Here is a 61,849-nt window from a genome sequence, read left to right on the forward strand (position 1 = left end):
ATCAATGTCGAATTCGATAAACAATTAATTGAAGACGAATTCCAAGCTCAAAATATATTCCTCAAAACATTTAATCCTTATCTATCAGACAAAATCATAAACGAATTCCTCAAATCATGAAATCAAAATCAATTTATCAACACATTCGATTCATCATTTCAAAGCATTCTTCTCAAATTACAATCATATACCATAAAAATGACAAAAAATTACAAATAATTAGTTCAATTATGCCAAAGAAATAAATCACAAATTTTCAACCTAGGAGAAAGAGAAATAAATTACCAGCACAAGTCATATAAGCAATGGAAGCATAAGCTCCATGTTTAATCAAGCACGGTGGAACCTCGAAAGAAGATGTGCCATCAAGCTAAGGAGTTAGACATTAGAGGAAAAGCAAATGAAAAATCGTGATTGAAACTTCAATAACTATATACTAAAAGACACACCAGCAATGACACGTGTCATGTTCTGGTGTGTCCTTAGTTTTTTTTTATTTTTTTAAAAAATAAAAATTATTATGGAAACAAATCTTATACATTACATAAAAAAAGATACAGCGTAGAAAATTTATATTTATATAAAATTATAAAAGATTTGATGTATATTTCTATAATATATTCTCAACTATATAAACATAAGTATGATACAATAAGATTTTTTTATATATATAGAATTTGTGTCATATATTACAAGAATTCTATTTTTTTATTATTTTTATTTAATTATATATTAGAAGCTTAGTAGTTTGAATATCAAATATTAAAAATTATTTAAAATGAAAGATTTGAGGTATTCTTCCACAAAAAAATTAAAAAAAAATAACTACTATAAATTTAAGCAACAAAAAAAATTAAAAAAAAGTCACATTCTTCTCATAATTTAAAACATACATGGTGTAAACCTACTGAAAAAATTAAACCCCAGCCTCCTTTCCCTCTTCTCTCTCCTAAACTCTAGCCTCCATTGTCAATTTTGAAGGGGCTTCCATCGGATTTCACCGGTGGAAAGCCCCAATCTTTATTTTCTTTAAGTTTTTTTTTCTTAGGTTACAATAATATCTCCCTCGAAAGAAAGGGTTTATCTCCTTCGAAAGACAAGGATTTTTCGATCTCCTTCGAAAGACAAGGTTTTTCGGACTCCTTCGAAAGACAAGGTTTTATTTTTGTTTGATTTGGTTTCTGGTTGTGCGGGGCTACTATTGATTATGGCTCGGATTCGGGTTACAGAATCAGCACAAGGATTAACTTTCTCAAAAAATTGCGAAGCGACGACGGATCCATTCAAAAAGTTGTATGAGACAACGAATCGAGAATGTGCCGAATTGTTATATTTATGTATTTGGATTCTCAGCTCTTCCCCGATTAATTCTTGTTTGATTTTGTTAAATTCGTTTTCATTATCGTTAACTGTCAATTGTAGATGTCGTATGGCTTTTATTAATGAAATTTAGTCTCCTTTAGGACTTCTTTCAAAAAAAAAAAAAAATACATGGTATAATGTCCAACGCTACAAAAATGATACTAATGCAATTCTTTAGTGAAATAAAATATATATGAAAAAATATGCATTTTAACAAATGCGTAGTTTCAAATTCCACCATCATCGATCACCTTTTAAATATACCCGGGTGATAGAGGTAGGTGTATAGGTGTAGCCAAGGTAATTTTTTTGCTTATTTAATAGATTTTTTCTTCTTATTTTAAGGGTTAAAAATGAGCAAAAAAGAAATTAAAAAATATATTGGCTAACATGTATACTCTTTCATAAACTCATCATAATATTTTAGACAAATTTATATTGTATAATTAAACGTAATGTTAATATAAAACCAATTACTAAAAGTTACCGTGCATGGCACGGGACCTAACCTAGTTAGAGAAGATTTACTAGTCAGGGCCTCAAAGCAATATAAAGGAGAGATAAGGAAAAGGTATCAAAAGTTTAAAACTACCCGTATCCAGACCTAGATTCGTTGGACCCGTCGGATCTGGATCCGGGTCTCCATTTTCCAAACCCGACGAATTCGGGTCGGATCTGGATCCTTGATACAAAAGTAGATCTAGATCCGGTCCATTAGAACCCGGTCCAGATCCGACCCATTGTCATCCCTATACATGAGTCAACATCAATAATCAATCAATAACCAATCAATCAATCAATAACTAAATACTAAAAGACACACCAACAATGACACGTGTCATCTCATGGTGTGTCTTGTTAAAAAATTAAATCAATTATAGTATGATATCTTATACAATAATAATTTCTTACGTATATATATGTTAATAACAAAATAACATATGTTAATAAAAAAATAACATACTTATTGATTAGAATTCACATCAAAGTGGTGTGTATATTTATTTTTACTAGCTTAAGACCCGTGCCTTGCGCGGTAAGTCTAATTTTTGTTTGAATATCCAACAAATAAAATTTGATAAAACATACACATCAAGTATAGAAATTATAATGTCATTATATATATATATATACACACACACACACACACACACACACACACACACACACACTAGGTTAGATCCCGTGCCATGCACGGTGATCTATAGTTTTAGATTATTGATTGAAAATTAATATAATTATAAATAATTCGTCGAGGGATAATAAAAGTATGTGATAGGTTAATTTTTATATTTGTATTTTTTAATTGTCGCTTCCAATGCACAAATAAATAAAGGTAGAAAAAAAAATCGAGCAATCTTTTTTGTTGTTGTAAAACAAGTAAAAAAAATATTTAATGTACTACCTCTGGTTCATATTACTCGCAACAAATGAATATTTTATGTCTCACAAATAATACCCCTTTGTTGCGAGTAATATGAACCGGAGGTAGTATATAATTTTTGGTTTATAGTTGACTAACCTTTTTTAGAAAGATTTGTGAAATATTTTCATTTTAATATACTAATAATTACCACATTAATATGGAATATGTAAAAATATATATATATTTTGAATGATTTGCTTACTTAATTAATAAGTAGATTTTTTTAATAAAAAAAAAAAAACAAAGGATACACCAGGAGATAACACGTGTCATTGCTGGTATGTCTTTTAGTATATAATATTGATATAGTTGACTAACCTTTTCATAGAAAGATTTGTGAAATATTTTTATTTTAATATACTAATAATTACCACATTAATATGGAATATGTATAAAAAAATATATATTTTGAATGATTTGCTTACTTAATTAATAAATAGATTTTTTTAATAAAAAAAAATAACTAAGGACACACCAGGAGATGACACGTGTCATTACTGGTGTGTCTATATATATAGGCAAGCCTAAAAAAAAAATGGATTTTTTGGGCTGCCTAAACCCTAGAATTTTTTGGGCGAGGCTTGGTTTGATCAGGTCTAGTGGTCATATTAGTAAATACTTATTTATCAATGAATTTTTGATAAACATAAAAATTAATCAAACAATAGACTAAAATTAATTGATATTTTACCTTTTCCTAGAATTATATGATATAATTGTCGAACACAATATTAATATTACAGCTAGTTATACTATACTCTATAAGTCCTTAATTTATAATAATATATACTTAGTAGTTTAATTTCAGAAACAAAACTATAATTAATTTGAATATATACTCATATTGAAATTGAAAAAAAGGTGTTTTTTAAAGTAATTCCTTTAACATCTACTATATGAATCAATTTATTACCCCTCAAAAAAAAAAAAGAATCAATTTATTATTACTTTTTTTTTGACAAAATATAATAATACTCCATTTGAAAGACAATTAAAAAGGATTTGGAATAATCATTTAGGTAAATGTGTATAGACTAATTATGAACACAAAAAAATAAAGAATATATTGTCATAAAGACAATGCAAAATATTTGGAATGGTATTATTAAAGAATCAAAATCAAATATTAACAAAAAAAAAGTTGTCATAAAGATAACATAAAATATTTGGAATTATATTATTATAAAATAAAAAATAAAATAAAATAAAGTTTAAAAAGAGAAGGGAGTTTTGGAGAAAAAAAATAGCATCAGGATGTGACACGTGTCACTTTCGGTGTCTGTTTTAGTATTAAGTTATTGATTGATTGATTATTTTTTATTTTTGTAAAATAACCAATTATATTCAAAAGTTGATATAAACTAGTATACTAAAAAGAACTAGTGAATAGCCCCGGGCGTTGACTCGAGTTGCTACTATTGCAGACATGTAATTGAAATTTTTTTTTTACAGATTTTTTAAAATTTAAACTGTCATTGTCAAATTAAAATGAGAAAAATCATGTATCTCAACTAGAGTTACACTGAACCATCTCAAAAGGGCACGTGATCTTTTTGCGCGGTAATGGTAAGTTTAATGTTGTAATTTTAGGTTTACCTTTAGCGCATAACTCCTATTGGTTTAACAAACATATAGGATGAAAAATGTACTATTACAAGTATAATAGGTGACAAGTGGTAAGTATTTTGAGGAAAAATATTCAAACTATAGGATGGTAAAAAGTACCACTACATAAATAATAGTACACAAAAAGTATTATTTAAATAACTTATATTTTAATAGTACATTATACATGCATAATGGTACATTAATGATACATTATAATGTATCACGATAGAGTCAGCTATTTCCAAAAGCTTGCCATATTTACATTTTTGCCCTCTATGCACTGAGGTGCTCTTGTAGTTTTGTCTTAGATTCCTTTATATCAAAATCATCCTCATCTTGGACATTTAATTGTTGGACCAAGATGGAATACAAAACCAAGCTAGAACACTAAAGAGAATAACTAGGAAAAAATAACAAGGCTTCCACTTCAAAGACACAAAACAAAGCAAGACCAAAAGGAACAACGGAACAAGAACCAACCTAACCTTGGCACCTTGCCGATCAATCGAGTAGCTAAGTGCAGAGCACCTTAGCTTAAACGCTTTATTAAGGGGGGTAAGCTGATACCCACCAATCTACGTGTCGGGATCGTAATTGGCCTTTAGGCTATGCTCCCCGGCGACCAGCGAAAGACGCAAGGTGGCCGCTGGCCAGCTGCTTTGCTAGCGGGTGGTGGAACTTTCAAGAGAAGTAGGACATTCACTCTCTAGACTCTCTCTCTCTTAGACTTTTTTGTTTTCTCAGAAACCTTTTCAACACTAAATTATTTAGTAGAGCCATTTATAATTAAAGTATTTAAACATCACACCAACAGAAGTGGCAACAATGAAATCTACAGAAACAAAGGTAATATAATACTCCCTCCGTTCCACAATGATGTTCTTGTTTTGAATTTTTGACTTTTTTAAGAAAGAGATAATCTTCTATATTTCTCTTAATCTATAAAAATAAATATAGTCATGTGGGATCTAGTTTGATTCGTCTTAGTGAGTAGATTACTAATATCTAACTTTTATAATTTTTGCTAGAGTGAGATTAAAGATATTTGCGGTCAAAGTTAGGTCAAAATTTGCATCGATTTACGAAACAGGAACATCATTCTGCGGAGGGAGTAGATTAAATTCAAAGTCCTAAACATTGATTCAAACCTAGTGAGGATACTTGTCAAAAGTATGGCAGAGATATTATTTCGTGGTAAAAGTAAAAAAAAAAAAGGCAGTGGTTGCAATCTTGATGTCCTCAACTATTATGGTAAAGGAACAGTGATAGACCACTAAATGAGATGATATTGAATGCTCTAGATTAAGTATGCTTCAGATTTGCTGAAAACCATGAGTGGAACGTCATATACATCATCTGCCAATACAATTCAGAGGCTTGAGACAATGTTTCCTACGTTTGAAAGTAGGCACCCAAGTAGGAGGGAGTAGCAGTGATGCAGGGCTGCTCTGCTCTATTCCCAGCTAACTGACTTGAGCACCCAAGTAGGCACCTTGTTCCTTGATACGAAGATTCATGGATTAGAAAGTGGTTTGCACGCAGGTCCCTTGCAATTGTCCCAAAACGAGTGCCCCAGGCAAAACCACTGTCACTTTCTCAAAGATCTCCGCAGCCAAAAGTCTGAATAGTTTCTTGCATTCTTCAGTGAAAGCTGTAAAGTTCATTGATCCAGATCTATCCGACGCATCAAACTTGAATGTTATGCTGCATATAAGAACAGTAAGTACATATAAGTATAGACAGATTCACTTGCATTAACAATACCTACGGCACCCCTCATGCAAGCAATTCTTTCAAGTATGGCAGTTTACCACATTTGTTGCAACCAGGAAACACAACAAAGTCAACATCATGGACTGATCAGGTTCAGGTATAATGACTTACAACCAATGCTTCCCTACTAGGAGTGTGTGTGTGTGTGTGTGTGTGTGTGTGTGTGTGTGTGTGTGTGTGTGCACGCGTGCGTATGTTGTGTGTGTATAAAGTTGGTATCAGAAGACAGATGCATGTTAAGTATATATATATAATGACAAATTTGTTTCCACACCACAAGGGTTAATGTAAATGAATATGAAACAGAGCATAGAGAACCTTTCTCTGTTTGATGCTTCCAATTTGTCTAATGACTTTCTGAGGATGAATTCTAAATTTCCCAAATTCATGCCATTTGGTCGCTTAACATGAGCATATTTGCTGCAACCCTGCAGGCACACCAATGGTTTTTTTAAACTTAAGGAGACAATTCGGGGATTGCAAGCATATAACAAATTAGACAGAGTTGAGAGGTGAACCATGCACACAAGTTCGACGGTTCATCCTTAAAAGTTGTTGAAACTGCTAGTTGGCAGAGAAAATCCTGTTTGGAAAACATAGAGAAGCACAAAGGCTCAGAATTTTTGCTTGTTTAACAAACTTAGGTTGGTGTAACATAACACCTTTGTAAGCCGATGGTTTCAAGGTGAGGAAATTTTAGGTTATTAGTTTCAGCGAAATCATCCCAAGCAGATATTGTCATCGACTGCTCTGTACTTCACAGTAAGAGAGCCTAAAGTAGGAAAAATGACTATCAGTGGAAGAATTAAACTGAGCAGCAGACAACTGGCTAACCTGTGGGTTGTGATCACAATTAATTTTGCGCACTGGATGATCAACTCCGTGCACTGTTGTCAAATTCTAAGCTCACTAACAAAAAAGATAACTCCCAATACATCTGCAAATAGGTTAAAGACAGGTGTAAATGGCTGTCAAAGATAACTATTTGCAAAAGATTTATAAGGAAATACCATAGCAATCAGTTTGGTTGTATGTGTGTGGGACAGCTGCAATTGAAACATACTTGGGTAGGACAGGTGCCTTATCAGTACTTAGCATCTGTATTATGGCTTGGCCTCCAAAACTCATCTAGGAGTCATCAGGCCTGGCTGCATACCGACCAACAAGTCAACCACTGGTCTAAGTGATGCATTGGCAATTTCATAGTCCTTGACCTTTTGCCGGAAATCTTTGTACTCCTCAATCTGGTTCTCAAACATTGTTATGGCAGAGTGTTTTTCTGTGCATTTATGGCATGTAGACAGAAGCATTAGTTGCAATGCCTTTTGCTATCAATAATACAAGAATCATGTCCACCTGGCTCATGTGATTGTTTTGACTACAAACTAATGTACCTAAGCTAGTTAGGGTTCATTCTTTGTGTATTCGGAATGAATCCAGTAAGGTAGTTCTTTCGTTAGCATGCATTTCATGTCTGTAAAGCTAATGGGTAAAAAAAAACAAGGAGCAAAGTGGGGGTGGATAAAAGCCAGGAATTTGTATTCAACCGGAACAAACAAAAAGTTAACGATGTACAAATAAGCAGCTTATAGAAAATCGTATACTTATATAGACCAATAAATGAATCCATTATTTTCAACTTATTTTTCCATACCATATAACAATATATATCGATGACTCTACAGAGTACAATACTACATAATAGCCTTAATCAAAGCTAAATAACTAGAAGACATCAACTTCCTATAGACAATCAAATATCAAAGTGATCAACGTCTTCTTGGAAATTTATTTTGGTAAAATACAGATTGTTTTTTAAGCTCTTCATTGAATGTTTGCCTCGTTTCTCCTTAGAGGGATTTGAACTATTGGTGGTGCTAGATGTTCTAAAGGATACAGGGATTGCAAAATGGTATTTACAGTAAAAAAATATAGTCTGTCACTGTCAGTTACAGCTCAACAGAGGAGACAATTTTGAAGGGCCAAAAAATTGTTGGACAATGTTCCTTACTTGGCAATAAATCGCGTTTTTGATGTCTTGGAATAATTGCCAAAAGTTGCTGCTGCCTAAGTCCTTCCATCTCCATATACGTGTGGCACATGAGAAGTTTCTGAAGACAAAATGATAAGCTCCAAAATATAAGATATAAAGAAAAGAAAAAAGAAAGAGATAAGTCAATGTCCTGCCTAGGGAAAACAAATAAATGGGAAATGGCAGCACAAAGCAGAATAATCCACATGGTGATGAGAAAGAAACTATACCTGATTTAGACATATTACTTTCAGCTCTGTGTTTGACACATCTGAAGTTTGTTGCTCAAGGTCAGTCAATTTGTACGCAACAGTGCCTAGGTGATCTACAGCATTTACTAGGCTTGTACAGCATAATCTTTTAGGTTGTCCAATACCCTGTGGCATAATTCACACAAAAATCATAAAGGAAGACTAAAGAAAAAACATCACAAATAACTCAGAGAGTTGTGTGTGTGCTGTGCGTGTGTGTAAGTGTGAGTTCAGTTCGTTTCTTTTCCACAAATAAAATGGATTTAAAATTTTACTGTATAAATTTACAAAATAATGTTATCAATATTACTGTTTAAATCTCTATATGAAAATATAGGAGTGATTAGGATCAATAAGTTTCCTACTCTCTTGGGATAGGGGTAGGCACCAGATGAAAGACTACACGACTGATTAATAACACAGGTAAACTTGCAATAATTATACAGTAACATTACTTTTGTTTCTGCTCACTATGAAGATAAGACTTCTCGCAGTATTCAGCGGCAGAGTAAAGCTGGGGTCTCAGATTCTTGAGTTCCTGTAAAGCAATAGAACAAAATGATCATAACTAAATAGACAAGACAACAAAGAGTAAAAATACAATGACGAACAGACACAATAATTGACTTCTTAGAAATAATGAAGATTTAGGGATTACTATATGCAGAACTTCTAGTCAATACCATTCTTTTTTCTCCACAGAAACCAATGAGTTAGCTGCATTAGCAGCTTTTTTAGGGGAAGTTACATATTAGGAGTTTTCCAGAAGAAAAAAAATACTACGTAATACATAAGTAGGAATAATTACTGAACCATAGCATGTCAAGCACCATTTATCCAACTCCTTTCTTCTGAGAGGAAAGGATGCTCTCCCAAGGAATGAATTCCACAGAATGATTTCTAGATAGATTCCCTCTACAATTATTCCCTTAAATAACCAAAGATAACTAACAAGCTGCCATAACAAACTCACACACAAAACAAGGACTAACAAACTTATTTCTTAATTACTGATATACCCCTCCCCGTAACTAACTTCCACCTCACCCAAAACCAGCTCACTCTCTTCTAACAGCTCCTTGCTTGGGCTTCCTTCTTGCATATGTAAACCGGACCTTGGGACTAGGCTGATCTCTTGCAATAGACCTTAGTAATAATATAATGAAATCACTCTTTCAGTGAGATGCCTGTGAGGCATGAAGAGCTCCATACAACATGTTAACTCAAGATTCTCAATCGAGCAACCATCCACCACCCCATCAAGATTTCTAATCTGGAGGAAGATGGAGACGACAGATGTGGCTACAATATAAATATACTAAGTTTTAATTAAATAATCACCATTATATCTTTATTAGAGTAGAAGTGCATAAATATTCATAATCCCATAGCTTATTAGGCATCAAACTTCATCCTACAATGAGCTCTGGACATCCTATGAGGTAAGGAAGCACTATTAACCATCAACTCACTTTATTACAAGTATAACACCATGTTTGGATAGCTATTTTACTCGAGCAAAGAATTGTCAAATCCTTATCACTTTTAAACAAGAAAAGGACTTATTAAGCTCTAGGCATTAAGCCCCTCTCAAAACACACCAAAACTGTTGTTTTCTCTTTAACACTCCCCCCTTACATCTTTGTATCCCAACATTAAGCTGATAATTTTCCTCAACAACCAAAAGAACTCCTCTATCATATACATATAATCACTATAGCACTCGTAACAGAACTGAACACGCTCAATGTAGTTTCCTGAATGCAACATTCGTCAATTCATCAAAATTTTCCCTGAATACAAAAGTTTATTTCATCGTGCCCTTCCCCAAATACAGCAGCTAATCAGCTATATACATTTCGCAGTTCTAGTAAAGCACTTGCTTATCTTGCAAACATAACTCGAGAAAGTGAGCGCCTAAAACAGAAATGTGCCTTCCATTCACATCATCTCGATTCAAACCACAACATCAGTATAATTCTACTAATTCCCCATTCATTGTTTAATTGTTAAATACTTGGAAGCATTTGTCCATATCCGTCCAAACTACCAATACAATCTTTAAGATAAATAATGTTTACAGTACATTAATTTTTGAAAATGTAATATGTATGAAATAAACAATAAATATAAAAATAGAACCACGGATTAGAGGCATTAGTCTATATTTAGCAAGAACATAATGAAAAGAAATTATTATAAAAAATATAAGATTAAAAAAAAATCCAATTATAGCCATTCAATAATTCATCATGCGAAAATCACTTTATAATAATTGAATCATCAAGAAAAACACATAATAAGTCTTAACACAAAAAAAAAAAAAAAAAAAAAGATCAAGCTCAAAAACATGGAAATCCAGATCTAGCAATATGAAAGTGAGGTGAGAGAGAGAAATTACCTCGTCATCCTCAAAGAATAGCCGTTGGTACCATGTCCTCAAACATTAGCTGTTGACTTAATATTGCCTATATCATGGGGTGAGCTCACAAAGCAGAGCCTTGTCACTCTTTTCTGGATTCATCGTTCTGAAATAGACAGTATTCCTAGTATAGATGCCAAAGAGAAGTAAATGTAGTCAAATTGCAACTCATGGCCTTAAATAATTATACGACACATTTGTAAACTGTATGAAACACAAGTACAGAAGAAACGTGCTTTTCAAAAATATTAGAAACATTCATTGTAGCAAATATGGCGAGGGGATGGATGTGGGTGTGAAAGAATCATACAAAGGAATACCTAGTTTTAACTAATATTCTTCCAGGAATCAAAACAGAAAATGGGATACATGCAAATTTAACCCTATATATCTTATTCAAAGCCTTCTTAAAGTGGCTGGCATTCTTCACTAAATTTAAATGATTGCAGGCTGACAATTAACAAATGAATATGCTGATGAGATGCTTGACAGAATCCCATAGGCCAAAGAACAACAGAAGAGACCAAAATGAAATAAGTTACCTGGTGCAGATGGAGGAGACCCAAAATGCAAGGCAGCTCTAGAAATACAAGTACAGAAGGAATAAGAAGTCTATGTGGCCTTTCAATAAGTCTGAGAGCATTGAACCCAAGGCTTTTGTATGAAGCCCCCATTTGCCCAACAAACAACACGAGGCACTCCTTGTAGTCAATACGGATGTGCTGGATAGCAGGTCGAAGGCCCAGCAGTGCCCCTTTCCACACAGCAGGCACTGGTTTCACTCTAGAAAGGCGCTCAAGCTGTTGGCGTTTAAGGTTAAAGAAGCGCCCCCAATGCCCATACATTCGGACCCTATCATCTTGAAGTCATCTACATGGACACAATAACGATTAATTAGAGAGCCAACTGATGTCATGGCAGCTCTTTCAGAAGACTCCTCCATGCTGGCAGCTTCTCCACCAAAAAAAAAAGACAAATATCTGAACAATTCTCTGCCCACACATGGACACTACATTATTTGTCCGAAAATCTACAAGTTCATAGACTGGCTTAGGAAAATGAAGGCATTCAGACATCTGGGCCAGTAGAGGCGGGAATGGAATGCAAATTTTGCCCGGAGCTGGAGCCATGACCTGTAATAGGCAAAGCTAAGCTTAAGACGATATAGCAGCATAGACATAACGCTGTAGTAAAGCGTCCCACCCTGCTAGGCTATCAAAGAGAGGAAAAAATGGCAAGTTGGCAAAGTCAGGCATAAGCAGGCCAAAGAACTATGCGAGGAAGGAAAAACTAAAAAGACATATTTCATGCAGTGGCCCTAGTTGTCTAACCCAGCAGGATGGCCTGTTCTTGCACATAGTAGGAATAACAAAGAATGTGTAGATAAATAGCATATGCAAGAATACAACAGCTAAAGGTAGCATACAAAGAGCTTGCTAATGTGTTTATTTTTATAAAGAGCTAGATTACCAATAAACTTGAGAAGCAAAGTTGATAGGCAACTCATTTTGGGACTAATTAGGCTAGGGTTTAGGAGAGAGGAGAGAGATTAGACATTCTTCTTTGTTAGAGTAGGTTTTTATTATCAATAAAAACTAGAAATGCCTAAGCAGAACATTTTGGGACTAATTAGGTTTTGTTGTTATTGTTGTTGTTGTGTAAGCCCATAGACACCAAAGCAAATCAATTCTCCAAACAAAGTAGTCAAACTCATGTAAAAATCAACGGCTAAGCTACAACACCAAACATAAATGAGTGCTTACAATTGTATATCAAAGAAACTTCAAAAACTCTTCCAATAAAATTGGTGTAAATGTGGGAAATTTAATTTGTGTACTATTGGTTATCTTAGGTTTGTCTAGTTCTATAGTCTCCTTTATTAAGAACACAACAGCTCTCTAGTTTAGCACATTAATATGAAAATAATGCATACCTAAAATCAAATTAACACAAAAGATAGAATAAACCTAAAGACTAAGCTTGCTCAAATTAAGAACCACCCAATTCAAGTCATGATGAGTAGAAAAAATTATACCATCATGATTGGTTGTAGGCGCCAAGAGGACTTTCCAAAGAAGGAGCCCTGCAAACATCACAATTTGATGGTAAGGACATAGCATTATAAAAAAATCTTTGGTAAAAAACAGAAAAGATAAAATATAATACTATGATAAGAAACATACGATAATAAATCATTGACGCCGCTCACAACATCGAAAGATAAATTACTCTGCAACTTTCCAAATTCGATCATAAGCTTGGGAAACACATGTTGAAACATGTGTTGTATTTCTTCTAGCGAATGGCTTTTCTGAAATTAAAATAAAAAACATACAATTTGAAACATTAACTTCTCATAATCAAATTAAAATATTAACCATAAAACAATAGGCAAACCAAATCACATGACAAAATGCAATGAACCCACACCCACCACCAGTTAGGACACAAACAGAAACAACAGGTGCAACAGGTGCAACAGAACAACAGCAGCATACAGAGCACAAGCAACATAGGCAACAACGGTTTTTTAAAATGGCAGGTAGCTTTGGATTATTAGCTATTATACTGTAGGTAATATAGCAAGAAGACAAAGTATAGTAAAGGTAGCAATTAAGGCACTATGCCACTTATGCATTACAAGTGAGCAGCATAAATAGAACTAGCTATAGGGAAAGAAAACAAGCAAAATATTATCGTAGTGAGTTCTTGGAGAGTGATGGCTTAAAGCCATTTACGTTGTACGCAAGCCTTGTGCTTTATCTATCGATCTAACCTTCCGACCATTTATTTTCAGTCTGAACCACCACGTTCGTTGCACAAAATGAATATAAAAAGGTAAAAATAAACCACTTTAGGTCGATATAAGAACAAATGTAGTTTTAACAAGTAAAAAATGTAAAATAGCATCTCGCTAGAATTAGGACATTAGGTTATGCCGTTATGGGGGCTAACAACTTTAACTAAAACTTGTATTCAATTTTGTAAAATGGATTTGAAGTTAATTCACAAAGCTTATCTATACAGCAACTCTAACATAATAGATAATTAGCAGCAAACATTAATTTCTTTGTTTGTAGTTATTCAAGCTTATATTTATAGTCTTGACTAATAATCCTTCATCCAAGCCAAAATTTAGATGTCTTCTTTATACATAAATAATAAAAATCATACATATTAAAGCGATTAATACAAGAATATAGTCAAAACTTTTAATAAAAAAATTACTTACCCTCATGTTTTTGAAGGCATGTCGATATGCGTCCCGAATACGTGTCAATCCTTGTTCTAATACATCACTCGGATTGCTCGCTAATACATCTGAACGCAAAGGACTAGGGGAAGCATTCCGCAAGTTCTGCCGCCAAGCTAATAATTTCTGTCTATAATCAGAATCCCCTTCTACTAACAATTTCCTGAGAACGGGATTGTTTGATCTCTTCATCATTTCACGGAAATCAATAGCTGTTTTATCATTAGGATCTACAAAAGCATTTGCACATGTTGGGTGGAGACTAATGATACGATGCTCCATGAGATCATGCAGTTCGATTACAAACATGATTCGCATCTGAACACTCCAGAATATAGCATTTTGAAAAATCAAGTTCGGATTTCTGCATATCAACAAAAAGTCAAATTAGACTATCTAAACATCTCATGACAAACTAATTAGCCTATCATTAAATTGAACGAATCAAAAACACCAGCCTATGTATCTCATTTATACTTTGATCAAATCACCACCAAACTAGTTATTGGCCCGGGCTATGCCCCGGATCATTATAAAATTTATTACTTTAATCAAAATATATATTTTTTGGCTTGTTTGTCACTAAGAGTTTAAGTGGTTTATAATTATTTTTTTTAAAATTAAAAAAGGTGATAGTTTAAGTAATTTTTTTGATTTTATGAGCTGATTTGACTATAAAAACAATTTTTTGCATTAATAAATATAGGGTAAATGATAAATCAATTAATTTGTTGTTAAAAAAATTGATAAATCAAATCTATAAATTTGATGTCAATATATACACTACGTACTTAGTAATGCACAAAAAAATATTACTCAATAATCACAATTGTAATATTTTTTTTTTAAAAAAAATAATCACAATTGTAATATATGTATATATAAATCAACTCGTTTATTCTATAACTACAATTTTATTAATTAATGCACAAAAATGGAATAATTTTTAATTTCTTACAATTTTTATTATTGTGCAATTATTTAGGGTGTTATGCACATGAAGAGTTTTTCAATTAATTAAACTAAACATTAATTAATACTATTAATGCATGGAGTTTTACAATCATTTATGGGCTGATATGATGTGGCGCCAAATGGCAAAATCGGTGACACATGGCAAAATAGCATGTTTTGCCATGGGTTTTAATATATATATTGATTTTTTTTAAGATAAGAAATGTTGGTTAATCTGTTACAAAAATATCATTAATTTTAGGAAATTTTGCATATAACCACCTTTTAAATCTTTTTTTTTTTTCAAAAAAACCACCTTTAAAAAAAAAAGTTGTTAAAGAGTCATGGAAAAAAAACTCGGCCGTTCCGTTGTATAACGGCCGCTTTGTAACGGGTTTTAGAGTTGCCGATCCAAAAAAGGCCGTTATATAACGCCGAATTGAAATTTACACCCAAATCGCGGAGTTAGCCGTTACGTAACGGTAGAACGTCGTTGTGTAACCGTTACATTCGCGAGTAATCATTTAGGGCATACTGAGATGCTCGGAATAGCCTTCATCTCTGTGAACCAGTGCGCCATGGCTATGGAGAAGTCAGAATTTTTTTTTGACGGGAGGTTGAAGAAGAAAGGAAGTACAAAAAGAAAATGAAAGTAAAAAAAGTCACATGATGCTTTACAGCTGTCTCCCTTTTCCCCCTTTTACTGGTACTTTTGTTAAATCCTTTTTATTGTAACATTTGTGTCCCATCACTTTTTTACCCCTTTACTTATCCTGTGTGGTAAGTTACTGACTTACTTATTAAGTAGTTATCTTTACCCTTTTTCTTTGTTAAAAAAAAACCCAAATCAGTAAGAAATCAAAACCAAATTAATAAGTGCTTCAAAAAAAAAATTAATAAGTGTAATTGTCATAGCTTTAGCATAATATGGTATAAATAATTAGGCAACAAGTAAACAAGCTAAAATTCTACTTATGTGTTTTTTTAAAAAAAATTCACGCCGCGAAATCCGCGATCCGTTCTATTTAACCGTTTACAAGCCGTTTCCGCGACAACGCGACCGTTACCGCAAACGCGACCGAGTTTTTTTTCCATGTTTTTTTTTTTTTTTTTTTTTGGTAAATTTTTCCATGTTAAAGACTACCAATTTTTATAAAAATGGTGCAACTTACCACCAACTGCCGAAAAGTGGATGTTAACAACTTTCTCCGGCGTTTACCTAGTCACATGCGTGACACGTGACATTTTACTCTTTCGATTTCCCCCTAATGACATTTTTTCTTTCGATTTCCCCTTAAATGACCCCCAAATGACAATTTATCTTTAAATTTCCCTCTTCTCCTCCTATGTTTCCCTCCCTTGTGAAGTCACAACCCTTTTCTCCCTCATCGAATTGCCACTTAGATCTTGGGTTTATGAAGGGAAGTGGGTTGGTTTTATGATGGGAGGGTTGTTCTTGAATGGTTTTTTGAGGTGATGGTAGCGAATAGGTGTATGTAGCTACTTCACTATCGATAAAGGGTGGCTTTGCGGTTGGGTTGGCTGGGTGGGCGGGTGGGTTTTGCTATGGAGGCAAGGTAACTGGGTGGTGGGTAACTCGTGGGTGGTGAGCGACTTGTGAGAGGGGATTGTTGGTGGTGGATAACTCGTGGTTGGTGGAAGAATTAAAGTAGCAGCAATCAACAATAATTAGGGTTCCTAACAAAAATTCCTAAGAAAACTTACCACTTGATTTGTGAAGAAGTAGCAACAACATCAACAATGGAGGAACAAAAAGTAAAAGAAAGAGTAATAGAGGAGAAAAGGGAAATCAAAAGAAGAGAAAGAAAGAAAGAAAAAAAGGGGGGAATTAGGGTTCATTAATAGTCACATCACTAGGTCAATGCCGGAAAAAGTGGTCAACATCCACTTTCGGTGGTATGTTGCAATTTATTTAAAAAATTGGTCTTTAACAACATTTTTTTAAAAAAGGTAGGTTTTCGCACAAAAAAAAAAAGGGATTTAAAAAGTGGTTGCATGCAAAATTTCCTTAATTTTAGTGATTATGTTGTTTCTTGAAGTCTTTTTCTCATAGGAATCATACATATAACCTATATGACATTTGTATTATTGTGGAAACCTCAAATTTTCGTATCTTAATTATGTAAATTTAATAGTTATAGAACTCAAAAAAAAAAATACAAGAACAAATTAAAAATAAAAAATCAAGTATTACTCAAACTGCCCAACCAAATAGAAGTTTAAATTATCATCATAGCAACAAACATCTTAAATCTTTCGAATTTCAAAACACCAACTATACAAACAACACAAACAATGATAATAATAATTATTATACCCAATTTATTAACTAACTAACCATACTCACCCTAGAAGTTGTTGATGAGTATAATTTATCAATGATTTACCAAACGATTTGATCTCTTCACGTATGGTAGTTGAATGTCTGGCTTTGTTTTTTCCAAGATTGTCGAATAACACATAAAGTTCCTTTGCCTCATATGACCAATTATGATTTTGACCTACAAAATTAAATAAATCAATCAAAACAAAAATAGATTATTTAAAGATAAATGTATACAAGTTAAAAAGAATAATTATTACATCTTGATTCATAGTAGGTGAAGACAACATTGTTGTCTTCACCTACATACATGTATCTAACATCAAGGATAGGCCGAAACGGCAAGACAACAAATGCAACAACCGTGCTCACAATGCTGAACACAAATTTCTTTAGTTCCACGGTCATGTACATTAACTCTTCAGCCGATTTATCCTTCAATGAATCATAAGATACTAAAACTTTCTGAAAACACCAATCGATCTTTACTTTTGAAAATGGATCAGATTTTGCACACTTGACCATTAAAACAGGATGTACACGCTCATCAATGGTAAAAAGAGGGAGATGGTTAGGAACTATGTGGTTGTTCATAACGTGTCTTATATTTTGATAAAGGCTCTCTACTTGATTTTGAGGGTTACAATGCACTTCTCTATAAAAAAGAATATCATTTTTCCAATAAACTGTGACTTCTCCGTTCTGAATTTGTGAATGACAATCAGGAAATTCGAGCACCATGATAAAATGTTCGCGTCTTTCTTCGAAGCAAGTTTCAAAACCTAGCAAAAAACGGATCAAAACCTTGAAACCCTTAATCCACCATAGAAGTGTAAAAGATAATTAAGATTCATAACATGACACAAATACTAATATAGTAAAAATTCATTACTAGGAAATCATAAACACTCATATCAACCTCTAACTAATTAAGTCATGGGAAAAATAAAGCCAGACATTCAATTCAGAATTGTTTAGAACATTGTTGGCTGAGGAACATTGTCAACCCCATAACCTAAAAGGTATAAAATTTCCCTTCAGCACCGAAAATAAAATTACTGTAAACAACCTTGATTCACCTAATACGGAGATTAAAGGGAATCATAGAGCTACTCAGCACAACTAAATCATACAAATATAGAGAATGCATCTAATGGAACACATAGCAGGCACTCAGGTAGTGTATGTACTTCAGCAGGAACATTTAACAAATGAACTGCAAGAAAACACATATTTTGCATTTTTTTAATCTAACAAAAACCAAATAAGCAAACAAAAATCAAGAATTAAATAATCAAATTACACCCATTATCAGAAAAACCAAAACAGTCTCCAAATGACAGTGAAAAAATCAATTAAAAGGGTTTCGTGAAAGAAAATGAGCAATTTCAGAAAATAAATCAATACGAAGTATAAATTCAGGAGGAGAAAGAAAGAGAAGAGAGTGTTACCGAAGAGTGATGGAGAAAAAGAACAGACTACGACGGAAACCAATTCGTATTAGGTACTACGAGGCATGAGATCCAACTGTTCCTCTGCAAGAGCATTAAACCTTATGTCACGCACTATTAATTTGCAGACATGGCATAAATCATAAATAAAGTAGCATTCATCAAGCGGCCATTCTCATTTAGATTACAAACCTGTAGCACCAAGATTTGCAAATAGATCAAACACCAGGCTTTCCACTTCACTACATCTCTCTTCAGATACTGCATAAGCATCATTTAAGCACAAAGATTAACAAATGATTACTGAATGCTTCACATATACAAATGAATTTAAAAACACACTTATATGAAAAGTCTAGTACTATATAGAACCCCTCAATTAAAATACAAACAAAACTAATAAGTTAAACAAGCTACACATATAGCAAATAGCTAGCTACAACTATATAAAGTATAGACAATAAGAAGTCATCTGCCCCCTGAGTCAAGATTAATAGCCTAACCTTGTCCAATCAATATAAATATGAGGCCCATGTCCTGAACTTTTTGGTATATATCAAGTAGTTTTGATGCTAGGACTTACCATTTGACCCAACCATTCCCGTGTTGATACAACCTGACCAAAATATGGGTCAACCCTGAAAGGGAGTATATGGACTCTACGTTACACTACTTATTTCATGCATATTTATCAGCGGGAGCTGCAGACAGAAGCCTATCAACTTGTGGCTGATAAACAGATTGCCCTTTATAATGTTTAGTCCTTTTTTCTTTCACCTTTGTTCTCTCTTTCATGTATTCATTACAATAAGATGTATCGAGCACTTAATAGAACTTGTTTCGGGAATCACAACCACAACATTTATTAATAAAGGGATTCAAATTTCTGAATTTCAGTTCTAAGCTTCAGTTCTTAATTTCAGGACATAAAAATAAGTTCAAGATCGCACATAAAAATAAGCTCTGAATTATGTACTGAAAGTGAGCTCTGAATTCAGTTCTGCTTTTCAATTCTGAATTCAATTCTGTTTTTCAGCTCTGAATTCAGTTATGAATTCAGTTCTGATTTTCAGTTCCGAATTCAGTTATGATTTTCAGTTCCGAATTCAGTTCTGATTTTTAGGTCCACTTCACATAAGCCAATATAAGTAAAGACCATATATTACATTGAGAAAGATTAAACGTTCATGTAAATTTTTTTTTTTCAATAGTGGAAATTCTAATGGATAGAATATTACTATTAAATGACGACTCGTTACATCATAAACTAGCAGAAACCCATGACTGCTCCATGACAATAAGATGGAATACATTTAGAAGACAAATATAAATTAATCATAATAAATTCTACACAATATTATACAACACATACAAAGACAAGTCGGGTAGCTGACCATCACATCTCATTTTAACATTGATAGTCTGATGGCAGAATTACAGCTGTGCAAAACTCTGTTCATCAGGCTACAAAAATGATACTTTAGCAATTTAGTATTAGACAAAGCTCTTTGACAGTCATGAGTCAATTCAGGTTTTCCTTTACAATAAACATAGAAATAATGACCTTCGAATATCCACTTCCTCCCCTTTCCTTCCCCAACCCAAGGCCGAACATCCAATTCCTCCCATCCTGCTCCCCAATGGTGACCGGACATCCAATTCCTTCCCCTCCCGCTCCCCGATACAGCCAATAGAAAGGGCGGACATTCGTAATTTCGCCACCCTCTCAACAATAGAACGACATAAATGAAATATTATAAGCAATCAAACCCAAAAAAACCAATGATTGACTACCAGAATCGAAATATTAAAAGAATTTTGCAAACTTAGGGTTCATAATTCGAATCAAGGCACACCTATAATAATCATAATACATTACATTCACAGAATCATATATTCACAAATGAATGAAATCACAATTTCAATAAACAATTAAAAAAAATAGATTAATTAAAAACTAAACCTGAAGACTGGAGTTTTGCTTTGTCGAAGAGAGATAACTCAGAGAAGGCTAAAGGCAAGCAGGCTAACACCGGTCGGCCAACGTCGGAGTGCGGCCAACGTCGATCTGAGAGCAGCGCCGTCCTTGAATGAAAGTGAGGGGAGAGGAAGTCAGTAAGAAGTTACGGGGCGTGGGAATGGGAATTAGGGCTTGTTCGGTGCTAGCGTTTGAGTAGCTTTTAACAAAAAAAAAAGTAGTTTTTATGAAAAGTTACAAATATTAGCTTTTCAAAGTAGCGGTAGTTTTTGAAAATTTAATCTATAGTTTTAAATATAAAATACTACTATTAATTTTTACGGGGATTGAACCCTCAACCTCTTACAAGAAGAATAATTATTTCACCATCTAAACCAATTATCAAGTATATTATCAATATGTAAAAAAAATTATATAAGTACAAATCACAAGAATCAATTAAAATAAAATATACAAAAAAAAAAAAAAAAAAAAAAAAACTCAATTTTAGTTTGACAATAATAATTATTATACAATTTTAAAAAGTCTTTTAAAAAAATTATCGATTGCACGTCTACAACAGTAGCAACCCGGGGAACGTCCGGGCTACTCACTAGTTGCATATTAAAAAAGTGTTGCTTGTGATTTTTTGCACCTGCACTTCTTTTTAATTTGTTCCTTTGTATATTACATTTGACTTGGAGTAGATGACTAGTATACTACAGATTATGCACTTGTATTTCCCTTCGTCCCGTATATACAACATTTTCCATCATTCTATTTTCCAATTATTCAAGCAAACAAAAATGATAGGATTTTTTTACTTTTACCACCAAAAAAATCAAAAAAATGTTTTTTACCACCAAAACTTCTAAAACATTTATATTACCACCAAATAAAAAATTAAAAGTTATTTTTTACCACCTGTCGTCAAAATCCTAACGGAATTTTTTAAATTCTTCGATTTTCGTGTCAAACACATGCTCTTTAGGAGTTTTGGGGGGCACATTGGCCCTATGGGCCCAATTTGAGGTCAGAATTGACAAAAAATGATCGGAAATGCCTCGTTTTGCGTGTTTTAAAAAACCTCGATTTGCGTGAACACGCAAAACGAGGCATTTCCGATCATTTTTTGTCAATTTTGAACTCAAATTGGACCCAAAGGACCAAAATGCCCCCCTAAACCTATGAAAAACATATTTTGCGCACGAAATTCAAAGGAAACTTTTTTAAGCCGTTAGATTTAACGGTTTTCTTGACGTTTGGTGGTAAAAATCAATTTTTAGAAATTTTTTTTGTGGTAAAATAAAAGTTTTAGAAGTTTTGGTAGTAAAAAACAATTTTTTGATTTTTTTTTGTGGTAAAAGTCAAAATTTCCAAAATTATAACAGTAATTTATTTAACTTTATCATATATGAGAAGCACAAGAAGAGGACGTCCATTTACATATGGGATTAAGGAAAATGATAATCATGATCAACCTTATACAATCTGCAAAATAAAGTTTCATACCCAAAAACATATTCTACTTGTCAACCAATTAGCTAGAGAAAAGAAACCACTTGTGCATGATGTACATTTACATCCAAAGGATAGACTTCATCTACCACCATAATAAATAAAGTTATATATCCAAGAAGCATATTCTAGTTATCTTCAAAATGTTGCACACTTAACCTTATACCACCTGTGTTTTGGGTAAAAATACCCTAGGCCAGTTGGCCCAATCAGAGTCCGCCACGTGTCACTGACAGGGGCGCCACCTTGGACCTATCAGGGAACGACACGTGGCAGATAGATAAAAGGATCTGGGTTTGGCGGCTTTTAGGCCCAAACCCCGAGGTCTGCAAAGCTGCGTGAATATTCCCTAGGGCACGAAACCCTAGGGAGTGCACGTTTTTCGAGAAGCCTATAAGTAGGAGGTGACCTCCTCATTTATGACTACGTGACGTAACGTGAGTTGACACATCTGGACATTCAATACACTCTTTACGAGATAAACTCAGTGATTACTAATCATTGTTAGAACTGTCACTCCCAAGAGTACAGTACACTTGAGCTCGAAATCCGAGCAGATATCCTTTACATTCCGCACTTTATTCTTCGGACTTAGACTAACTTAAGCTTCGGAGGCGGACCACCGGCCATTCGGTGCTCCGTTGTTTTGCAGGTATAGGCATCCAAGCGAGCATCCAGTCTTAGTGTTGTAACTCTCCCAAGGGACTCAAAAAACCCCGAAACATTTGGCGCCGTCTGTGGGGAGAGTACCTCTAAGATGGCCTCTTTGGAAACTGTACCAACTAATGTAACCAATCGGCCTCCGGAAACCAATCGGCCACCGGAGACCAAATAGCTACCAGAGACCAATCGGTCCCTGGACGAAGTGTTGGTCCAGACGGACCATGATTCAGGTGACGACGGTGACGTCGAAACTTATACTGCTAGAGATGGGTCTCTCATCTCCAGGCGCATCCGCAGCAAGGAAAAGCGGGAACGCCCTCACTCTCAGAATGCTCCGAGCAAACCAGTCGGACATTCAAAAAAGCCGTCTGATTCTACCCATGCGGAAGGGTCAGACCCAGTAACTAGAGATGAGCTCATGAAGCTTGTGAGCACTCTCCGTGGTGAGATAAAACAACTCACCAACAAAAAGTCGGCTACTCCTGCCAAGGAACAGTCGGCCAAGAAGTCAGCCCAAATGGGCAAGAACAAATCAATCAGGGACCGACAGCCGACTCCTCATCCCAAGGACGCGGCTCGGCCTCAGTTCGATCTTTCAAGACTCCGTTTCCCAGAAACGGTTGCAAGAAAAGCCATTCGGCATGTTCAGCCGAATGGTAACAAGAAAACATTCTCTGATGCTCGACATTACATCGAACAGAAGAAGAATGAGCTTTCAGAGTCGGCCTCAACGTCGACTTATCACGACAACTCCCAGCATACCTCGTTGAGGTATTCACAATCAGTGCATGAGACTCCAATAAGCAGCCCACTGGTTCAAGTTGGACCTCATGTCATCCAGCCGGCTCAGTACATGGCTCAGCCAATGTACCAAACGCCTGCTCAACCTTACATCCAGCCTGCTTTCTTTGGAGGACAGGCGGCGTGCGGCTATCAGCCCATGGACTGGCAGCTTAGGCTGCAGCACCTTGGAGACCAACCCTCTGCTTTCTCTAAGGAAATAACCGACGCCGGACAGCCGGCCAAGATTAAAAATGTGTTGGTAGGAACCTATGATGGGACCACCAACCCTGAAGACCACCTGCTAGCATACACCCACCTCATGTATTCACAAGGGCTGGATGATGCCGCATGGTGTCGCTGTTTTCCAGCCACCCTGAAGGGCATAGCCCAGCAGTGGTTCGGCAACTTGCCGGCTGGTTGCATCAATAGCTTCAAGACGCTTGCGTTCTTGTTTGCTTCCAACTTCTCTATGAACATCCCTGCCAAGAAAACAAGCCTTGATCTTGGCAATGTACAGCAGGGAGATAGGGAAGGCTTGCGTTCTTACGTCAGGCGGTTCAATCTGGTACGAATCCAGATCCATGGGCTATCTGACGAGGTCGCCTTCACAGACTTTTTCAAAGGTCTGAAGGACGGTTCTACTTTCAAGTATGAACTCGTCCGAAAACAAATCTTCACCCTGCAGGGAGCACTGCGAGAGGCGGAAGCCTATATACAGGCGACCGAGCTCTGCTCCTCTAACAGGCAGTCGGACTCTAAGAAGTTCGACCGATAGAAGGAGGGTCGGCCTGCTCAGCCGGCTCCCAAGCCAGAAGAGAGCAAAAAGAAAAAGCAAGTCTGGGCCGTTGATAACTCTGATCAGCCGGCCCAGAAGAAGAAGAAAGAGTGGAAGCCGTACGTTCCAAGGTACGAATTCCACAAGGACTGCTGCTCCATATTAATGGAAATAAAGGACCGGCTGACTCTTGAGAAGCCGACTCTAATGAGAGGTTCCGTTGAAAAACGGAACAAAAATAAACATTGCCATTTTCATGAAGACATCGGCCATGACACCAACGACTGTTTCAGTCTCAAACGAGAACTTGACCGTCTGGCCGACAAAGGACAGCTGAAGTCCTACGTGAAGTCCAAAGTGACTTCAAAGGTGAATCAGGGGCAGTCCAAAAAGACGGCTCCCCAGCCGACTGTTAGTACCGACACCGATGAAGAGCCGGTATACACCATAGCAGGCGGATTCGCCGGGGGTGGCCCGACCATTCGGGGCACCAAGGATCATCTGAAAAAGATGATCCATTCTGCTGAAGAGGGAGAGGCGGCAGGAACATCCGCCTTCCCCGAAGTCATCATCACCGAAAAGGACAGAGGCAAAGTCCGTCGGCCGCATGATGACCCTGTGGTCATTGAATGTAAAGTGGCCAACCAACTGGTTGGTCGAATCTTGATCGACACAGGCAGTTCCTCTAACCTCATCAGCCTCAAATGCTTGTCCAATCTGAAGTACAAGCCAGACAGCATGATGGAGGTTTCTCACACCCTTGTAGGGTTTGGGGGAGGACTCGTGCACCCAGTCGGACGGATAGATTTGCCCATCCGGCTGGGGCAAAAGGGAAACGGCCGGCATATGACCATCCGTTTCCTCGTGGTTGAAGAGCTTACTGCCTACAACCTCATCTTTGGTCGACCCACTCTTAACGAGTGCAAGGCCGTCATCATTCCTGCTCTCATGCTCGTTAAGTATGAGAGGGATGATGGCACAGTCGGTTCCCTTAATGGGGACCAAAAAACAGCCCGGGAATGCTATCTCTCGGATATCAAGCCCGCGGCCGCAGCAGCCGTCCGGGGCAAACAAACAGTCGACCTTGATAATAACAGGGAAGACCAAGCGGCCCCACCAGCCGAGAAAAAGAGGAAAGTGGATCAACTGGTGGCGGTAAAAAAAGAGAGGCAATAGCAATCACTGATTGGGGAACGGCCGGATGATCTCCGTCCTCAGCCGGCTGGTGAACACATTGATATCCCTCTGGACGATGCTCGGCCAGAGCGGACTGTTAAAGTAGGGACGGTTGCATTTGCTAAGCTAGGTGACAGTTTGCACCAGCTCCTGAAAGAATTCAAAGACATCTTTGCCTTTGAAGTGGAAGAGATGCCTGGCATAAGCCCGGATCTTGCTGTCCACAAACTCGCCGTGGATCCCAAAAAGAAGCCCATTCGGCAAAAGAAAAGAAATCACGGCGAAGAAAGAAGTCAGGCGGCAGCAGCTGAAGTTCAAAAGCTGCTGAATGCCAAGTTCATTCGACCATGCAATTTCCCTGATTGGGTAGCTAACGTTGTGTTGGTAAAAAAGCCGAATGGTACTTGGCGGATGTGTGTTGACTACACCGACCTGAACAAGGCATGTCCGAAGGATAGTTATCCATTGCCAAAAATCGATAGTCTGGTCGATTCAACAGCCGGCCATGCCCTGATGAGTTTTATGGACGCCTATTCCGGCTTCCACCAGATACCCCTGTGGAAAAAAGATCAAGAAAAGACGGCTTTTGTCACTGATCAAGGGTTGTTCTGTTATACTGTGATGCCGTTTGGTTTGAAGAATGTGCCTGCTACTTTCCAACGAATGATTAATACGGTCTTCATTAATCAGATTGGGAGGAATGTAGAAGCATACATTGACGACATGATAGTCAAATCCAAACTACAAGCGGATCACCTTGCTGATCTCCGAGAAACATTCGCCACACTCAGGCGGCACAAGGTCATGCTAAATCCAAAAAAGTGTGTCTTTGGTGTTGAGTCTAGGAAGTTTCTCGGATTCCTGATTGATCAAAGGGGAATAGAGGCCAACCCTGAGAAAATACAGGCGGTCATCGACATGCAGTCGCCCCGTACTGTGAAAGAGGTTCAAAAGCTTACAGGTTGTCTGGCGGCCTTGGGGAGATTCCTCAGTCGGTCAGGCGATAAGTGTCTCCACTTTTTCCAAGCAATCAGGAAGAAGACTAATTTTGAATGGGGTGGTGATGCAGAGGCGGCCTTCCAAATGTTAAAAACTCACTTACACTCTTTGTCGAGGCTTGTTAGCCCCTTGCTCAAAGAGACGCTCTTCATGTATCTGGCCGTCTCCGATCATGCCCTCAGCGCTGTTCTCTTAGCTGAAAGAGGCGGCACTCAGCTCCCAGTCTATTTCATCAGTCATGTTCTCAAGAACGCTGAGCTTCGGTACCCCATGGTTGAAAAGTTTGGTCTCGCCCTCTACATGGCCATCAAGAAGTTAAAACCTTACTTCTTGGCACATGCGGTAGTGGTCTATACTGACCAGCCGATCAAGCGGCCTCTGACAACCTTGGAGTCTTCTGGACGAATGCTCAAATGGGCGATTGAAATGCAAGGATTGGAAATCACTTACGAACCCAGGAAAGCAATAAAGGGGCAAGCATTCGCCGATTTTATTGTGGAAATGACAAGGCCGGTTGTTCCGGATGATACTAGTCAGGTTTGGAAAGTGTATGTGGACGGGAGCTCCACTGTGAACGGTTGTGGTGCGGGAATTATCTGTCAGTCTCCTGAAGGGGACAAATATGAATATGCACTACGGTTCAAGTTCCAGGTCTCTAATAATGAGGCCGAATATGAAGCCCTGCTTGCTGGCATTCGAAACTGTAAGGCAGCAGGGGCAAAGAAAATTGACGCCTGCTCAGACTCTCAATTGGTCGTACTCCAAGTCAATGGAACGTACGAGGCCACTCATCCGGCCATGATAAAATATTTGCAGGCGGTCAAAGCTGAGGTTGGGACACTTGAAGAATTTACTCTAAGTCAAGTGCCCAGGTCTTCCAACAATCAGGCGGATGCCCTGTCCAAACTGGCATCATCCGCCACTTGTGAAACACCTCGGTCAGTCTTCTGGGAGGTCATGGAAAAGAGGAGTATCTCTGAGGAAGACCCCGTTGGAGTTCTTGATCGAAGCTCAACCTGGATGGACAGCATCCGGACTTACCTTACAGACGGCAAGCTCCCTGACTCACCACAGGAGGCGGCTGTTTTGAAAAAACGAGCGGCTAACTTCGAGTTGCGACAAGGAGAACTCTTCAGGGCTGGTTTTCTGAAGCCTCTGTTGAAGTGTGTTACCCCTGAGAAGGGTAAGGAGGTCCTCGAAGAGTTGCATGCAGGATTCTGCGCCTCTCATATAGGGGGCAGATCCCTTGCTGCCAAAGCCAGGCGGCTTTACTTCTGGCCTACACTGGAGTCGGATGCAATGGAATTGGTGAAAAAATGCGACAAATGTCAGAAATTTGGCAAGCTCATTCATCGTCCGGCAACAGACCTGTCGGCCATCCACAGCCCAATACCCTTTGCCAAATGGGGCATGGACATTCTTGGGCCATATACAGCCGCACCAGGCGGCAAGCGCTACATATTGGTGGCTGTGGACTACTTTACTAAGTGGGTAGAGGCGGAGGCGGTCAAACACATTAAGACAAAAGATGTCATTTCCTTCATTTGGAGGAACATAATCACCCGTTTCGGGGTGCCCATGTCCGTGGTTTTTGACAATGGTCCTCAATTTGAAACGCCTCAACTCAAGACTTGGCTGAGAGACCAAGGGATCTCCAGCTTCTTCGCATCAGTCGGCCGGCCTCAAGCAAACGGCCAGGTCGAGGCTTTTAACAAGTTAATCTCAGACGGGATTAAAAAGAAAATTGAACGGGCTGGTGGCCTTTGGGCGGATGAATTACCACACGTCCTCTGGTCCATTAGAACGACTGCTAAAGGGGCAACTGGAGAGACCCCATTTCTTATGGTGTATGGTGCAGAAGCTGTCTTGCCCATCGAACACTATGAGCCGACTCTTCGAATCATGTTGTATGATGAGGAGGTGAACTGGGAGGCCATGCGTCTAGCATTGGACTCACTACCAGAGCGCAGGGGCAATGCTGCCTTGCGCCAAGAGATATACCGTCTGAGAATGACTCGGGCTTACAACAAAAGAGTACACAAGCGTCCTCTCAAAGTGGGGGACTTTGTGCTACGAAAAATGGAAGCAGTCGGTAGGGCGAATGAGCAGGGAAAGCTAACCCCAAATTGGGAAGGCCCCTACCGAATTTATGAGGAAATAAGAGACGGCACCTACCGCCTGGAAGAACCAGACGACAGGCAGCTGCCCAGAACTTGGAATGTAGACAACTTGAAAAAGTACTACTTCTAAGTACGAATGTAACTACTCCAATTATGTAATCTCAGATTTGTTAATGAGAATATGCTTCCCTTTTTTCAAAACTTTTATTATTTTCAGCACCGTCTGTACCAGCTACAGACGGCCAATATGGTTGAAAGGCGTCTGTCTCTATAGCAGACGCCCCAAACTCTTTGAAGGAGCCGATTGTTCTAAACAGTCGTTCCTACGAAATTTTATTAAGTTTATACCAACATTTACTTAATCAATTACGAGGCCTAAGGCCAGATAAAAAGAGACCGAATGGTCACAGTCTGCTCCAACATGAGTATGACCGTCTGCTCCAACATGAGTCAGATAACTGGCGATGTCCATTCGGGCGAATTCGTCGAGGAGAAGCATCTCCCATTTGGGTGGCACATTGCTCTACTAAACCATCAAGCAGCCCTACCGAATGCTAAGGCAGCACTCGCAGTTGTTTGATTTAATCTAACATGAAATCTAAAAAGCATAGAGTGTTCCAACTGTTCTAGTACAAATGGAAAACGGCTACTGTTTCATGATTAGAGGCTATCGAGGCCAATGGCCGGATAATAAACTAAGTTTGAAACTTAGTAGCTAAACTAACGTCCAAGTGACGTGAGGCCAATGGCCGGATACTATTATTACAAAAAGAGACCGAATGGTCACAGTCTGCTCCAACATGAGTCAGATAACCGGCGACGCCCATTTGGGTGAATTCGTCGAGGAGAAGCATCTCCCATTTGGGTGGCACATTGCTCTACGAATATATCAAGCGGCCCTACCGAATGCTAAGACAGCACTCGCAGTCGTTTGTTCTAATCGAAAGTGAAATCTAAAAGGCCAAAATTTTCAATCTGTTCTAGTACAGTTCGGAAATGGTCACTGTTTCATAAGTAGAGGCTAACCGAGGCATAAAGCCGGATGCGCCTGTTTTAGCTCAGGGGCAAAACAGGCGGAATGATTTAATAAAATGCGTTAACTACTTAGCACTTATTTGAGGCTATCAGCCGGATGCCGCCTGAACTTTCCCTATGGGGCAAGACAGGCGAACGAATTATTTTAGTGAAAATAAGTTAAGTCCCAGACTTGACACTTTAATCTCAAAGAGGCCAAAGGCCGGATGCGCCTGTTTTTGCCTATGGGGCAGAATAGGCGGGGATTTTCCCTTAGCATAACAGCTAAGTTGGAAATTTGAGTTCTGTTCGAGCCAATGGCCGAATGAACACTTATTTTTGCCAAATTCTGGATGGACGTCTGCCGCGTGGTTTGGGGCAATCACCATAGTGATTGATTGACTTAGAAACCATGAATACTCTTCTAAGTATCAATAATTTCCAAGTCAATCAATCTCATAAACCGAAACCACTCGACATCCGTCCAGGGGCAAGAACATTCGCATGATATACAGGTTATAATACTTGGCCAAAAAACATGCAAAAATTTCAAAATTTGTCAAAGGACAGAATATGAAAAACTTCAGCCAAATGGCCAAATGATTCAAATTAAAATGACCAATTGCCACCAGACGATTGGTTGAAATAGTTATCTGGCAGAGCCAGAGGAATTGTCAAATTACCCGACCCCTCGGTCGGTAAAGATACATAAATACTCGGCACACAGGCCGGAAAAACAAGTACATGGCCATTCGGCCGCAGAAACAAAAAACAAAAAGCTTAAGTAATCAGGGGAGAGCCTCTTCATTGGTAGCCGGCCTGTTGCCCTTCGGCTGCTCTTCAACATCTTTCTCCTGCTCCTCCGCCTGATCTTCTTCCTCCTCCCCAGAGGACGACTCCCCAGAAGAGTCGGACCCAGAGCCTTCAGCAGCTTCGGCCTCAGCATCAGCCTTGGAAGCTTCTTCCATCTCCTCAAGGAGGCGATCGTCGAGAGCTTTGCTGAGTTCATCAAACTTGGACTTCCAAATTTGATAGTCCGAGTCTGGCTGAACAGCCGCCCAAGTATCCCGCATGATGATCTCATTGTCCCTGATCATTTGTTTGACCAGTTCAGATCGTTCTTGCTCGGCACGGGACTCAAACTTGGTCCTCAGCTGATGCTCCTGGTTGGTGAGTTTATGCTCCAGGCGGCTCACCCTATTCTGGGCCCTTTCGGCCTCACCCTTTGCGTCCTGAAGGGGCTCAAGCTCCGCCTTAAGGGACCTAATCTCCTTCTTGAGGTTGGAGACTTGAAGACGGGCCGAGTCCAGGTCCTTCTTCACCTGCAGATTGGCCTCCGACTGCGAATACATCATATCAAGCGTCAGAAATTCATGCTGAGCAATATCAAATTGAGCTCTATCCAAGGCGGACTTGGCCTGAGCCTTAGCAGCTTTTACCTCTTTGGTCTTTTCCTTAAGGGGTCTGCCAAGCCCTTGGACGCGCAGCATGGCCTGCAAAAAGAAGCCGGATGGTTAAGAACCAGGCGGATAAAAGAAAGAGACGAAGGTAAAAGTGATTCAAGGCTAAGTCTACCTCGCAAAGGTTCCCTAGAATACCATCAAGGTCTAGGGTGCCGACTCCTCTTACGGATGCTTTATCATCCGGATCAATCGCCCTCAGCATGGACTTGGCCATTTGAACTACAGTCGGCCTCTGTACAGGAACTGCAAGAAACGAAAGTTAGAATACTCGAAGTATTGATAACTTGCAGAAAAGAAAGGGAGGACGAATGGTTTTTACCGTCGCCCTCATCCATCTCCTCTTCCCCCAGAAACCTCTTCTGACCGGTAGAAGAGGCGGGCCTTTTCCCCAAAAGCCTTTCCTTACCGGAAGAAGAGGGGGGCTTTTCCCCTAGAAACCTCTTCTCACCAGCAGGGGCGTCTGAGGGCCTCTTGGGCTGTGAGCCACGTGCTTCCAGCCTCCCTTGCCGGATGCAGTCACATCACCCGCCCTAGTCTTTTGGAGCTTAGGGTCGGATGGCTTGGACGGGGATTTGGAGGAGGTACCCTGTATCATTGAAAAAACAGAGTCAGAGAACATTCGGCAAAAATTCAGCATTAAAAAATGTCAAGTATACAAGACTCACCCCTGGGGTACTGGCTGGTTGCTGCTCTTCCACCCTTGCAGTGGTGGCTTCCGTCCTGTTAAGGACGCTTGATCTATATCTGGCAGCAGATACAGCCGGCTTCCTGGAGGCCGAGAGTTTCTCCATTGCTTTGTCTGCAAAAAAGAATCAAGTGTTAGAAACATTTGACAAATGAAGACAGCAAAATAAATATGGCATATTAAACAGACGGCCGACTACCTCTCGGCATCTCAGTACTTAACCCACAAGCGGCCAAGAATGTCCCTTCCTCAAACCATTTGTACAAAGGGAAATAGCTTTGAGGGGTGACTTCCTTGTCCCCCTCATCATTCGTCCTCACGGACACGGTAAACAAACCCGCATCCATGATCTCCTCCTTTGCTCGTCTAGGAAGAGCTGGCAATGCACTCTTGCCTGCTAGGAGAGGTGGATCCTTGTTCCACCTGTTATACTTTTGGTTCAGGCGGCAGTCGGCAGTTTTGACTATATAGAACTTACTTCTCCAGTCTTTCCACTTATTTTCTTTGCCGACAGCCATCATGTACCCCTTGCAAGTAGTCAAGGTGTACCAGCCTTCGCCACCCCTAGCAGGCGCCCTACTAAGATAATGCATGTGGGCGAATGCTTCAAAGCTCGCCTCCACCTCCAGCATTTCGCAGGCGGCAACGTACCCCAGAATGTTTATCCAGGAATTGGGTACAAGTTGCCAGATACCAAGTTGGTAACCATCCAAAATTCTCTCCACAGCCGGATGGAGAGGGAAGCGCAAGCCAACCTGAAAGGCCGCCTCATAACAACCGAATGCTCGGTCTTGGTAGCTGGCCATGCTCGGCCAAGTAATAGTGTCGTCCTTATTTGGGACGCACAAAGTAAAGCCATGGCCCAGCACAACCTTGCGCCTAAAACTTGCAAGGCCGTTTGCCATGGTGTTCCGCCTGCTCTGCGGAACATGATGATAGTAAGGGGCTTTCTCCAAGCGCCTGGAAGCGCTCGGCTCGGCCCAAGACTCCCCCTTCTCAACTGCCAGGGACTCTCTGGCAGCATCTATTCTTGTCCTTGCCTCCCCTGAAGAGGCAGAGGCATTATCTGAAGAAGATGACGAGGCCGACTCGTCATCAGAACTGTCATCAGAGCTAAGGGACTGCCAAATGGGGCCGGCAGGGTCCTCCCTAAGACTCTCTTCCGGCGCCTGTTCAGAAGGCCCGGCTGCATAGGTTTCATCTGCCTCCTCCAGTATCCTATCACTAGGAGTACCGCTTGAAGAGGGCGAATGGTAATAAGTGGGGGTAGGAGGAAGATAAGAAGGGCTATCAGGGTGTTCCGACACCTCACTTCGAGGTACCCTCATTGAGCCGTCAGAATAAAGAGTTAAACCCTCCGACGGGAAAAAAGATCCATCGGAGTTGGGTTTTCTTGCTGTTCTTTTTGTTCTAGCCATCGTGTCCTACACAGACGCGAAACCAGTCGGATTCGGAGAAGTTCGCAAAGCACAGTCGCTGGCCAAGCAGTCGGCACTGCAAGTTCTAGATTCAGCCGTTCCCGGTGACCGGCTGATCACTATCCTATACTGTGCCGCATGCGATTAGGAAACCATTTTTTCGAAAACAAAGAAAAAATGAAAAATAAAAGAAGAAACAGGCGTTACCTTTAGAAGAAGGGTGAAAGACGCTTGGTCGGCTGTAGAACGGTCGGACAGCGGGCCGAGTGTCGGATGCTTGGAAGCTAAAGAAACACTTAGGGAATTTTGAGATTCTTAAAGTCAAAAGTTCAAGATTCTCCAAAGATTCGCAACGGTGTAAATATTTTGGGGGTGAAAACTTTCTATTTATAGAGGGGTTAAAAAACCCTAAAAACCTTCCCTCCTCAGTAATTTTTTGAATCCGACCAATCGGATGCTGACACCTGTCACAGGCAACACGTGGCAAGCGCGTGTCACCTGTGAGGGGCAAATGTTTTGGGTAAAAATACCCTAGGCCAGTTGGCCCAATCAGAGTCCGCCACGTGTCACTGACAGGGGCGCCACCTTGGACCTATCAGGGAACGACACGTGGCAGACAGATAAAAGGATCTGGGTTTGGCGGCTTTTAGGCCCAAACCCCGAGGTCTGCAAAGCTGCGTGAATATTCCCTAGGGCACGAAACCCTAGGGAGTGCACGTTTTTCGAGAAGCCTATAAGTAGGAGTGACCTCCTCATTTATGACTACGTGACGTAACGTGAGTTGACACATCTGGACATTCAATACACTCTTTACGAGATAAACTCAGTGATTACTAATCATTGTTAGAACTGTCACTCCCAAGAGTACAGTACACTTGAGCTCGGAATCCGAGCAGATATCCTTTACATTCCGCACCTTATTCTTCGAACTTAGACTAACTTAAGCTTCGGAGGCGGACCACCGGTCATTCGGTGCTCCGTTGTTTTGCAGGTACAGGCATCCAAGCGAGCATCCAGTCTTAGTGTTGTAACTCTCCCAAGGGACTCAAAAAACCCCGAAACAACCTGCAAAATGAAATAAATTTCATATTCAGAAAAGCATATTTAACATAGTAACATGTTGTAATAACAACCCAAAAGCAAGAGTGGTATTGATGCATACTTCACATTTATACCAAACAGAAGGTTATACTTCATGTAGCATCACCAATCTCTTGTCGAGCAAAGATTACTTGAAAGTCGTCAGGCATATTGAAAAACAAATCCATCTTAGCAACATCTTGACCAATGAGACGTGTAGCTTTCACCACTTGCACAGGGTCAAGTCCAGGTAGTGCACAAAGGACTTGAAACAATTGCTTTCTCTTGTCGCTAGTTTGCTCATGAACATCAACTTCATGTACAAATGCTTTCTTAATTTCAGTCATAGCTAATGCACTCTCTTTCTCCACTTCTAATAAGCTTGTAATAGATTTGGAAATATGAACAAATTGCTCTTCAAGTGGATCAATTTCACATGACTTTCTTTTCAATGATTGCCTAGAAGAGTTGGGGATACTATTATTAGTACCTCGGACTTGAGAAGTAGATTCATCAGCAACTTGAATCTCAGGTTGAACTTCACTCTTATTGCAGTGATCTTCATCAGTGTCAGATTGGTCTCCTGGACCCTTAACCTTACTTCCCTTTGCCAAATCATTAGCATATATTTCAACAAGCTTATCATAGTGTATCATGGGTATCCTGTACAAAGGAGCAGCTCCATCTCGATGTTGGTAATATAACTTAAAAATTCAGTCACTAGATAAGTAAGATACTTAAAGATAACATAATAATCACAATGCAACAATCAAGATTTCAGGGAGATTATGTAACCATAATATACCATGCATATGAAAACAGTAACCTCACCTTTGCCCATTCCATAAATATATCTTTGTCTCCAGTCACCATTTTAAGCTGATCGTCCCAACCAAAACCACTCCCATTTTGTTGGATATCTAGGATATATGTAAGTTGCTTCTTCAAGATCTTAATTTTTGATTTGATATGCGATTCAACTTTAAGGTCACAGTTTGGCAGCTTTTTTCCCATCTCCTTCTCAATATAGGTAAGGTAGCCGGACTTGTGACCAGTATCAACTTTCCAACCAGAGTCGTTCATCTCGTACAATATCAACAAGTATTTTCTCTTCCTTAGCAGACCAAACTCTCCTTTCTCTTCTACTTGCTGACAGAGTATTGCTCCTTTGTCTCTTGAACTTCTTGAAACATATCATAGGCAAAGTATTTGCTAAGTAAAGAGATTAATAGCAAAAGATAATAATGAAAAAATAATGTTAAAAGCTTCTAAAAAAAATGAAACAGACACAACACCAAGTATAGCAAATCAAACAATGAGATAATACATTGTTCGGTAAGAAAATGTAGCAAAAATAAACCAAATAGTTAAGAAAATTGAAAACTAATAAATATCACACAATATGCCTTAATGTTCAGACAACAAGAACATATATATCACACAGAAGTACGCCTTCTAGGTCTCCAAGAATCCCACATCTTTTGGGCAAGTTGGTCTCTCCAACGAGTCCATTGTGTTGATGTTTCTATTGTATTAATGACATTGACATCTGGTTGTAATGACCTCATATACTCATCTAGTTCTCTCTGAAATGGCTCATAATTCATTTGTTGCCTTATAAGATTGTGGAGATAACAACATGCTAAGATTATTTTTGTATGTGTTTCTACTGAAAAATATGATGGATTTCTTAAAATATTCCATCGTATTTTCAGCAACCCAAATGTTCTCTCAATGACATTCCGTGCTGATGCATGCTTCATGTTAAATAACTCCTCTTTCTTTGTTGGCGGATTATTCCACTCTTGTAAATGATAACGTTGTCCTCTATAAGGTGCTAGGAATCCTTCACAATTTTTGTAACCAGCATCCACTAGGTAATAACAACCTATAAACAAAAAAATCGAAACTCTTAGTCACATTACTCATCACATATATATTATGCATACTATATATGACAATGCATAAGTTTAACACTAAATTTATGACACATGTAATACCATGAGGAACCTTAAGACCATTTGGTCTTGAAAGGGCATCTCGAAGTATCCTTCCATCTGCAGCTGAGCCTTCCTAACCAGCTAGGACATAAATAAATTGCATGTCTGGTGCACATACACCAAGAACATTTGTAGAAATATCATTCTTTCTAGACCGATATCTTGGCTTATCAACCGCTCTCACATTCACTTTTATGTAAGTCCCATCTAAAGCACCGACGTAATTCTATAACAAAACAGATATTTATGTTAGACACTAATAAAGTTTATATCTAATAAAGGTCTTCTAATTCAGTATTTTACCTCAAACCATTTCCACCTCTCGTCGGCACAAGCTCCCCCGAGATTGGTTGAGGGGTCTTTAGTAATATCCTCCAAAGCTTTAAAATTGCTCTCAAGACATTATGAAAATGCCTACTTATTGTCTCTTGAGATCGATGAAAATCAAATTTTATTTCCCGATTTTTCTCATCGTATGCAATTATATACAAAAATATTGCTACCATTTCCTCCACACTCATGTTTCTCGTATCTTTTGAACCACCATATTCTCGAACCAAAGTACACAACACTTTAAAACAATGTCTATCCATACGAAGTTGCTCTATACATAAGGTGTCATTCCTATTTATCATATCACTTAAGTGTTTTAAACGGATAACAGGATCATACCAACAGGGCTCCTTATACATCTTACATCTACGCCTCCTAAACAACATCAACATAAGCATAAAGCAATACAGAACATTTAATATTTTCACCCTACGTTGTCTCAGTGAATGCCACAAGATTAAAATTTCTCTGTTGGCAGGTGGACGTGCCATGGCTGTCAATAAAATGCAAAAAAAATTAACACACACACACACATATATATATATAGTAGTATGAGTAAGTTACATACATGGATGCTGGAAATTTGAAAAGGATAAAGTAACAAGTAGCACATTTCAAATTTATGTATTAAACAAAGATAATCTCCATACCACACAGGCACACACCAAATTAGTTAGCTGTATAAAAATGAATATTATAAAGGCACATGTTGATTAATACTTAAATAAAGTACCTCATTTACATTAACATCTTCATCAAAATCCTCATCGTTTGCATTGCCACTAGTACCATGTTGATCAACATGTTGAATGTAAATGTCAAGAAAGACATTTGGCTTTCGATACCTCAACATTCTCATAACAGATTGATCATCATGAATTTCATCTATGCCAGTTTCAAGGTTATAACCAGGAATAGTGTAATATATTTTATCCCCTCCATTGAAACCTATGTCTTTTATCATGTCAACTATCTCAAAATATGATAGCCGATCAACATCACAATTTTGGAAAATAGACTCTTGACCTCCGTTGTAAGTTTAAACTCCATCTTCCGAAAACTAACCTCCATGATGAATTTTAAAATTGACAAAATCTCGACCCATTCTGTATGAAACACATTTTTGGTACACAAATTATAGAGCAAGACTCTTGTATTTAATTAAACAAGCAAGGAGATTTAGTTCAATGCAAAGTACAATTTCATTTCATGATTATAAAAGTAGCAAGACGCATACACATTCATATAAAAAAATACTGACATAAATTAAACAAACTTTTTACTTTCTTTATAATAGAATTATCACCACAAACATGCAGTAGGAACAAAGTAGCAAAAAGGTACTTGTCTAATTAACACTAACATAATGTAGAAACGATTTTATTAGCAAAAAGGTCAAATATGCAATTTTTAACTACATTAATATAATGGGTTAACAAGTTCCTAACAATATAGCAAATATTATCAAATTAAAACTAAAAAATTAGTAAATTACTCATCAATAACACATTAAACATATTATTTCACACAATTGAAGAACAAAGAAGTACTACGCATACATGGATGACTAGATCTATAATTTTTTTGAATTGAAGCTAAATTTCCTACCCCCACAAACAGGATAGAAGAATAAATTAACAAGAGAGTTGAATTTTTAACCATACAAGACAAAAAATCGAAAATGGGAAAAAAAAATTTAAAAAACAAAAGCAAGCAACTTACCTTGTTCACAGCAACAATGGCGGCAAATGAAAGTGAAAATGACGCCCAATGAAGTAGAATGAACTGAACAACAGAGGTATGGTATATATATGCCACAAAATAGGGTTAATATTGTCTTTTAACAATTTAGTGAATTCCCCCAAAATATTACCTCCTCTCCCCAAGTAATAAAATGTAGGGAATTCATGCTAAATATTCCCAAGCCCATTCCCATGTTATATTTTAATTCCCATCAACCAAACATGGGAATAGAAAGATTAGGAATTATTATTCCCATTCCCACCCCCACCAATTCCCTATTACCAAACACCCCCTTAGGGTTCTTCAACGATAAGTAATAACCAAAAAGAAAAAAAAAGTAAATAAAGGTGTGTAGCCAGTGGCAAACTCTTAGCCCAGCACCGTGTTGGGCCAAGCACACAATAAATATAGGTTGTGGGTCCCGCGTCAAGTATTTCATTGAATTTTATACAGACTACATGTATTGTTATACAAACATGAAATACGCGGCTTTTTTTGTTCCCGTTGTCAAATAGTGTCCCGTATTGAACAAGAGCTTTACCAATTTTTTCCCGTTACTTTTCAATTTCATTTTGCCTTGTTCGTTCGTCTGCTGGACTTCGCAAACAGCAGCAGTAGCTAGCTCTGCTTGTTTCTCTTCAACTCAGAATAAGTCTCGGCATGAGAGTTTTCCTTGAAATCATCTCCTCAATTCCCAATTGGGTTGCAAAGCTAGGGATTGTTTAATTGATCATAGAATTTTCGGTGTCATCTTTGATACGAAATTGGCGGAAGTTAGGGTTTGTGAAATCTTCTTTGCGAAGTTTGGGTGTTGGAGTTGTTGATTCCTTTACATTGTAAGTGTTCTTAAATCCTAGTTAAATCCTATTTCCGTATTTGGACAATGCTGAATCAATTGAATTAAGCAATTGAATGTGTAATGCGCGTTTGTTTAGGTATCCTGTTATTGCTTCTTTGAGATAATGTGTGTGAATTGTATTTGTATTCTTCAAATATAATACTCGTGCAATTCTTATCTGCATTATTTAATACTCGCGTTCAAGGAATTGATTATTTTAGTCGCTTAAATTCATGCAATTGGTGTGTTGTCTACATTATGTGATGAATGCATGATTTCTACCGATTGGTGGCTCTGTTGTAATTTATGATTTGTGTGCATTTGTTGTCTGTATGTTACTTCAAAAGAAGTATTTTCCTTGAGTATTAACAGCCTATCAGAAGGCAATTATATACATACACATATGAGCATATAATATGCAATTATATCATTGTGTGACTAATAGACTATCAGCACTAACACCTCTTATTAGATGAAGATATTGAGTACATAAGCACCTGGTAATTATGTTATGATTGTTGTTGCCTTATGCTTGGCATAAGTCTCATTCTTGGGGCTGAATCTATGAAGCTTAAGCAAAAGAGAGTATATAAAACAAGGGTTTAGTAAATGGAATGTGGTTGGGTAATTTGTAAGCTGGGCTCTCATTCATTTGAAATTTGTGTAAAGTTTAAACTGAATATCTACAATCAATGCCTTTGAACAGGACTAAATTTCAGCCTTTATGGGTCAGATTTTTTCAAAATGAATGTTTGAGATAGTTGTCTTGATTCCTTAGTTGTCTTGGTTCCTTTTAAAGAGAGTTCACATAGAATATCAAGATGCTAAACAGTTTATTCTACCAATTGTAACACTAAATTGAGACTTGTGTTTCTGATTTTTTGGTTTTTAAAATTGACGTAATTTGTGGTGAAGTTATTGTAAATTTTTTTTGTGGATTATAGTTTGTTTGAATAAAATTGTAAATATGGTAATTATAAATAGGTGTAAATTGTTTGTTTTTGGATAAAATTGTATATAGGTGTAAATGTCATTATGGATGAATATGGTGATTAAGTTCAACAACTGGAGGAGATGGTGGAGTATGATGAATTAATGGATAAGATAGTGGAGTGTGATCGACAAATGGATGAGATTATTGCAAAGGGGACTGGTGACTCTGGAGGGTATTGCACTCCAGATGAGAAGGAGGAGATTGCTGATGTTCAGAACATGTTAACATGGACTGTGTTAGGGTGGATCCCCCTGAGGTTGGCATGATTTTTTTATTCATGGCAAGAAGCTGATGTTTTTTACAATGCATATGGGAAGCAAGAAGGATTTGGGGTAGTGGTTGCTCAAAGTGCTTATAAGTAGGTACAAGGAGTGAAGGTAAAACGAGCCACAACCTGGAAATGTGACAGTGCTGGTAAACCAGATTCTAGAAGGAGGGTTGGTGGAAAGAGAGTGTCAAAGGACTTAAAAGGTGAACCTGTGGCAACCAAAAAGTCGAAAAAATGCGGTTGTGGTGCAAAGGTGTATGTAGGGCTATTGGAGAATGGAAGATGGGAGCTGAAGAATGTTGTTTTGCAGCATACTAACCATAATCCCACCCCATCTAAAGCAATGTTTGTGCCAAAGTACATGTTGGATGAGTTGGAGAAAGTGCCATATGTCAAGCGTAGGCTTCAATTTGGTGATGATGTCGGTATTAGCACTTCAACAATGCATTATATGATTGCTGCCGAGAGGAATGACTTAGAAAATATGCCATTTACTAAGAGGGACTTGCACAATTTGAGGGCTAGGGAGAAGAAATTGAAATTCAAAGATGGGGATGGCAATGCAATGATGAGTTATTTTAAAATGATGCAAAACAATAACAAGAATTTTTATCACATGCAGCGGTTGGATCAGAATGGGGTTTTGCAGGATGTTTTATGGGTAGACCCTAGGAGCCGGGCTGCTTTTGATGATTTTGGGGACGTCGTGTGTTTTGATACAACCTTCCTCACAAATAAATATGATTTACCGTTTGCCAATTTTGTTGGTGTTAACCATAATGGGCAGACTACATTGCTTGGTTGTGCACTAATATCGCGGGAAACCACTGAAACCTTCAAGTGAGTTATAAATTTTTGAATCATTTACCTTTGCAAATATATGTCCTGCTGTTGTTTTCTTTAAAAGTCCTACTGTTGTTATGGTGTTTATATATTTACCTTTGCAAATATATGTCCTGCTGTGATTCATTTACCATAGTGCAACGGACTAGCATAGATCACACAAAAATAGGCAGTAAGGTTGAGTATTTGATTAATAAGCTTATAGCTTGCGAATGATAATATGGCTTTAGGCCATAACTCTCCTAGTGTTTGCATACAATTTTCTGAATAATCTCTCCAATGATAGACCAATACTACTTATACTAACAATGCAAGCATCAAAATGGCAATCAAGCCTTAATTACTACAAGTACTACCATCTTGGCATTTAACTACTTTAGTCTATTACAAACAAATGGTAAAAGCATCTTGTCCCCTGTGCTTTCTAACGGATTTTGTGCCTCTCTTGCATCTGGTGCTGGTAAGTTGTTGTTGTTGGTATGTTGATGCCTCTTCTGTCTTCTACTGTACACCATAGTCTTCTGCTGTACACCATAGTCACGGGTGGTGGTTGAGGAGGCATTGCACATACTGATTCAATTATCTGGCTATTTGCATGTATTTGCTAATATTCATTCATTAATCAGATTTGGTTTATATGGAGTTGCTTGATCTATTGCATATGTTTGATAATATATGTTACTTATGTGTAATGTTTAATTTGATATGTTAGGTGGGTGTTTTCAACCTGGTTAGATGCAGTCGGGGGAACTCCTCCCATGGCTATTCTGACAGATCAAGACCCAGCCATGCGAAAAGCGTTGAAGGCTGTTATGCTGCAAACTAGGCATAGATGGTGTCTTTGGCATATCACTGACAAATTTGGTTCTAAGTTAGGGAAGTGTAAGGGGTATTCAGATTTCAAAGAGGTGCTCAAAAATATCATTTATGATAGTTTGAGTATGGAAGAATTTGAGTTGAGGTGAAAGGAGTTTATAGCCACCTATAACTTGGAGAGTAACTTGTGGCTTGCTGTTTTGTATTCAGAGTGGGAAATGTGGATACCAGCGGCCATGAAGCACATGTTTTGGGCTGGAATAAAGACCACCTAAAGATCAGAAAGTACTCATAATTTTTTTGATGAATTTTTCGACAGAAATACCGGACTACGTGACTTTGCTGAAAAATATGTGAGGGCTATGGAGCATCGGAGGGAAGCAGAGAGGTTGGCAGATGGTAATTCGTCTTTGTATATTCGGGGACTAATAACAGATTTCAAGATTGAAGAGACGTACATGAATGTGTACACAGATGCAAAATTCATGGAGGTGCAACGAGAGTGTAAGAGAATGATGTATTGTAATTCTAGTAGCTTGCAACATCTTGGGGATGGCTGCTATGAGCACCTAATTAAAGACAGAATATATGTTTGGAATGAATTTGAAAAAAAAAAAAAGAAAAGCATGTGGCAAGGTGGCGAGTTTACCGGGTTTTGTACAATGCTATTAGTGAGGAAGTGGAATGTGAATGCAAGATGTTCGAATGCAATGGGATTCTTTGCAGGCATTGCATCAATGCTCTAGAAATACAGCAAGTGCCAAACATCCCACAGAAGTACATCTTGGATAGGTGGCGTAAAGATATATACCGCAAGCATACTAGAGTCAAAGTTGCGTACCATGACATATCTAAGACTGCGGAAGTAGTTCATTTTGACAAGATGAACTTTGTATTTGAGGCCATTTCATATCTTGCAAGTGAGAAGGACGAAGATTTTGCCATGGTCATTGCAGGCTTACAAGAATTAGAGCTGAAGATTAAGGAGATTGTGAAACCTGCACTTCCCTTGAGCAGTGTTGGGGAAGCCATGATAGATAAAACACCCCAGAGCAGAGACATGGCAATTGTATGCCCTACTTCCTTCGACACTCCTTCTTCTGTTGGTAGGAGCGTCATAGGGGGTTATGGTGGTGCGGGAAATGATGGCCTTGATCTTACGATTGCGGATGAATCACAGTAAACTGGTCTTGGAGTTGGCATTAAGGATCCCCCTTCAAATAGGGGTCCTGGTTGTGTTAGAGCTTCAAGGTTTATGACCACTTTTGAAGAAGTGTGTAGACAAAAGGAGGCAAGGAGGAAATACTATGAAGAAAAGCAACGCCGAAAAGATAGAGCTAAGAAAAAGGAACAAGTTGAAAGTGTACAGTTGACTGAAGAAGCTGTTGCAAGGCAGATAGACTTTGATCACAGCTTGGGACAACAACAGGTATAAGTGCCGGTCTATTGAATCACTTCAAAACTTCTGTTGTGAATAATTATGACCTTTGATTTGATGCCTTTTTGTATTTTTAGTTTAGTGAAGTCACGGTTGGGAATCAATTGAACTAACAAGCTATAGGAGAAGTTGGAGTATCGTGTACGGCTAATGGTGAGTGCCAACAAGATCTGGATGCTATGTATGCGGATGATGAGCTCATCCAGCGTAATGGGGTTCATTGGGGTTGACTGTCCTAGTATGATGAACTGGGCAATTCGATTGCTGTAGTAGTACTTAAATACTTACATACTTTTGAATTATTATTTGGACTTTGGATTTGCTGTAGTAGTGTTGTAGTATGATGAGGAGATTTTAGTTTAATAGTTTGTCTAATTAGTATTTGGGCTTTTGGATTGGGCTGTAGTAGTAGTATTCACATATGAACTTGTTTTATTAACCTATTGTCTATTTTGAACATTGAATAGTGTCTTAGTTTAGGGTCTATTATATAATGTGATTAAATCTATATTTTGAGTTTTCATTATATTTTTGGGCCTTCCGGCATTTGGCCCCTTTGATTTAAGTTACTTCTAGTTAGTTCTAGTTACTTGTAATTCTTTTTATTATTTATTACTAGTCAACTACAAATAGCGCTCGCGATTTGTCTCTCACATCATAAGTACCACACCCTTAATTTCCGCTTTTACTATATGACTTTGCCATATTACTTGCATTTGGGCTTTTGTGTTTGGGTGTTGTGGTTTAGGGTGGGTGTATAGTAATTTACAATCTTTTTTATAATCACATTGTAAATCTAATTTGATTTTCGTAAAAATATACATAATTTAACAATATTAAATATAATTCACACAACTTAAAACATAATTTAAATTAAACATAATAAAATCCACAAAATACGGATATTGTTGACATACAAATTGTTCAACAACACATACGAGTCGATTAAAAGATTACAACCCAAATTAATTATTGTTCGTAACATTAAAATAAAAACATTGTTCATACGAACTACTAAATTAAACATGACGACATAATCAGCATTTCATAGCTTAGCCCCTCGCAACCCGAGCTCTACTCCGCCTCCTCATCCGTTCCAGCCGAGCCTTCAGCAGCATTTCCCGACAAGCCAGCCCCACCTTCATCCTTCACCTGCAGTACACAAGGGTTGGTATTACAATTCATGAATGCAATTGCAACTAATATATACAATTAATTAACTAAATGAAATGGCTCACACTTACCTTGACCTAACCCACAACAAGCAACTCGCAATTTCCCCCACAATTGAACATTGTCTCACAGTCGACCAAATTTGCATCCCACAGAACAACAATACCCGTTGCTAGCCCTCCTCCTGGGAGACAAGCCTCTTCAAAATTGCAATTCATGAATTTTTTGAAGAGACGTGTCCAATTCTTCATGGTTGCTCGTGTCTCAAGGAGTATTATAACTCCGGGTTCGTGTTTCTCAACCAATGCTTGGAAATTTTGCATGAAAGATGGTCTAGACACATCCCTAACATTCCATACGACTATTGGAGTTCCTATGGGCATGGAGGGACAAGCTTTTTCAATTGTTGGTGTTAACCTCGTACCATAAAATCTAGACGCAGGGGCCTCATCAACAAGGTGGTTAGTGAGAATGGCAAAGTTGACAGTGGTAAACATTCCATGGACATGGTAAACAACAAGTGCATCACTACCAAAACCTATTTTTAACTCAGTGGGATTCGGTTTTCTCAGGCGATAAATTGGACATTTCAAATTCACAACAGGTAAAGGGTCAACAATCTTTTTCAGTATGGGTGGAACAACCTTAGACACAATCTCCATTTCAGAATAATCAAAAGACTTAAGCTTTGAATTAAAAACGGAGGGATCTGAGATAATACCGTACATGTCATAATAGTTGGGAAGGTGAGCCGAACGCATGGTTCCATCCTCCTTGATCATCTGGAGGCCATGGTGACAATCAGGCCACGGTTTCAAAGGATCCCTTATCAAAGCCCTTTCGTCGTCATCATCGAGATAATGGATATCGTACGGCTCCTTCTTGTTGGGGTTTGGTGAGTCCGATTCACCGCGGAAACAACCCCACCCGAGGAACCACTCGCAATAATTAAAATCATAAAGCATAAATAAATAATCACAAAGAAAAGATAACGAATCTTACCCTCGAAGCGAGCTTCGCCCAAAAACCGGGGCTCTTACTTGAAAGCTACGAGCACGTCAAGCGCCGCGCCTCCGACGGCATCCACCCACAAAAGGGCGAACACAACTTTAAGGTCTACTACCTTGGGGTTAGCAAGGTCCGACCAAAACTCGAGTGTCACATGAGTTTAAGAGTTTTCCCAAAAATTATGGAATGCTCTTTTTAACTCCCACTCAAGCACTTTACTCCAAATCCCAAGGTTGGTATTAATAGAGGAAAGTATGAGTGGGAATTTCTATCCCATCAATGTGGGATCATGAAATTCCACAAACTAATTTAAAGCTAGATTAAATTAAAATTGCAAACTAATAATAAATCTATAAGTGGCATTACCATGTGAGATGGGTTGGTGAGGACCACATGGAGAGTAGGGGACCATACTTGCTCCCCACTCAATACTCTCCTTGTGCCACATGTCCTCACTCACTTACTCCCATTTTCCATGCTTCCCCTTAATCCACGGCCCTAAGGCCCGAGCCAAGCCACGAGCCAAGCCCGAGCCCGGCCCGAGCCCACCCCGCATCCACCTGCTGCTGCTGGCGCGTGGTGCGGCTGCTGCTGTGGCGCGGCGCAGCTGCTGCTGTGCCTAGCCGCGGCTGGCCGTGGCTGCTAGCACGGTGAGCTAGCACGCACCAGCCAGCCATGGCTCGGCTTGGTGCTTGCTAGCCACCTTTGCTAGGACATTTTTGCCCCTAGCATTCGGATGCTCGGGGCACTCCGATGCTAGGGGTATTTTGGGAATATGGTCGATTTATTATTATTTTGCGCGTCTCGTCTTTTATTATTTTGACTCGACTTCTGACGATCGGTTTCGACGCTCTAAGCTCGAATTACCGACGTCTAAATATTTAACACTCGGGCGACGAATTAATTTCTTCCGAATTAATTCGTCGAGTTGGTTCGCATATATTTGCTTGGGTGTGACCCGAAGGGTTTAGTCAAGATTAAGCTGTAATATTAATTATATTAATTTTACTGATCGGAAGCGGCCTCCACCCAGGCATTCCGATCACTTAACCTTACTGAATATATTAGCTTTCTAATAATTCTGAACCCGCTATCAGAATAATACACTTGTTCGAAGGACACCATTCCTTTCAATCTCCCACTTGTCCTTCCGGACAAGTGTGCATTTAGTGTATAGCCCTTATCCTATGTCTCTTCATGAACTACAGAGTAAGATTACTAGTCATCTCTGTTACGTCCAAAAGTGTTTATCGAAATCCGAGTTTGACTGTCAATAAGCAGATGATTTCTAAAATCCATCTGAGCACGGCCATGCATTTTTCACAGTCTCGCTCTTCGAGAGGCCTTGTAAACAACAAGACATGTTCCCTCTTGTTAGTAGGGGGACATTTCCAGTCTTGTAATGTAGCTTCTCTTACTAAGAGGACTCACCCGCCTGATATCTGTCTTTATAATCCCCAATTACGGCAGACATTTGGCGGATACCAAAGCGGACCAGTACTCAAACAAGAGATCTCCCACTACTCATGGTCAAAGGAAAAGAGTTTCGATAGTAATAATGAGAAAATACTTATGACGATATTTAAATCTCTTAAAGTATCCTCATAGGTCGATCCAGTATGTATCTAAACCAATACCTGTGGAAATGATTTGTATCCTCATAGCACAAGAAACGGTGCTACAAATCATACTACACACTAATCTCTGATGGTCATCATTCGTCCACAAAATATGACCTTGATTAGGGATAATTTTCGATTAACATATTCAATGTTTACTTAATAGGTGTTTCTTTATCCAAGACATTGACTTGATACCCTATTTTGAATATTTATTAAAATCGAATGGACTCATTATTTAATTCTAAACCACAATTAAATAGAAACGGAGTGATTTAAATTGCATGAAAATTTTAGTTACTCCAAAACTGAATGGTTCATCATGGTGCTTTACATCAACATTGTTCAAAATTTGATTAAAACACTATGGAATTCAAAGCCAGTTCGCAACATGCTTGATTCCCATTGCCTCAATGTGTTTGTTGTGCTTCACTTGAGACAGAGGTTTAGTTAGTGGATCGGCTACATTGTCATCCGTTCCAACTTTGCAAATTCTGATTTCACCTTCTGACTTCCATTCCCGAATCATATGAAATCGCCTCTGGACATGTTTGACCTTCTGATGTTCTCGTGGCTCTCTAGCCTGAGCAATAGCTCCATTGTTGTCACAATAGAGGTCTATTGGACCCTTGATCGAGGGTACAACACCAAGTTCATCAATGAACTTGCGAATCCAAACTGCCTCCTTGGCTGCCTCAGATGCTGCCAAGTACTCGGCTTAGCGGTTGTGCTTTGCTTTGCACTCTTTTAACTAAATGCTCCTCCATTGAGACAGAATATGTATCCTGATTGTGACTTGAAGTTGTCTCTGTCTGTCTGGAAGCTTGCGTCGGTATATCCCTCAACAACCAATTCATCTTTACCACCATAGACCAGGAATTTATCCTTGTTGCTTTTCAGGTACTTCAGAATATTCTTGGCCGCAGTCCAATGCGCCTTTCCTGGGTCTGATTGGTATCGGTTCGTAGCACTCAAGGCATACGATACATCCGGCCTAGTACATATCATGGCATACATGATCGATCCAATAAGCGAAGCATACGGAATTCGACTCATCCTTTCTCGCTCATCAGGTGTCTTTGGACACTGCTTCTTGCTTAAGGTTATGCCATGTGACATGGGTAGGTGCCCTCTCTTGGCTCCTTCCATTTGGAATCGAGCCAGTACCTTATCGATGTAAGTACTCTGACTCATTCCAATCATCCTTTTTGATCTATCCCTATAGATCTTGATGCCTAATATGTACTGAGCCTCTCCCAAGTCTTTCATTGAAAAACATTTCCCTAGCCAAGCCTTCACAGACTCTAGCAATGGAATGCTATTTCCAATGAGCAAAATGTCATCGACATATAAGACTAGGAAGGCGATGTCACTCCCACTGACCTTCTTGTAGACACAAGACTCATCTGGATTCTTGATAAAACCATACTTACTGATGGCTTCATCAAATTATTCTGGTCGACAAAACCTTCAGGCTGTGTCATATACATAGTTTCTTCCAAAATCCCATTGAGGAAGGCGGTTTTGACGTCCGTCTGCCATATTTCATAATTGTAATATGCAGCAATCGCTAGAAGAATTCGAACGGACTTAAGCATAGCAACTGGAGAAAAGGTTTCATCATAATCAACGCCGTGAATTTGCCTGTAACCTTTTGCTACCAACCTTGCTTTGTAAATAAATACATTTCCATCTTTATCGGTTTTCATCTTGAAAATTCATTTACATCCGATAGGTGTGTAACCTGCGGGTAAATCAACCAAGTCCCGTACTTGATTTTCAAACATGGAGTCCATTTCGGATTTCATGGCCTCTTGCCATTTTGCAGAGTCGGGGCTCGTCATAGCTTGCTTATAGGTAGCCGGCTCATCTCCATCCACTACTAGGATGTCCTGATCTTCGGTTAATACAACACCGAGATATCTGTTGGGTTGAGATCTTGGCCGAGTCGACCTACGTAGGGTAATGGACTGAGCATTTGCATTGTCGGTTTGACTTTGCATATTTTGACTTTGACCAACGTCAATAGCTGCTTGGTAAGCACTTTGATTGTCAACTTGTCCTTGTTGCTCGTCCTCTCGAACTTCGTCGAAATTGATTTTCCTCCTACTTGTCATTTTGAAGAGATGCTCCTTCTCCAAAAAGACACCATCACGAGCAACAAACACTTTGTTCTCGGATTTGTTGTAGAAGTAATACCCTTTGGTTTCTTTTGGATAACCTACAAAGTAAACCTTATCAGATTTTGGATGAAGTTTGTCAAAAATGAGTTTCTTGACATATGCTTCGCATCCCCAAATCTTGAGAAAAGACAACCTTGGCGGTTTATTAGTCCATAATTCATATGGAGTCTTTTCCACTGCTTTTGACGGAGCACGATTCAGTGTGAGTGCCGCAGTTAAAAGTGCATGTCCCCAGAAAGAGATTGGAAGTTCACTAAGACCCATAGTCGATCGGACCATGTCTAACAGGGTTCGATTCCTCCTTTCAGATACTCCATTCCACTGAGGAGTTCCCGGAGGTGTCAACTCTAAAAGTATTCCATGTTCTTTCAGATGGTCATCAAACTCTTGGCTCAAATATTCGCCACCTCGATCCGATCGAAGTGCTTTGATTTTCTTGCCAAGTTGGTTTTCAACTTCTTTCTGAAGTTCTTTGAATTTATCAAACGATTCAGATTTGTGCGACATTAGATAGACATAACCATATCTACTAAAGTCGTCCGTGAAGGTTATGAAATACCGATAACCACTCCTTGCGGGTGTACTCATTGATCCACATACATCGGTGTGTATTAGTCCCAACAAGTCACCGGCCCTTTCTCCTAACTTGGAGAATGGTTGCTTTATCATCTTGCCTAATAAACATCCTTCGCAATTCTCAAAGGATTCTAAATCAAATGAGTTAAAAGGTGGTTTTTTTTTTTTTTTTTTTTTTGCAAATTTCCTTTAAATAAATCGATTTGTTTCGATCCTCCTAAGCTACAACAATCTAGTGGTGACCAAAAAAAAAAAATACAACAATCTAGATCCGAACAGAAAACTCCACATTGAACCTAATATTGAACAACCCGATTGCAACCATAATAACAATGTAATCACTAATCAGATCTTCACCAAACCCGATTTTGAACAATCCAATTGTAACCACTCCCACAACCGCACAATCAACAACCGAGCCCAAACCAAAAAATCTACATCAAAATCGATATTGAACAACCCAATTGGCACCCCTTTAAGATAACATGTAAAACTACAAATTCTTGGCTGCACTCTAATGCAGCCAAGCTGGCTGCATCCAGCCAAAACGCAGCAAAGAAAGTATGAAACGCAGCCATTACTAAAAGCTTCCACATTCTATTTCTGCTTCAAGTTTCCCGCTAGAACTTTCCAAAATTTTCTCTTTCCTTATTTGGTTTATTTGATTCGATTCTCTCCTCATTCAATTACACATTTGATTGCAATTTTTTCTCTCCTCTTTTTTTACTCCATTCTTCTTCGCTGTATTATTCTTCGCTTTTAATCAAGATTTTCTCCTTCCTCCTCTGTTCTTTACTTAACAATGGAGGTGATCGTTATTCCTGACGAAATCGTCAATGCAGGTTAGTTTTTGTTGTTTATTATTAATTAGGTTATTTATTAATTGATTTCTGATTTTATATTTTATGAATATGATGATTTTCAATTTATTATTGATTAATTGAGTTTGACGACATTGAATTCGATGAATTTGATGAATTTTGCTGAATTTTGTGATTTATTTCATGAATTTTGCTTAATTTTGTGATTATTTCAATTTATTATTGATTTATCGAGTTTTACGACATTGAATTCGATGAATTTTAATTATAATTTTGTGTTGCATTGTTATGATTGATTTTGTGATTTTATAATTAGTGAATTTTGTGTTTTATTTCATGAATTTATTCAAGTTCTATTTAGTGATTGTCATTGATTGAACTATTTCATTTTACAATTAGTATTGATTATTTGAAAAATTTATGAAATCTTGAATTGATTTTTTCGTTATGATTTTTTTTAATTGAATTTGTTTTTGAGTTCGTTGTATGTATAATTAGCATTGTATACGTTTATCATTTATATTTTGAATATGTATATGTTTAATCTGAATATTCCATTCCTATACTATGAACATTAATTCTCTACAAGTGCGAAATGTACAATTTTCCAGACAATGAATTGTTATTTTATTATGTATAGTAATTGTGAACATTTTATTCCATTTTATGAACAGTTTTTGTACAGATTATGAACACTTTATTATTTTTATTATTTCAGAAAAAATACAAATGCTGTTGTGTTTAAGGAAGCTGAAGTATCTGAATTAATGTTCAAAGAAGTTGGAAGTGAGCAGGAAGCATTTGATTTGTACAATGATTATGCCTTTAAGATGGGTTTTAGTATAAGGAGGAGCAATGTGTGAACAATTTATAACACTAACATATGGCGAAGTAGGAAATATGTATGTTCAAATGTTGGTTTGAAGGATGATTCTAAGAAGGATGTTAGGAGGTATGAGAGGTTGGATTTTCGAACAAATTGTGGTGCGCTTGTTGAGTTCATTATTGATCGTGGTGTATGGATTGTTGTGCAGCATTTAATGGAGCATAATCATCCTATGATTCCAATTGATAAAAGACATTTGCTTAGGTCTCAAAGAAAAGTGAATAAAGAACATTTGAAGGTGATTAGTGTTATGAAGGCTAGTGGTGTTCGGGTTAGTGATTCTCTTCGTGTTATGGGTAAAGAAGTTGGTGGTTCACCAAACCTTGGGTGTACTAAGAAGGATGTATACAATGCTTTGGATGTTGAAAAGTCAAATAGGCTTGATGGTTCGGATTGTAATCAATTGATCAAGTATTTTGCTCAAAGACAAGCCAAGGAAACAAATTTTTATTATGATTTCGAGGTAGATGAAGCTAACTCTCTTACTTGTGTCTTTTGGAGAGATGGAAGGATGAAAAGAGATTATGATTTTTTTGGGGATTTGATGGTTTTTGATACCACTTATAGAACGAATAAGTACGGCATGATATGTGCCCCATTTGTTGAGATGAACCACCATTGTAACAATGTTATGTTTGGCATGGGATTTGTTCTTAATGAAAAAACGGGTAGTTTTATATGGTTGTTTGAATCATTTATGAGATCAATGGGAGGTGGGCGTCATCCAATTACTATAATGACAGATCAAGCACCATCTATTCCTGCTGCTATTCGGGCAATATTCCCAAGTTCTAGGCATCGATTGTGCACATGGCACCTTGGGGAGAACTCAAAAATAAATATTGGAAAATTTCGAGCTATGAAGGGGTTCACAGACATGTTTGATTTTCTGACAAAGTATTGTGAAACTGCTGCATAATTCGAACATTATTGGCCAAGGTACCTTTATATGAACTCTTTTTACATAAAAATGAACTTTGTATATTACCAATTGAATATGTTTTTGGCTATTATTATTTTGTCCACTACTATTAATTTGTCTTTATGAATACTGTATATTATGTAATGAATATGTATGTTTAATGTGTGAACTTATATATTGTGAACTTAAGTATCACTAACTACGAGCTTGACTTTACTTACTATTTGAACATATTGTTTTATTTTTTGAACTTAGTTTTGTAATTTATGAACAGATTAAAGTTTGAATCTGTTTTTTGTAATAGGATGATGGATAAGTACGGGTGTCATGATAATGCTTGGTTGAATCATTTGTACTCGATCAAAGAAAGATGGTGTCCAGCTTATTCGAAGGACTATTATTCTGGAGGAGTTTTGAGTTCACAGAGGAGTGAAACTACAAACCGTTCGGTTTCTCATAGGTTGAGGAAAACAGATGGTATGTGTGATTTTTATCAGACTTTTCTTGATGTTGTGGCTGAGTGGAGGAGTAGGGAAAGCAAACAAGACTTTCGGTTTTTGAGAGGTAATCGACACTTGGTGGTTGCTAATGTAAGTCTTCTTATTCATGCTAGAGAGGTGTATACTATTTCGGTGTATATTGTCTTTGAAGATCAATTTGGTAAAGCCATTTCTTGTTGTCAAGAGAGAAAGTTTGAAAATGATGAGACAATTTCTTACTTGGTATGGAGGCCTAACAAGGATATAATTAGGCATGAGGTTATTTTGAACAAATTTACTAGGGTAATCAAATGTACATGTAAGTATTGGAGTGAAATGGGTTTATTGTGTTCACATTCTCTTCGTATTTACAATATCCATTGTGTTCAAAAAATTCCTGAAGAGTACATAGTAAAGAGATGGACCAAAACCGCTATGTGTAGTCATGTGGTTGATGAAGAAACTATAGATGAGAATGTAGTGGCATCTTCTGTTTGGAGGGCTCAAATGACAAGAAAGTTTGTTCAATTGGTGACATCTTGTCAAGATTATGTAGAAGCAAGGGCTGAAATTGAATATACTTTTGATATGCTAAGGGAAAAGGTGGAGAGTGTTAGAGGACCAATACTTTTTGATGATGGAGAAGAGGAGGTTCAAGAGGTTTCTAAAGAAGGTGAGCCTATTCAAAATCCCAAAATAAAAAGAAAAAAGGGTGAGAGAAATGATAGGCCAAAAAGTACTGTTGAAAAAGTTTACTATAAATCCAAGCTAAGGGGTGGAAGAAAAAGGTTGATAAATATAAGGATGAAGTCAAAGTTACTGCTGAAAAGTTTTTCCAGGTATATATGAATATAATTTTAATTTATGTGAATATCAGATTTTAATAAATGAATAGTACTAAAATATCGTTTTTAATTGTAGGTTTTGGATGATGATGTTGATCCTATGATTTATTCACACCCAACAGAACCAGGTTCAAATCTTAATGTCCTTCCAAAACAGAAGAATTTTCAACCATCAACAAACGTAATTTTTAAATATTTTTCAATACTTTATTTATATTTTTTTCAATTTATTCAAACCATATGAACATATATATATATTTCCAATCTGCAACTGAAAAGAGTAATATTTCCACAACAGCTGCTCAGCCATCTTCTTCATATGTAATTACTGATTTGAACATTACATTTTTATTTATGAATTTAATTTATTAGATAATGAACATATATATGATTTCTATTTTGAAGGGTGTTAGCCGTCCACCAGCAAGAGGAAATACTAATAAATCAAAAAATAATGCTCAACCTTCATGTGCACTAGCAGGAGGAAACTTAAATAATTCAACACATTCTTCTCAACCTTCTTCCTCTAATGTATTTTACTATTTGAACTTTTAATAATTTTTTTATGAGTTTTTATATATTAGATTATGAATATTTGTGTTTTTTTTTAATTGACAGGGTGTAGATGGTCCACCAAGAACAGAAAAGTCCAGTAAGTCTAACTATGCTGCTCAATATTCATGTGTACCACCAAGACCACCAAGAGTAAACTTTGCCAAGTCAACAAATTCTTCTAATCCTTCTTCATCAAATGTAAGATATGAAGTTTCCTTCTTGAATGTTTGTTGCTGAAAATATAAACAAAATTTGTGTTACATCTGAACACCTTTTATGTGATGTAGGTATCTCAAGCTAAAAAAAGAAAACATCCTGAAGTTAACTCCAACAGAAGTTTTCAATATGAAAAGAGTAAATGGTCTCAGGTAATGTGATTTATTTATATTAAATTATGAATATGTGCGTTTTATTTATGAACAAAATTTACTTTTTTAATTTTTTTTTTTTAATTTTTAGTATTTTGATGTTGGTCGCAATGCAAGGAGTGAAGGATCTTCTAATGCTTCTATCTGTTCTAATGTGTCTCATTATGATGAAATGTTATCAATGTTTGACAAGACAAGTTAGTCATAGATTTATTCCTTATTTTTCATTGAAATTGTAATAACATACAAATTTTATTACTTTTCAATTTATAAATCTATTTTTTCATTGTTTTTCAATTTTATTATTGTTGTTTATTATTTTTAAAATTAGCACAAATACTGAATATCTAGACTTGCTTTTTTGAAGAAAGTCAAATGTAAACAGTTTGCTACAAATTAAACATAAAATTTCAGTCTCAAATTTAAAAAAAAATTGTCTTTCAAACTAATCATTCAAACACATTAAAAAAACCACAAATTCACAATATCAACATAATTAATTCACAATATCAATCTTCAATTCTTCTTCTTGCAGCCATCTTCACTCTGTATCCTTCTTTATTGTTGGTACTTAGAATAATTTCTGCACAATATTTCACCCTGAGCTTCCGGATTTGATTAATTTGTTTTCACAAAAATGAACATATTATTAAAGGTTTCGAACATTTTAAAAAAATAAATGAATATACTCATAATTATGAGTAAGATTGGTAAAATACTTACATCATTAGCCACCAAGTCACAATCCCACTCCACCAAATTTTCTGTGGTGTATGTCTCCATATGTTTCATTAAGTAAACAGCACAATTTTCATGATCCAAATTGCTTCTCCATTTCATCTTAATCAGATCTGTTTTGAAGCTCTTTACTTTATTGAAATCAGCTTCTTTGTAACCTTTAATTTTTAGAAAGTGTGCAAAAGCTTCAAGCTGAAATATGAAATTAAACAAACTAAAATGTTGAACAATTGACAAACAAAATTGAACACAACACAGAAAATATTGAACAAAGGAAATTTAGTAATTTACCATTTTTTCTGGAGTCTTCATATTTTATTCTTGCTTTTACATTCATTGGTAGCTTTCTGTTGTCGATTAAGTCAATTGTGCTATTGTACATGTTGATGCACATTAAGTAATAATGCTTATATGCAACCACAGGAAAAAAGAATTGCATAAAGTCTTTGGTCCTTTGAATGCCACTGTTTCTCATTTCATAGTGCAATCTTTGTGCAAACTTTGCAAATCTCTGTTCTTTTGTAGTGTTTGGAGTTGCACCTTTGTCTGTGCATACTATCAACTGCATTTCAAATATACATTAAGACAATAATAAATAAGATGAATTGTAAATTAAAGCATATATCTTCTTACGTATGGCATTGTGGAGAAGTAAAGGCAATGTTTTTTGCCCTTGTTGTTGAGAATATGTGCCCAAGCATCAATAACGGCGCTGTCGACTTTAGAATCAGTTCAAAGTGTCTTCATTTCACCTCTGTTGACACTGTTTTCTCCATCATGGTACAGAACCTCACTACCAAAACAAACAAAAATTTTTAAAACTTATAAGAATGAACAATACTTATTAGTTTTTGAATAGTATAGTATCAACTTATGAACAATGAAATTCACAGATAAACTTACTCATTAGGACCTTCACTGAATGCATAATCAGAAATGGTTGCATACATTGCGTTGACATCCTTGAACAGATCTTTGTATTTTATCATGAAAGGGGATTTAAGACAAGGAGGCAGTCATTTAATTTCTCTTCTTGGTCTTTTCTTTGCCTCCACATCCTTTGGTCTAATTGAAAAAACATTATATTATTTGAAGGATATATGAAGGATTAAAGTATATATATGAACAACAATATTCAGATTATGAACATTAAAAACTTTTCAGAAATGAATAGTGATTATACCTTTCTTGTTTATCTGTTGGAGTCTTTTCTGCCTCAATTTGCATTTTTTGCTATGAGTTCTTCTCCCTGATTTATGAACAATTAAATTATATATTTGAATAAAAAGGGACAATTTATGAACTTCAGTTTTTTTTTTCCTTAAATGAATAATAATACCTCTCTTGTTTTTCTGTTGGACTCTTTTCTGGCTCATTTTGCAACTTTGTCTCCCTGATTAAATTTCGTTGAGTAAATAATTTATTCAATTGAACATTAGTCAAATTTGTATGAATAAACATGTTATATGAAAATTTTTTCTTTTACCGTTGTTCAGTTTCTGGATTTTTTGGTTCCTCACTTGGTGCTGCTTCTTTATATCTGAGAACAACACATTATGTATTTTAAAATGAACATTAATATAGATAAACTGAACAAGTATAGAAAACTTAACCATAAATTATAGATAATACTATATCATCATAATCACATAAGTTTTCCCAACATATTTACAATACAAAAGTACTTCATTCTAATACTTGTTCATTTCAATTACATTTTGTCCAAAAAAATTCATAGCACTTCATCTTAGTACTCGATCAAAAAATTTCAGAGTTCTTCATCCAGTACTTGACCAAAAAATTTCATCTTCATACTAGATCCTAGCACTTCATCTATTATATGTCCAACACAAAAACTAATGTCCAGTTTAGAGTTACTTTACCCTTCATTAAATGGGAAGTTTCCTGACTGTGGCTGTTCAAAAATATCTGCCAGAGTTGTATCGGGGTTGTTCAACATATCTTCAAATTCTGATGGATCAAATATCGGAATCTCTTCTGCATCAAGTGTTGACATTCCTAATCCGAGATTCAAGCCGATTTTTGATCCACTTGCAATAACAGCTTCTTGGGGGCTTGGGGAAGGACTTGCATTAATCCTCAAGTCAAAAGGATTGTTCGGGTCAAATGTAGCTTTCCCTTTTTGCTTAGCTGCTGCTGCTGCTTTCTTTTCTGCTTATTTTTTTTCTGCTGCTAATCTGTCTGCCACTCTTTGCAAGTACTCTCTCTCAACTTCATCCAATGCACGCAGAAAGGAATCTGATCCAAACACTTCTTCATCTTGACTCAAGATTGAAGGTTCCTTTAACTTCTTTTCAATGAACTCCCCCATTGTTTTGTAAAGGACATTGTTCGGGAAAAGTTCCTTGGCACGGTTGAGTTTTGCTGCCATCTTTGACAAATATCCACCAAGAGTTTTAGCCAGATCAAAAAACTCTTCCATGAATTGGTCCTACAAAATTAACATAATATATAGAGAATATGAACATTCAGTATCCTAATAAAGACAAATACAGTAAAAAAATGAACCCAATACTTTTTTAATATAAAAATAGAACTTAATACTTTGAATTGAAAAAAAAATTATGAATATAAATTTTAATATTATGAACAAAATTATCAAACATAGAAGTAAACAAACCGTATCTGTTTTCTCTGGTACATCTATAACAGCCTTTTTGATTTGGATTCTTGGTAACACTGTTCCTAATCCATAATCCTTCTTCTCCAACTTCATTCTTTCAATCACCATCTCTTTGTTCCAAACAGAAATCAGTGGTGGAGTTCTTGGTGTGTCAACACCCTTTCTTTGCAATCGATCAAAGTAAGTCAACTGAGCGAACATAGAATAATTTATATAAAAATATGAGCAATTAACTATATAAAATGAATATGTTAAATAAACTAAAGTAACAAATCTGTCACTGTTATTATATTATGAATAACTAATTTAAATATATAAATAAACGTAATGAATAAATGAATTAGAGTAATACCATTAAGAAAGGCAATGGTCCCTTATAGAACCCTTTTTTTGTTGTTTTTCCAATCAGAAGTAGTATCTATCAAGCTTCTAAGTACATACTTACACCAATTGTACTCCTTGATTTCATTGCAATCTTTGAATGAATATAGGAACTTGTAATGACAGGTGATGCTCTGCTTTTCATCAAACAATTCACAGCAAGTACAATGAAATCAATGATGAAAATTTCATCTGCTTCACCCGAGTCTTGTTGAATAGCAGGTGATTTTTCAGCCTTCTTCTTCCTCTTTTTGTTGCCATGCTCTTCTTCTTGTTCTTCAGGTGCATACTTTCCCAAAATCAAGTGAGTTTTTGGGCTTCCAGAACTGATGTTGTATGCATTTATCCACCTTCAGAGTAATGAATATACTTAAATTAATAATGAACATCAGTGTATTTATATTGAATAATGAATATACTTAAATTTCAGAATAATGAACATCAGTGTATTTATAGTGAAAAATTTCAGAATAATGAATATACTTAAATTAATAATGAACATCAGTGTATATATATTGAATATTAATGAACTGAACATATTTAACCTTGTTAATAGACTTTCTTGCTCTTCCTCCTCATCAGAGTCAGCTATTTCTTCAACTTCTTTCACAACTTTTTCTCCTCTTGGTAATCCATATACCACTTCTACATCATCTTCACAAATCTCAATAGATTTGTTGAAAGGCAAAAACAGTGTGCAACTGTTTTCTTCAAAATTCTTCACCAACCAAGCACAAAATTTTTGGTCATTTTGTGGCAGATTAACATCAAGAATAGCTCCAAACCCCATTTGAACAACAACTTCTCTTTGAGCTGGACTCAAATGTTTCACAAAAGTCATGAATTTGAAGTGTCCAACTCTAACACCTAATCTATCTTTTTCATCAACCAATATATTCTCATTATCATCATCATCATCTAAATTCACCACTTCAACTTCATCATCATCAATTTCTGTTTCTCTCTTTCTTTTTTTTTATATGTTTTTTCTTCTCCTCAACTTTTTCCTCCTTCAACATCTTCAACTCTTTTTTCAATTCCTTCAACTCATTCTCCTTTAACTTCTTCTCCTTCAACTCCTTTTTCTTTGGAATTGCTTTTGATTTTTTTGAACTTTGTCCTTCATTTTGTCCTTTCATCTTCTTCTTTGTTAAATCTTTCTCTTTCAAATTCCTTTGTTCCTGTTTCTTACTAGGAGATTTCTCTGCATTTCCTTTTACCTTCTCCTTTTTACCACTTTCTCCTGATTTTTTTTTTCAGCAACATGTTTCCTTCTCATTTGAGTTCTACAAAAAATATGAATAAAATCATTACACAAAATGAACATAAATAACCATTTAGTGAATATAGACCAAAATGGAAGGTTTTCTTACTTAGCAGCAACCATTGAAAGAGATTCATGTTCAGAAGCTATAACAAGTTGTTCAAGTCGATTTAGAGGCATATCTCTGTGAATATAAAAATGAATATCAAAACAAATAAAATGAATGAATGTATATTAATATGAACATTGTCTAATAATTTTTTTTCTTACTGTGCTTCTTTTTCAGTAGGTTTTTTAGAAGAATTTCCTTGGTCTTCATAACCTTGATTATCACCTTCTTCAGAAAAGTGCGATTCAGTTCAGATGGTATTGATCTATGTTCAGAACTAGTTGGCTTCAGTTCTGATGGTTTTGGTTGATCACAAGGTACATTTTCATTGCTGTGTCCAATAATAAACTAGTTATTATATATATTATTGCCTTGCAAGTCCAAATAGTGCACATAAAAGATTAAATTATGCACAACAAAAGAAATACAATAAATTCATAAATTAAGATTGCACAAGTTTAAGGCAATACATAACTAAATTGGAAGTGCAAATTAAAATTTTTTATTATGAAAACTGAACAACATCCATAAAAAACTGAATATCAAATAAACATAAATGAAGTTTATCAAATATAAAATAAAATGCTTACACTTGTTTCCTAGTTTCAACAGAAGGTTGATCAACACTAGGTTGTCCAACTTCATAATCTCTGTATATAAATTAGAATACAAAATTACTAAATCTATATCATAAACTATGTAAAAAGTAACAACAAGTGAACAAAAACTATGTAAAAAAAACTATGTAAAAAGTAACAACAAGTGAACAAAAATGAATTTTAACAAAAAATAAGGATATTGCATATCGTTCATCATTTATGTGGTCCGAAATTTCAACAGTTTTTGTGTTACAAGTTCCAAAAGTTTGTTGTTCAGAAATTTCTTTTGTTTGTTCAGAAAGATTTGAACATCGTTCATTTTCTCTGTCATAAATTGAAATGTACAATAATCATATTTCTATTGCATATAGTGAATATAAGAACAATGAAAATGAACTTAAGTACAACAAAGATTAACATAAGAAGTGAATATAAGAATAATGAAAATGAACTTAAGTACAATAAACATGAACTTAACAAAGCGAACATACTTGTCATTTGTACTTTTTTCATCCTCAGTTTGAATTTCTCTTTCCAAGTCCTTTTAAACTTTTTGATCAACAATTGGACTTTTTACTCCTTCCTTCTTTTTCTTTCCAAATAATTGAGAAAGAATTCTGTTTTAGAAATTTAGGGTTTTTAGTGCAAAAATTCATATAACATAAATATAAGAATGAATAACAACGAATTTATGATTCATACGCATGATCTTCATCATCTGAACTAGTTGTATCTTCTTTGGGTTTTCTACATAATAAATAAAACGAACAAATACTTCAAAATTTTCGACAAAAATAATAAAAATTTGTAAACTCTAAAAAATAAGAACAATATTCACAGAATTCGAGAGGAAAACGAAGGAATTTCAACATAAATTAT

At 37.0% G+C, this 61,849-nt stretch overlaps 2 protein-coding genes across 8 annotated transcripts; one reads left to right on the forward strand and one right to left on the reverse strand.

Moving 5' to 3' along the window:
- Positions 1 to 5,555: 5,555 nt before the first annotated feature.
- Positions 5,556 to 21,290, reverse strand: LOC145612353 (uncharacterized). Of its 7 annotated transcripts, none has more exons than XM_081667725.1 (19): positions 20,840 to 21,288; positions 19,069 to 19,137; positions 18,877 to 18,960; positions 17,686 to 18,207; positions 17,450 to 17,603; positions 14,107 to 14,491; positions 13,058 to 13,185; positions 12,910 to 12,957; positions 11,909 to 12,007; positions 11,417 to 11,744; positions 10,854 to 10,998; positions 8,908 to 8,990; positions 8,432 to 8,578; positions 8,181 to 8,280; positions 7,180 to 7,448; positions 7,004 to 7,106; positions 6,688 to 6,752; positions 6,488 to 6,597; positions 5,556 to 6,100 (listed from the first exon to the last, which is right to left on the reverse strand). In XM_081667725.1, exons 4-8 carry the CDS (start codon positions 18,164 to 18,166, stop codon positions 12,912 to 12,914), a joined length of 1,194 nt encoding a protein of 397 aa, XP_081523851.1. In that variant the 5' UTR covers positions 18,167 to 18,207; positions 18,877 to 18,960; positions 19,069 to 19,137; positions 20,840 to 21,288; the 3' UTR covers positions 5,556 to 6,100; positions 6,488 to 6,597; positions 6,688 to 6,752; positions 7,004 to 7,106; positions 7,180 to 7,448; positions 8,181 to 8,280; positions 8,432 to 8,578; positions 8,908 to 8,990; positions 10,854 to 10,998; positions 11,417 to 11,744; positions 11,909 to 12,007; positions 12,910 to 12,911. The 7 variants fall into 7 exon arrangements, with proteins under 7 accessions (XP_081523851.1, XP_081523855.1, XP_081523853.1 ...); XM_081667729.1 differs by lacking the exon at positions 20,840 to 21,288 and adding exons at positions 20,271 to 20,340; positions 20,441 to 20,742 and having other exon boundaries at positions 11,417 to 12,007; XM_081667727.1 differs by lacking the exon at positions 20,840 to 21,288 and adding exons at positions 20,249 to 20,340; positions 20,441 to 20,742 and having other exon boundaries at positions 11,417 to 12,007.
- Positions 21,291 to 51,161: 29,871 nt separating this feature from the next.
- LOC145610714 (protein FAR1-RELATED SEQUENCE 5-like) lies at positions 51,162 to 52,985 on the forward strand. Its single transcript, XM_081666015.1, has 4 exons — positions 51,162 to 51,201; positions 51,792 to 51,801; positions 51,899 to 52,037; positions 52,107 to 52,985. Exons 1-4 carry the CDS (start codon positions 51,162 to 51,164, stop codon positions 52,983 to 52,985), a joined length of 1,068 nt encoding a protein of 355 aa, XP_081522141.1.
- Positions 52,986 to 61,849: the final 8,864 nt, after the last annotated feature.

The sequence above is a fragment of the Chenopodium album genome, chromosome 24 (genome assembly GCF_948465745.1).
Source record: "Chenopodium album chromosome 24, dcCheAlbu1.1, whole genome shotgun sequence".
NCBI classification, from domain to species: domain Eukaryota; kingdom Viridiplantae; phylum Streptophyta; class Magnoliopsida; order Caryophyllales; family Amaranthaceae; genus Chenopodium; species Chenopodium album.

Excerpts from the sequence above, each read along its gene's own strand:
- LOC145612353 (XM_081667731.1), bottom strand. The coding sequence starts at position 18,166 with ATGGTGCTCGAATTTCCTGATTGTCATTCACAAATTCAGAACGGAGAA. Across the intron at positions 17,604-17,685 it reads CACCTACTATGAATCAAGAT|GTCAAAATCATAATTGGTCA; the intron begins GTAATAATTATT and ends TTAATTTTGTAG. Across the intron at positions 12,958-13,057 it reads GGCGTCAATGATTTATTATC|GGCTCCTTCTTTGGAAAGTC; the intron begins GTATGTTTCTTA and ends TGATGTTTGCAG.
- LOC145610714 (XM_081666015.1), top strand. The coding sequence starts at position 51,162 with ATGGAGGTGATCGTTATTCCTGACGAAATCGTCAATGCAG. Across the intron at positions 52,038-52,106 it reads TTAGTATAAGGAGGAGCAAT|GATGATTCTAAGAAGGATGT; the intron begins GTGTGAACAATT and ends GTTGGTTTGAAG.